Here is a 70,380-nt window from a genome sequence, read left to right as displayed (position 1 = left end):
CGGGGTCGAGGAGAGAGAAACAGCAAGGGTGACCAAGAAAGGAGAAGGGGAACACGAGGGGATACCGTATATAAGTAGTTGCGCCCCTTCAGCTCCATGGGCCCAACGGTCAGAAGTGATTGCAGCCCAACAGCCAACAGCAGTTCATCAAGAGTAACGGCTAAGTATTACCGTGCCTGGCCCTTGGGGGATCCAACAGGCCAGAAATTGACAACACCGGTACTGACACAGTCTGTACCATGCTATATCTAGGAACGTTACGGGTTTATATTTAGCCTAACCGTAACATAAATTTCACAATTTCCTACAAAATCAAGAATCAACGGTGCGCCCGTGCAACAAGCTCATGACTATTTTAACACAGGCACTGCTTGATAACACTCAAGGCACTTAAATGCACTACTCAGTTTATACCTAAACATTGAGTAAACTCGAATATACTCGGTGCTAACTACTCGACTGTGATGGTTAAGCTATTTAGCGCAACCTGCCCCATAGGCAAGACATAATTTTAAATTATACGTCTAGGAAAACACCGTAAAACAATCGTCGCCAAACAAATCACTCGGAGAGAGCAACCAGAGCTAGGTATCACTCGGGTCCAAAAGCACTTGAAATAGTGTTGCTCGAGTCGGGGATCTTGAAAATATAGTTATTGTGAATCGAAGAGAATAATATTTATAGAAGTATATTATTTCAAATAAAGGAGTTGTATATTTATATTGGTAGTTTGTTTAATAAGATCTTCTAATTTATTTTTACTACTAATATTTAAAGTGTGAGATATTTGTACTAGGGGTATCTATATATTACATGTATACGTACAATCATAGAGGTACTGAATAGTAAGGTAATAATATCTATACCAGATCGGCTAGGAGTTTGATAACTACCGAATTGCATGTCGATCATACCGAACCCAGCCGTGTCCGTAGGATAGATCTTAATCTTATCAGATTAAGAATCTACTATATCTGTAAGCCCTATCCTCCACTATATAATGGGGTACAGGTAGAGATGAAAACGGTCGGAAAACCATCTCTCCCATTTCTATTTTCATATTTTTTTTTGTTCAGAAATGAAAACGAAGCGATAGAGGCGGAGACAAAAACGATATCTGTATTATCATAATTCCGAAAACAGATCACCAGTATGAAAATATATCGATATCGATCGGTAGACAGAAATACATGTTGAAAATAACGATATATATACCATTACATATTGATATAAAGATAGGTATATAGCCATATCACTTTATACTTACATCGTATATATTAATAACATAGTAAGTACAAAGGACACGAAAGTAAGAGTTTTTTAGAGTTAGTGAGTTAGAAGGGTTGATGAGCTTGTGTGTATGTGCTTGTGAGACTTGGACATGCTAGGGGATTTTGTGGGCTTTCGGAAATTTCCGGTACAATACGGAATTACGACAAAACGGTGGAAAAAATGCATTACCGTTTCCATTTCCGTTTCCACGAATTTCCATTACCGGCTAAAACGGTCGAAAGAAAACAGAAATGGCAGCCGGTACAGTCAGGATTTTTCATTCCGTTTTTAACCCTAGGTACGGGGGATTTTTCGTACCGTTTTCCACCCTAGGTATGGGACACCCATCAGAGGACACTCAATCATACATCATTAAATACAATAGCAGCGGAACTAGGGCATTATCTCACCAGCCGTGAGCCTGAACCTAGGTAAACATTTGTCTTCATCCTAACCATCGACTTCATTGTCTTTAAGTCACCTATAGTATTATTGTCAACCCAGATCGTCGACACAAAGGTTAACAAAATTTATTTAATCGTAAGCCTTTTGCTCACCAGCCTCGGGGTGCTGCAGGAGTAACCTTAATATACAAAGTTTAAAACATAATTTATAAATAAAACTTTTATATACGTTTATTAGCGATATAAAATCAACGTTAGAAAATAAACTACGAAGAAAATACCTAAAATCATCTTTAAGATTGAAACTCGAAATTTTACAAAAGAAGCGAATAGATGAGTGTACAGTATATTTATCGGTTTTGAATATCGATGAGGTGACAATGTCTCGGAGTCCCCTTGCGCGCAACGTCTGCAGGTGTGGTGCTATTGTGCTAAGACCAGGACCCGCGGGGTGAGTCCAAGAAAGTTCAGAGCACCGTCTTGCCCCCACAACATTCGTTCTATTCGGTTTTGTTAAGCCCCTCCGTGTTTTAATACCGCTGCCTCTATCCTAAATATTTTACCTCTTTTATCATAACAGAAAAATACTTTTGGGTTCTTAGTCGGGCATTAAAGTTAAACGAAAAGATTGCAATACCATTTAAATAGATAAAAAATCTAGATGTGTGTAGGAGGACATGTGGAGTTAAGATAAGAGCAAGTTCAATAGCACAGCCAACTACCAACCAGCTCCAATTCATCTTATAGTCAATTTAATAGCCAATTCATACAATAGCTACCTACAAAACATCAATATATGGTCCCACATGTTATACACATATTTTGTCTTGGAGCCCGTGTACAGCACATACGAATTCGTAGCTCACCTCTCTTCCCTCTCATCTTATGTCTTTAAAATATGCTTATAGTTAACTTATAGCCTCCTATTGTACCTGCTCTAAGAAACTTTACATGAGAAATACTTATATTTTAAAAAATCCCGGTATACTTATATTTAACACGTGTTTAAAAAATCCCGGTATACTTATATTTTACTACGGAGGGGTCATCCACCACGTTCAATTTTTTAACACGTGTTTAATCATTTATTTCATTTAAAAAAATTATGTAAATATGAAAAAGTATAAGCTATAATTTAAATAATAAGGTCATGTTCTTTACCCAGTTTAACTACCTTAGATTCCCTTGTTTTTCATGCGCGTGCTTTCCAAATTTTTAAACAGTGTGTGTTTTGTGAACATTTTATATAGAAAAGTTGAGTTTAAAAATCATATCAATTCATCTCGAGGTCAGCAATAATATATAGGTTGGCTAGAGAGACGTAAAGAACGATGGTTAGTATGAAGGCGAATATTTACTCAAGTTTTGGCTCTTGACTAGTGAGATAATACTCTAATCTTGTTTGATGATTGTATTCGATGGTATGTAGATGTGTCCCATGAGGGGTTCCTTGTACTCCTTATATAGCGAGGCATAAGGCTTACAGATAGAGGCTCGGTCTAACAAGACTAAGATCTACTGGCCCAGATACGGTAAGGTCTAGTATCCTGATATGCAATCCAGATATTACCAAACTCCTTAACTAATCCGGTACAGATAATATTATCTTACTATTTGGTACCTCTAACCTATACATATATGTACATATTACTGATAGCCCTAGTACATGTATCCCTCAATCTATTTTTAAAGTTTTTATAGTTTACTAATTAATTAATCATATGCTAATTTATTGCTTCGTTTTACGCACCGGTTACTGGACCCCGTAAGAACACCAAATCAAGTTACATAACTTTCTAATAAGACGAGCGATCAATGTATGCCGAAAAAAAAGCTAGCAATCTCCGCTATTAAAAATCTTCGGAGGTGCTCATAGGGGTAGAGTTTGCGTGCGTGCGTTCTCAGAGGGGAGTGTGCGTGTGCTGTGAACGTCTGCGTTGTAGTGTATTCTAAAAAATGCAGAGAGACTATTTGAGAAAATCTGGTAATTTGCCAAAGACCGAATTACATTAAAAGAGAACATCAAAATCGAGCGATTCGGTTCGGTTAGCTTTCGAAAAGGATTAATTGTTTTTTTTTCATTTTTTTCTAACTCTACCCAGAGAGAAAGGCACCGCCATTTAGGGATGGCAATTCGGGTACGAGTATCGGGTACCCGCCGGGTATCCGACCCGACGGAGACGGGTATGGGTACAATTTTTTACCTGCGGGTAGTACCCGTACCTGACCCGAATTGATGCGGGTATGGGTACCGGTATTTTTCCCCACCCGCGGGTAACCCGTCGGGTACCCGAACATAGCCCACATATTGAATTTTGTCTAAAAACTTATTATGGTATTTATATAATAATATTGTGATGTACTGTCTTTTAACTAAAAACTTTGATATGACCTATGTATTATGAGCAATATTGTATTTGTTAAACTTTCTATGTGTGATACAATATTGTATTATAAGCAGTGTTGACGATTGGTGTCGGCAATAAACTTATAGGGTGGCTACCAAGCTCCAAATTCAATGGTTAAGATGAAGAGGGAGACGAGTTTACCCAGGTTCAGGCTCTCGACGTGGCGAGATAATACTTTAATCCTGTTTGGCGATTATATTGCGCAGATGGATCTCTCTTGCCCTCAAGGGGTCACCCCGTACCCCTTATATAGTGCAGGAAGGGTTACAGATATGATAGAGTCCTAATCTAGTAAGACTAAGATCTATCCTAATTCGGTTATGGCTCGGATCCGAAGTACTCGCCATGCAAGCCGGTACATACCAGACTCCTAGCCGACACCATACAAATATATTCTCTTTCCTATTCAGTACCCGTTTAACCGTACGTATTTGTATAGTCTCCGAATACCCCCGGTATAGGTATCCCACAACAGCCCCTGGAGTCGTCCATAGCAGCGCAAGTCATCCACGCAAATCGTTGATCATTAGGTGTATCCCCAACGCTATATGCTTGACACTGTCCGAGTGCTTTTCAGGCGCTCCCCGAGTGCTTCCCGAGTGATCCCAAGTATTCTGTGATGATTGTAGAGGCTGTGTATGGCTCCGAATAGAAGAAGACAGAAGATGCACTTAATAGGTGTAGCCTCCGACTCTAGCAGGTTTAAATGCGTAACAATTAAACATAAAGTCATCTATGGACTGTTACCTAGTAGGTTTTTTCCGACTCGAGTTGCACTGCTCCAAATGCTTCCGGACCCGAGTGGTTTGGAAATGATTTTGCACTGTGTTTCCCCAAACATACCGCCTTTCGCTATGTTCTGCCCAGGAGATAGGTCGAGCCAACTAGCTTAACCATTACAGCCGAGTAGTTAGTACCGAGTATATTCGGGTTTACTCAAAGTTTAGGCACAGGCTAAAGAGAGCAATTAAGTGCCATGGGCGATATCGACTGACGCCTGCCCGAGTGCGACCATAGGCCCATAACATAGGCGTGCCGCTGATTCCCGATTTGAAGGAAATTACGAATTTCATATTACCGTTAAAAAACTCGTAACGTTCTTTAAAACGCAGCATGGTATCCGTTACGCCAGCACCGAAAGTTTCGGCCCGCTCTGTCCGCAGGGGAACATAAAAATACTTAGCCCAGTAACGGAATTTTCTAGCCGTTAGGCCCAGCAGTAGCCCATTTAAGCCTCCCGTTACCTGTCCGTTCACCTTCTTCTCCGCCGCGCTAACCACTGTAGCCCCAATTTCCCGCGCTCCCTGAACCCTAGCCCCTGCACCCAGAGCTCCAGCCTCTCCTCTGCTCACCGCATCCACGCATCCCCTCTAGCCTACCGAAGAAAGCCATCGATGGCTTCCCCAGCGGATTCAAGGAAGACGCTGCCGCTGCACGCATGGCAGTGCTCTATCGTTTCGGATCAAAACCTCTCCGATCTCTCCGAAGCTAGCTTGATTTAGAGCAAGGAGGTGGCCGGGTACCGCGGCGCTTACGGTGAGGAATTTCCTAACCCCGACTCGCGGGAAGTAGTTGTCACGCTCGGAGTTTCATCCCAAGCCTAAATCGTAAAAGGAAATTCGTAAATAACAATTGGCTTAATTAACTCAGGAAAAATCCCTCTAAAGGAATTAATTTAATTAAATTGAGGCTCGCAAATCGACTAACTGGATTTAAATTCAAATTGCAGAAGTATAAAATTTGGCCAAACAAATTAATTTAAAACCCGGCAAAAGTGGGGTTTTCCTTTTTTCCCTCCTTTTTCCTTTCTTTTTCCCTTCCTTCTCAAATTGGGCCGAAGTCCAATTTTCCTCCCTTCCTTTCTTTTTGCTTTTTCTTTTTCCTCTCCTTCTTCCCGGGTCGGCCCAGCCGAGCCGGCCCATCTTCCCGCTCGGCCGGCCCAGCCGACCGGCTCCTTCCTCCCACGCGCGCACCTTCCCCCGCTTGGGCCGCCACCCGGCCCAGCTCGCGCGCCGCGCTCGCCCGCGAGTTCGCGCCGCCTCCCTCCTCCCTCGCGCCACTGACAGGTGGGGCCCACCTGTCAGCGACCGAGCCCCGCCAGCTCTCGCGCCCGCGCCGCGCCGCGCCGCGCCGCGCCGCGCCGAGTCCGAGTCCGCGCCGCCGCCACAACTGCCGCCGAGACCGCGTCGCGCCCGACATGGTCTCCAACCTCCGCCCCGCCCTAGCCGGCGCCGCCACCCTATAAATCCCGAGCCGCCGCGCACCGTCGCCCACTTTTCCTCTCCGCTGAGTTGCCGTCGCGCCGTCGCTGTTCGCATCCGCCGTTCAATCCCGCTGCCGGCCGCCCGTCGTCGCCGTCCAGCCGCGTCGCCGTCTCCGCCTCGGCGTCGCCAACCCTCCGCCGGCTCCCGTCGCCACCGGTGGACGCCCCGCGCCCTTCGCTGCTCCTCCATCCTCTCCACCGCCGCGCCTCGTCACCTCACCATCGTTCGCCGATCTCGTCGCCGCGCGTCGCCAGCCACCGCGCGTCTGCATCAGCACCTCCATCTCGTCCTCGCCGACTCGCCCGCACAGTCACCGCCGCCGGTGAGAGTCTCCGTCCTCCTCCCCTCTCTCCCTCCCTTCCCGGCCGACCGTCGCCGAGCCGCACGCCGTCGCCAGACGTGTGCGGAGCCCGTCGTCGCCGCCGCCCGCTGCTATCATCGTCGCCTTCGCGACGCCGTCGTCAAGCCGCCGACACCCGCGCCCGTGCGTGCCCGCGCTCGTCGCTCGCTCGTCGTCGCCGCGCCAACCGTCGCCTTGCCCGGTTGCGCCGCGTGCGCCGCTGCCTCGTCGCACGCCACACGCCGTCGTCGGATGCCGGTCGTCGCCGTCGCGCCGTTGCCGTCGCGCCGTCGTCGCCGTCGCCGTTGCGCCGCCGCCGTCGCTGCCGCCGTCCGCCCGAGCCACCGCTCCCCTCTCTGTTCCCCTCTCACCGACTGACGGGGCCCACCCGTCAGCCGTCACCCGCGCCCTCCTCCCTCTCTCCTCCTCGGGCCCCACTTGTCAGCCTCTCCTCTCCCCTCTCTCCCACCGACAGGTGGCCCCCACCCGTCAGCGCCTCCTCTCTCCTCACTGACGTCAGCAGCCCCATTAATTGTGCAATAAATCAATAAGGTTTTTCTGTTTAGTTTAAAAACACAGATAATCTTCTAAAATTCATAAGTAATTCATCTAGTCTCCGTTTAGGTCCATTCAAGTTTCATTAAATCTAGAAAAATGCCAAGAATCCATTAAAAATAGTTTCTTTCTCTGTTTCAGTAGTTTTATAGCCTTTTTTTCTTGTTTTGCCTTGTTTGTCGTAGGTTTTGACCCCGTCGCAGCGCCGTTCGTTCCCGAAGTCATCACCGAAGTTCCTCGTGGGTCTAAGCAAGGCAAGTGGCACCCTTCTTTGATCATATTGAACCTATGATTATAAAATCCCCCGCTTTTACATTCAAACATGTATTGTTTTATGCAAATCTATTTACTTTATTTATCTATTGGGCAATTACCTTTATATCCGTTGATTCCCACTCATTATTATTGTCATCCCAGGGTTAAGTTGACTAGACTTAGGGTTAGACAATGCTTAGCCATGCTTAGTTCAACTAGCTCACCAATTATTATTTGATTATTGATTAAACTTTGATAGACCTTTAATGGTTGTGATCATTATCAATATCCCGTTGTGGATTAATACAACTAAAATATTGCTTATGGTGGGCTGTGGGTGCATGGTTTTGAGAGTCGTGCCCATGGCAATTAAGGACCGGTTCTCAGGAAACCCTGAAAGTCTTACACGTACTAACCACAAGCCAGAATGGGCAACGGTGAGACTCGTAATCTAACTTGTCCCTATTCGGCTCACCCTTGCCTTGGTACATCGAATAGGGACAAGCTAGATTACGAGTCTCACCGTTGCCCATTCTGGCTTGTGGTTAGTACGTGTAAGACTTTCAGGGTTTCCTGAGAACCGATCCTTAATTGCCATGGGCACGACTCTCAAAACCATGCACCCACAGCCCACCATAAGCAATATTTTAGTTGTATTAATCCTCAACGGGATATTAATAATGATCACAACCATTGAAGGTCTATCAAAGTTTAATCAATAATCAAATAATAATTGGTGAGCTAGTTGAACTAAGCATGGCTAAGCATTTCCTAACCATATTTCTAGTCAAATTAACCCTGGGATGACAATAATAGTGAGTGGGAATCAACGGATTTATATAGGTAAATGCCCAATAGGTAAATAAAGTAAATACCTTTGAATACGATGCATGTTTGAATGTAAAAGCGGGGGATTTTACAATCATAAGTTCAATATGATTAAAGAAGGGTGCCACTTGCCTTGCTTAGACCCACGAGGAACTTTGGCGACGACTTCGGGAACGAACGGCGCTGCGACGGGGTCAAAACCTACGACAAACAAGCCAAAACAAGCAAAACAGGCTATAAAACTACTGAAACAGAGAAAGAAACTATTTTTAATGGATTCTTGGAATTTTTCTGGATTTAATGAAATTTGAGTGGACCTAAACGGAGACTAGATGAATTATTTATGAATTTTAGAAGCTTTCTGGGTTTTTTAACTAAATAGAAAAGTCCTAAATCAATTATTGCGCAATTAAATGGGGCGCTGACATCAGCGAGGAGAGAGGGAGGTGCTGACGGCTAGGGACCGCTTGTCAGTGGGACAGAGAGAGAGGGGGTGGGATCGGCTGGCAGGAGAGCCCCGCGGGAAGGAGAGAGGTGCGGCCGACGGCTGGCGAGTGGGACCCACTGGTCAGTGGCCTAGAGCAGAGGAGGGAGGGGAGAGCTCAGCCGAGAGGGGAAGACGGCGCCGGCGGTGAGCGAACGGCGACAGCGACGACCGACGTCACGAGGGCGACGACGGCGACGGCGTCGGCCGGCGACTGGAGGGCAATGACGGCGACGACGGCGATCGGCGCAAGGCAACGGGCGGCGGCACACAGTGTCGGGGCGATGACGACGGCGCACGGGAGGTGGAGGCAGGCACTGGTAGCGACGGCACGGCGACCGTGCGGCGACGGTGAGGCGAAGGCGATGGCGCTGGGGCGGTGCGTCGGCGGCAGCGAACGGCGCGCGCGTGCGACGGCGACACACGCGTCGGCGGCGGCAACCGAAGAGGGGAAAGGGGAAGGAGAGAGGAAGGGAGATGCTCACCGGCGAAGGCGGAGACAAGGGAAAGCACGGAGAGGACGAGGCGATGGTGATGACGCGATCCCGCGGCAACGACCAACAGCGAGGCGCGTGATCGGCAGGCGGCGGAGACGGCGGCGACCGAAGTGGCGGCCGGGGAGCGGGAGGAAGCGAGGGCGTTAGGGATGCCTGCCAGCGGCGACGGGGCGGCAGCAAGTCGGCGAGGCGAAGGAACACTCGGTGACGGCCGATGGCGAGGACGGCGAGGCACGGACGGCGAGATCGATCGACGAGGAAGGCGGCGGCGCTCGGGTGCGGGTGGGAGAAAACCGGCGGCGGCACGCGGAGGAGCGAGATTTATAGGGGGACGGCCGTAGGGGGAGATCGGTTCGGTCACGGGCGAAGGACGCAGCGGCGGTTGCGGCGGCCGGCGGTCTCGGCGGCGGCGCGGACTAGGCCAGTGCGGGGAGGCGGCACGGACGCGGACGATGGGTCGAGGCGGAGGCGGAGAGTTGGGCCGACGGCTGGCGGCCTAGCCGGAGGGGAGGGCGTGCGCGCGGAGGGCAACGGCCGGCTCAGCTGGGCCGGCCGAACGGGGAGATGGGCCGGCTTGGCTGGGCCGGCCCGGGAAGGAAGAGGGGAAAAAGAAAAAGGAAAAAGAAAAAGAGAGAGGAGGAAAATTGGACTTCGGCCCAATTTGAGGAGGGAGGAAAAAAGAAAGGAAAAGGAAGGGAAAAAGGAAAGCACCACTTTTGCCGAATTTTAAATTAATTTGTTTGGCCAAATTTTATAGTCTGCAATTGAAGTTTAAATCCCGTTAATCGATTTGCGAACCTCGATTTAATTAAATTAATTCCTTTAGAGGGATTTTTTTCCTGAGTTAATTAAGCCAATTATTATTTACGGATTTTTTTTACGAATTTAGGCTTGGGATAAAACTCCGGGCATGACACCCCGCCACCTTTCCCTCGCCGTTCCATGCTGGGAATGCTCCCCCTCCAGTGAGTCCCTCGCCTCTTCTAAGTATTTTGCCTTCCAACTTGTCGGATGTTTTTCCTGATTCATCATGTTTTGACTTTGTTTCCTTCTGCAGGACCGCCATCAATTCTTGGCCTACCCCCCAAGCCGGGCCTAGCCCCTGCTCATGAGGGGGACGGAGGATTCGGCTGATGAGCCAGCCGCCAAGCGGCTGGCTTTTGATCCCGACGTAGAGCCTACCGGGCCACCAGAAGAAAAGGACGTCGCGGCCTCAACACGCTCTCCGAGCCCGCCTCCCTTGAGGCGCCTGAGGAGACCCGCCTTCAAGATGGGACCGAGGTAACGTAACTCAGCTTTCATGCTACGATCTAACTAGGATTTCTATGCTTGCTGAAATCACATCACTCGGCTTTTCAGGAAGTCGAGCAATATTGATCCGACTGCGCCGGCCATCTCCGGGGACGTTCAGCCCCAAGGTCTGTCGGCTGTGCTTGTTGCGGCCGCCGCGAGCCCGGGCCGTACTTCACACGCCGACCCCATTGCCGGGCAGTCCATCGAAGCAACCCTGGCGATCGTCTCGGCTGCGTCCCTGGCGCCGACTGCTGAGCCAGACGCCGCTGCTGTGCCCCCGGCCGCAGATGTCGCGGAACCGAGTGCTGGGACATCCGCCCCACTGGTTGTGGCAACGAACTCGGTAGTGCTCCCTCCGAGGTCCCGAGAGGGCCGCACCGAGTAGGTCAAGATTGACCTGTCGGACAACTCGGAGGATATTGCCAAGATCGAGCGGTATATCGAGAGGTCGGTCAAGCTGATGAATGTATGTTCTTCAACCATTGCCCTGAGTATGCGATCCTGTTAGCTCATGTCATGCTGTTTAGGGAATCGAGGCACGCTCCAATGCAAAGTCGGAGGCCCTCCGCTCGATTGATCCGTAGCTGGGGAATATAGATGCTCTGTGTCAAGATCGTGACGAGATCCTGGAATGAGCGAAGGCCTTGGAGAACCGTCTGCAAGGTGAGATAGCCGATCTCCGCGTGGAGCAAGTATCGAGTCACGCCCGGATTAAAGGTGCGACGATCTGACTCTCATTGTTGTTTTTTCTTCGTAACTGAAGGTGATCTTCTTTTTTTCCAGATCAACATGCCACCTTGAGGGAGCTACAGAAGGCGAACACGGGGCTGCAAGCAGAGTGCGCCAAGCTACTAGCGGCAAAAGCCGAGCTTGAGGCCGAGCGCTCCCAGCTATTGGCCTCGAAGGCCGTGCTAGAAGCCGAATGCACTCGGCTCAAGAAGGCTAAGGACACCACCGTCGCCGAGCTCATGGGTAAGTTTTTCTTTACCTCGTCCTTCGTTCCTCCCTTCCGAGCGATCCCTGACTTATATGCTACTACCAGAGGCACAGTCCTAGGCGAAGTCTGTGGTGGAGGCTGCCGAGGGTAGGATCCAGGAAGCTGAGTTGGCTCGGGACCGACTCGTCATAGTCGCCCTCGACGTGCTCGAGGCGACAGCGCTGTTGGCGCAGGGCTCCTCGTCGGTCAGCATAGACAGGGTAGTCCAGCAGCTAGAGAAGATGCATGCGGCCCACAACGTCGAATTGCGGGAGACAGCGAAGCTGGCATCTAGCCATGCTCTCGCTATCGTGAAGTCGTTGTATCCCCGGGTTGAAGTTGATGCCGTTTGCGACGGGTTCATTGCTGACTGCGACGAGACAACGGCGATGAAATACGTCAACGAGGCGCGGAAGGTTGTCGAGTCGGTCGCAGACGACCTTGGCCTGTAAAGAAGTAGGAGAACTTGTAGTAGTTAACCAAATTCTAGGTGAACTGTTGTGATGTGATTTTATTTAATCTATTTGCTTTAGAGTCTTTTGCTGTGGTGTATTTCGTCGTCATGTGAAGAGTTACCCTCTCGGCGTGTGCTTGTCCCAGCAGCCCCTGGGCGGACTTAGCCAGCGCGGAGCTTAGCGTGGTGTTACTCGGTTTGGTGGAAAGCAAGGTGTGGCCGAGCGGATGTGGCACCGCATCCAAACTTCGATTAACCGACAGTTAAAGGGCTCATTGGTAGTAGATTTTCTTAAAAAGGAACCCGAAGGTAGAGTACATTGTAGTCTCTGACTAGTCTTCCGAGTGGGAAGCACTCGGTGAGGGCAGTCAAGGGTAAAAAAGAAAAAATTACAAAAAATCGACTATGTGTGAAAGGGACGTAGCTGTTCGATCTTCCATGAATTTTCTAGCAGCCTTCCGTCTTCCATCCTTAGTCGTTATGAGCCGGGCCGAGTGACCTCGGCTAAGACGTAAGGCTCTTCCCAGATTGGAGAGAGCTTATGTCGATCCATTGTGGTTTGCACCTTGCGTAAGACTAGGTCGCCGACTAGGAATGCCCGCCCGCGAACATTCCTGTTGTGGTATCGGCGAAGTCCTTGTAGGTAGCGTGCCGACTGGATAGTCGCAATATCCCTGGCTTCTTCTAGTATGTTGAGGTCGTCTTCCATGGTCGTATCTGCCGTAGACTCGTTGTAGTTGCGTATGCGGAAGGATTCATGGTCGATTTCGGTGGGTAGGACTGCTTCTGCTCCGTATACACGAGGAAGAAGGGCGATTGTCCCGTAGCCCCACTGACGGAGGTGCGGAGCGCCCAAAGTACTGGTGACAGCTCTTGCACCCATCATCCGGCGTAGGGATGTAGTTGGTCAAAGACTCTGTTCTTGATTCCTTGAAGGATCATGCTGTTATCTCTCTCGACCTGCCCATTGCTCTTCGGGTGTGCTACGGAGGCGTAGCAGATCTTGATCCGACGTTCCTCGCAAAAATCCTAGAAGACTCCAGAGATAAACTGCCTACCATTGTCCGTAATGATACGGTTCAGAATGCCGAAGCGGTAGATAATGTTTTGTATGAAGTCCCTCGCGTGCGCCGAGTCCATTGTGGCGACCGGTTTCGCTTCTATCCACTTGGTGAATTTGTCGATGGCGACGAACAGGTGGGTGAACCCTCCTGGTGCCCGCTTGAAGGGCCCAACAATATCGAGTCCCCAGACAGCGAACGGCCAGGAGATTGGGATAGTTTGCAGTTCCTGTGCTGGCACATGTGTCTGTCTTGCAAAAAATTGACATCCCTCACATTTTCTAACCAACTCTTGCGCATCTGTGACGACGATTGGCCAGAAGAACCCTTGCCTATAATTTCCGACTAGCGTTTTGGCCGAGGCGTGGTTGCCGCGGAGGCCCGAGTGAATTGACTGGAGTATTTGTTTGCTCTCGTCTGGGAGCATGCAGCGTATGAGAATGCCCGATGCACTCCGCCGAAGGAGTTCTCCGTCTGACACGTTCTCCAATCGTTAGTGATGACGACGATCGTGCGATCGTCGGAGTTTGGCGGCTGGCCGTTATCTCCTGTATCTTCTACTTCACCCAGGGTTGGTTTGGGTTTGCTCTTCTTCTCGATCGTAGGCTTTGTGAGGTGTTCCACGAATATGTCGGTTGGCACCTGCAGCCATTTCGAGCCGAGGTTAGCTAATTCATCGGCGGCTTCGTTGTTGTGCCGCAAGACGTGAACTAGCTCGAGTCCTTCGAACTTGTTTTCGAGTTTGCACACCTCCTGTCGGTAGGCTTGCATGTTTTCGTCAGCACAGGTCCACTCATTCATGACCTGGTTGACGACTAGCTGGGAATCCCCATGAACGAGTAGTTGCCTAATCCCGAGGGATGTAGCCAACCGTAGCCCGTGAAGGAGCGCTTCGTACTCGGCTACGTTTTGTGAGGCCGGGAAGTTGATCTGGAGTACATACTTGAATTTCTCGCCGTTGGGCGATATAAGCACTACTCCAGCCCTAGCCCCTGACATGCGTAGGGAGCCATCGAAGTTCATTGTCCAGTGGGGGAGTTCTTCCGGTGCGGTTTCCAGTTGCACGTCAGTCCACTGGGCAACGAAGTCAGCTAAGGCCTGTGACTTGATCGCGGTGCGAGGCTTGAAGGCGATGTTGTATGGCATCATCTCAAGTGCCCACTTTGCTGTTCGGCCTTGCACCTCCTTGTTGTGTATGATGTCACCGAGAGGGTAAGACGTGACGACTGAAACCTGATGGGCTTGAAAGTAGTGAACAAGCTTTCTTACCGTGATCAGGACGCCATAGAGCAGTTTCTGGACCTGACGAAGTAGACCGGTCGCTACACCATTTGAGCATGTTCATCCTCTTCCCGCTCGACCACGAGGATCATGCTGACGACTTGTTCTGTGGCCGAGACGTAGAGCAGGAGCGGCTTATTTAGGCTGAGTGAAGCCAGCATGGGGGGAGAGGTCAAATATTTCTTGAAGTCCTCAAAGGCTTCTTGTGCTTCCGGGGTCCACGTGAAGTGGTCGCTCTTCTTCAATAGCTTGAAGAAGGGCATCCCTCGAAGGTCGAGTCGTGATATGAATCAGCTAAGGGCCGCCATGCATCCGGCCAACTTCTGGACATGTCGGAGCTCGCTAGGAGGCTTCATGTTGAGTATGGATTGGACTTTTTCCGGGTTTGGTTCGATGCCTCGTTGTGATACGACAAAACCAAGGAGCATGCCAGAGGGAACGCCAAACACACACTTCTCAGGATTTAATTTCATCCTGTAGCGTCGGAGGTTGTTGAAGGTTTCCTCTACGTCATCTAGTAGGTCATCCTTCTTCCTCGACTTCACAACTACGTCGTCGACATATGCTTCTATGTTTCGCCCGATCTGGTCGTGGAGGCAGCCTAGGATAGTCCGTTGGTAGGTTGCCCCTGCGTTTTTCAGACCAAACGGCATCATCGTGATGTAGCAATACGCGCCGAATGGTGTAATGAAGGCAGTTTTCATCTGATCTGCTAGTTTCAGACTAATCTGATGGTAGCCCAAGTAGCAATCGAGGAAGCTGAGTAATGCACAGACAGCCGTCGAGTCTACGACTTGGTCGATGTGCGGTAGACCAAACGGATCCATAGGGCATGCCTTGTTAAGGTCCGTGTAATCCACACACATTCGCCATTTGTTGTTCTTCTTTTTGACCAAGACGGGGTTGGCCAACCAGTCGGGGTACTTGACTTCTTTGATGAAGCCAGCCGAGAGTAGTTTGGTCAACTCCTCCTTAATCGCGTCTTTCCTGTCTTGTGCGAAGCGGCGGAGGCGCTGCTTAACTGGCCTAGCATCGTCTTTTACATTCAAGGAGTGCTCGATCACTTCCCTATGGACTTCCGGCATATCAGACAGTTTCCAAGCAAAAATATCTTTATTATTTTGGAGGAAAGTGATGAGCGTGAATTCCTATTTAGAGTCTAGCTGAGTTCCTATGAATGTAAATTTAGACGGGTCAGCGGGGTCGAGGGCGATTTGCTTCTTCTCGTTGGAGGTGATCTTTGCCGCCTTTTTAGATGGTAGATCGTCGTCCTCCGTCTTGCGAGTCGAGGCTTCGCGTATCTGCTCCTGGCCGGCTTGTTCTTCAGCCTGTTGTGCAATCTCGCAGCTTTCCACCTCACAGTTGAAGGCCCGCTTGATGTCGTTGCGCAGGGTGATGACGCCATGTGGTCCGGGCATCTTGACCATGAGCTAGGTGTAGTGCGGGACCGCCATGAACTTCACCAACGCAGGCCTGCCAATGATGGCATGGTACGTCGTCTCGAAATCAGCGACTTCAAAATAGATGTTCTCCGTCCGGTAGTTATCCTTCGTTCTGAAGGTAACCGGAAGAGTAATCTGCCCGAGTGGTGTTGCTGATAGCCTAGGAATAACCCTGTGAAAGGGCGCATTGCTTGGGCGTAGCTCCGACCTCGGGATCTTCATGTCGTCGAGCGTCTTGGCGAAGAGGATGTTGAGGGTGCTTCCTCCGTCGGTGAGGACGCGCTTTAGCTTGACGCTTTTGACGACTGGGGCTAGCACCAGTGGGTACCGCCCCAGGTGAGCCACTCAGTCAGGATGATCCGAGCAGTCGAAAGTGATCGGAACCTCCGACTACCGTAGGTACTGGGGGACATCCACCGCTGTGATGTTTATCTCCCTTGATGCGAGCTTCTGCTTTCGCTTGGACTCGTATGCGAGCAGGCCACCAAAAATATGGTTTAGCTCGGCTTACGGGTCCAAGAAATCGGCGTCGTCTTTCTTGTCGGCGGCTTCGTCTTGCTCTACCCGGCGGCCCCCGACTGGCTTTTGGCTAACTGTTCTGCGTAGTGACGCATAACAAAGCAATCTTTGGCCAGGTGAGAGGACTTCAGATGGTAGGGGCACTTGCTGTTCATGACCTTGTCATAATCAGACATCTTTGGACGTTGGATCGGTTGTCGATCTGCAACGGTGACCAGCTTCTCGGGCTTACGTTTCCGTGAGTCCAAGTCCTTCTTGTGCTCCTTCTCCTTTACTTTGCCCGACGGCGGTCCTTTCTCCTCGTGCTTATCTCCCCGTGAGGCGGACACCGCATCGGTGGCCGCTGCGTAGGAATTAGCCATGTCGAAAAGATCCTTGACAGTAGTCGGTTCTTTCCCGGTGAATTTCGCGATGAATGGCTCATCGCACACCCCTTTCAGAATACGGCGATGACCACGTCATCTTTTATATCTGGAATGAAATTACGGACCTCTGAGAACCGCTTGATTTAGACTCGTAAAGATTCGCTTTTTCTCTATTGGACTTGGTACAGATCATACTTCGTCCTTGGCCTTTCATACGTACCCTGGAAATTGGCGATGAACCGGTCGCGAAGTTCTGCCCATGAGTCAATGGACCGTTTGGGGAGCCCCGACAACCAATGTTCAGCCGAGTCGTCCAAGGCTACCGGTAGGTAGTTGGCCATGGCTTTTGTGTCACCTCCTGCTGCCCAAATGGCTATGGAGTATACCGTGAGCCATGCTTTTGGTCGGTGGAGCCGTTGTACTTCTTAATGCCGGTGGGCTTGAAACCAGTTGGCCAAGTCAACTGACTTTAAGTTCTTGGTGAAGGTCGGGACACCATCTGTCATGTCAGTGTCTGAGCTCTTGGGTGACCAATGCCTGGACGCTTGGCAATGACTTCGGTGGTCTCGGTCGTGGTGACGGTCCTCCCGGCGTCGGTGTTCGAGCTTGTGGCGGAGGTCGGCGGAGTTTTCCTGATTGAGTCACTGCTTTTCAGCCCTGAGCTCCTGGCGTTGCCAATCCAGTCGACGAATCTCGTCGTCTATGCGGCGTTGCCTCTCGACGGAGTCTCTCCTCCGCGCCGAGTCAGGAGAGTGTCGTCGTGCTCTGCTTTCGCTATGCGGCCGGGAACCAGTCGGCTGCCGGGAGACGTTCGCCCGAGTCCTAGGAGATCTGGACGACTAAGCCTCCGAACGAGCGGCTGGGGTGCCAGTCGTGCGCCGGAGGGAGTGCTGGATTGCTGCAGTAGTCACCATGGCCCTGATCTTGTTTATGGTTGCCACCACGGGTAGATCTGGCTGTGGGAGCTGCTGGATAATGTCGCCGAGTAGATCGGCGGCCGCACGGACGTTCTGTTGGGGCGTCTTAAAGACGTCATGTTCGTCGACTTGAGTCTGAAGCAGATCGCGCTGCATCTTGCGAGATTGGATTTGTAGCGCGGCGTGAGAGTGTGTCGCTTGCCGTTCCCTTTCCTCCTACTCCTATCGTTCCTTCTCTTCCTAAAATCGGCGCTCTTCTGCTAGTCGGGCCGCCTCCTCCTCTTGCCGTCCAGCTGCAGAAGAAGGCGATGCCGGCTTGCTGGCGGCAAAGAGCTATCGGGGCGGCACGAAGCTTCCGGTGCTGCTTTGAGACTCGGAAGCGTTGACCAGAGGTGTCGGCGCCGCCTCGGGACTGGTTTCCACCTCCATCGGAATTGCGCCCTGGTTTGCCTGTCGGTTCGAGCTAGGAGAAAGCATCTCGGTGTCGTGCGACGCAGATTGGATCTGAGTCTGACCCGATGCCTCTTTGTTGGGCTCGAACCAGTAAACTTGTTCGTCCGAGTTAGAGGAGCTTGAGTCGGTGTACGACAATGCTCCGAACTAGTCGGTCTGAAGCCTGATGCCACCGAACTTGAAGGTCGTGCCCGGCGGGAACTTCCTCTTCACGACGTTTGAGTTGAAGTCCATCGAACTTCGCTGAAAAGAGCTTTAGATCGAAAGAAAGAAAGAAAGATAGCGCACCCCCTACCTGGCGCGCCAACTGTCGACGATTGGTGTCGACAATAAACTTATAGGGTGGCTACCCAGGTTCAGGCTCTCGACGTGGCGAGATAATACCTTAATCCTGCTTGGCGATTGTATTGCGTAGATGGATCTCTCTTGTCCTCAAGGGATCACCCCGTACCCCTTATACAGTGGGGGAAGGGTTACAGATATGATAGAGTCATAATCTAGTAAGATTAAGATCTATCCCAATTCGATTATGGCTCGGGTCCGAAGTACTCGGCATGCAAGCCGGTACGTACCAGACTCCTAGCCGTCACCATACGGATATATTCTTCTTTCTATTCAGTACCCCATTGACCGTACGTATTTGTATAGTCTCCGAATACCCCCGGTATAGATATCCCACAAGCAGTATATTTCGTTTGTTGTATATGTTAGAATGGCTATTTTGATGTGCTTTTGACATATGAAATGGTAGACCCGACGAGTACCCGATACCCGCCCGGTACCCAATGGGTATGGGTATCAAATTTTACCCACGGGTACAGGTACGGGTAGAGAATTCTATCCATAGCCTTTAAATTATTCTACCCGCACTAAAGCCAACCCGTTGCCATCCCTACCGCCGTTCCTCCAATGCACTGGAGAGGCGGCTTGCCTGCGCACGGAAAATAAGTCAAACGGGCGGATAATTCCACCCGTCCATCATGCAACGGACGACGGAGGGATCGCGAGTCCTCGCTTTAGCTAAGTTATTCAACGGGTAAAATTAACATTTTTACACATATTTAACGGTCATCTAACGATCAATTAACACCTGGGGTAGAGAAAGAATCAAAATAAATATTTAGAGGTATCTACAGAGTGACCAAAACTCATATAAAATCGGCTAGCCCTGTTTAGTTCCTAAAATTTTCAAAAAAATATTTCATCGAATATTTGAACACCTAAATAAAGCATTAAACATAGATAAAATAAAAAAAAACTAATTGCATACGTACAGAAGAAATCGCGAGACGAATTATTTGAGCATAATTAATGCATGAGTAGCCATAAGTGCTACAGTAACACATATGCTAATTACGAGTTAATTAGGCTTAAAAGATTCATCTCGCGTTTTCCAAGCAAACTATGAAATTTGTTTTATATTGATATCCGAAACCCCTTCCACGGCCTAAAATTTTGAGGGACATGAGAGGAACTTTCTTTGTATTCAGGCCATGTTTAGTTCCAAAAAACTTTTCTTGAAAACATCACATCGAATCTTTAGATACTTAAATTGAGCATTAAACAGAGATGAAAATAAAAACTAATTGTACAGTTATAGGGGAAATCGTGAGACGAATCTTTTGAGCCTGATTAGTATATGGTTAGCCATAAGTGCTACAGTAAATAACATGTGCTAATGATGGATTAATTAGACTTAAAAGATTTGTCTCGTGGTTTCCAGGCGAGCTGTGAAATTTTTTTTTTATTCGTGTTCGAAAATCCCTTTCAATATCCGTTTAAACGTTCGACATAACTTTTTGCTAAAAAATTTTGATAACTAAACAAGTGGTTTTGAAAATGACAGACTGTTAGATTACTGTTGAACTAAAAATTTTGGTAACTAAACAAGTGGTTTTGAAAATGACAGCGCTACAGGCTACAGCCGTATCCGTTTATAAATTAGATTACTGTTGAACTTGCTCGTACTATAAAAACTGCTGCTGCCGCCACTGTACTGACAGACTTGTCTCTGCACTGCACGACCAGGACCCGCGGGGGTGGGGCCCACAACCGCTCAGGGAAGGCTACTTGGAGGCCAAGAAACTTCCGAGCACCGTCGTCACAAACGCACAACATTCGGTCTATTCGGTTTTGTTAAGCCCCTACGTTTTTAAGGCCCCGTTTAGTTCTAAAAACTTTTTCTAAAACATCACATCGAATTTTTAGATATCTAAATGAATCATTAAATATACATAAATATTAAAACTAACGCACGTAGAAAGGAAATCGCGAAACGAATCTTTTGAGCCTAATTAGGACGTGATTAGTCACAAGTGCTACGGTAACCAACATGTGATAATGACAGATTAATTAGACTTAAAAGATTCGTCTCGCAGTTTTCAGGTGGAATCTGAAATTTGTTTTGTAATTAGATTACGTTTAATATTTTAAATGTGTGTCCAAAACTTCGATGTGATGTTGTTGCAAAAAGATTTGCAAACTAAACCAGCCCTAATACTGCTGCCTCTATCCTAAATATTTTACCTCTGTATTTATCCTAAAATAAAATATTTTTGGGTTGTTCACCTGGCATTAAAGTTAAATGAAAAGACTTTTGTACCCTTAATACGTAAAAAACATATTTGATATGAAAACAGTTATGTGGCATTAAAGTTCGGAGCAGGTGTGTACAGGATATGATGGAGATAAATATAAAAGAAGAATTTTATAAATAAGAAATAACTGATATGAAAACAGTTATGTGAATAGTGTAAAAAATAATTATATTTTAGTGTGGCGTGAGTTGACGACGACGTTGAATTTTTAACACACGTTTAATCATTTGTTTTTATTTAAAATTTGTATAAATATGAAAAATAAAATTTATAGTTTAAATAACATATCTAATCATAAAATTTCGTAATAAAACGAATGATCAAATGTATAGAAAAGTTAACGTTGTGCTTTGTTAAATACGGATAGAGTATTTTAGAAAATTCGGTTATCTGCGTAAGAGCAAGTTCAATAGTATAGCCAACTACTGGCTCCAATTTATCTATAGCCAACTAATAGCCAATTCATACAATAGCTAGCTACAAAACATATACCACCATGTCCCACATGTCATACACTTGTTGTGTCTTGGAGTCCATGTACAACTGGCTACAAATTAGTACATTACTTTCCTTCTCTCCTCTCTTGACTCCTTAAAATATGTTTATAGCCATCTTATAATCTGCTATTGTAACTGCTGTAAGACCGAATTACATCCAAAGAGAAAATCAAAATCGAGTTAAATTCGGTTTTGTTAGTTTGGTTCGATCAGGATTATTTTTTTTTTCTACCCCTACCCATGAGAGAAAGGCACCGCCACGTGGCCTCCTCCAACGCACGGGAGATGTTGCTTGCCCCGCACGGAAAATAAGTCAAACGGGTGGGTAATCCCCCCGTCCATCCAGCAACGGACGGCGGAGAGATCGCCATGAGTCCTAGCTTTAGCTTAGGTATCGGGGAGTGTGAGGTGACGTGGTGTGTCCTACGAGGGACGGGGGCCCACAGGCGAACCGCCTCTGGTGCTCCTGCTGCAAGGGGGTATTTGCTACGCGCACCCCGTAGCTGTACCATACTAATGCTACATAAAAGTTATTCCACAAAAGTTTGATTTCTACCGACCTTCGTGTTATTCTTCCGTATATATGTATTTCGCCGACAATATGACAAATCGAGAGCTAACAGAAATATATATGGGCCGCGTTCGTCACACGCTTGTTTTCCACGTCCACGCTTCCCGAACTAATAAACGACGTATTTTTGCAAAAACAATTCTATAGGAAAGTTGTTTTAAAAAATCATATAATCTATTTTATATTTTTTAATAATAAATAATTAATTAATCATGTACTAATCTATTATTACTACGTTTTTCGTGCGGGGTAAGTTAACTTATCCTCTTCTCAACGAACGCGACCATGAAAGATTAGCATGATCTGTATTTTCTTTCTATAATGATATCAAATTTGACACAACGGTTGATTGTGGGAAAAACAAAACGATATATTTACAAATAAAAAAATAATTTGTAAATTAAACTTTCATATATACAGAGAGAGATAAAAGTTAATGTTGTAAAATAAACTTCGATAAAAATATATCAGAATCAATTCTAAACTTAAGGTTAAAAACTTTAAATTTTAGCTTATAAGTATAATCAGAGACCAAAAAAATAAGGATGTAATTTGGTTGTGGAACTACTACACAACCTATGCTTGTTTCCTAAAATTAATATGACGTCATAACCAATACTCAATAAAATCTCTTAACTCTCCACGTCCAAAAATATAAGGACATATCCGAGGGAGTAAACTTGAGTGAACTCCCATCCATTAAGCTCTGACATGAGCTAGCTTTGGACAATCTGAGTGAGTCATACATTGACCAAATCATCCTAATAAAAAGGCACGTTTGGCACAGCTTCACCATTCTGAGAGCTATAGCCCAACTAAATAGTGTTAGCTCCACAAAAATTGGGAGCAGATTATGCTGAAGTGATCTATAAAAGTGATTTAGAAAGATGGAGCTTGGTTGGAGCAGTTCCAAACCTCCACTTTGGACAGCATAGATGTTTTGTTGGTTTTGGGCTTTTTGAATTTGTCAAGTACTTCCTCTGTCTTTTTATTAAATATCAATGATATTTTTATCTATGTTTGATCGTTCGCTTATTTTCTTTTATGTAAATATGCAAAACTACAAGTTATGCTTAAAGTATTTTTAATGATAAAACAAATCACAATAAAATAATTAATAACTATTTGATTTTTTTTGAAAAAGATTAATACATTATGCTATACTATGATCCTATTTGTTTGGGCTTAGAGTTATTGGCTTAAATTTTTAAGCCAACTTTTCGACTTATATGGTTTATAAGTCGATGACTTAAAAACTTCAAAATTACTAGTATGATGATACCTCTATTCCAAATAAGCCACAAAAGCTACTCTTATCCAACTTTTGACTTAAAAGTGTAGGGGTGGCTTATGACTTTAAAAACGTCTATTGAAAAAGTTCACCCTCATATTTTCGCTTCATCTTATGCTTATAAACCGAAATTAATTTATAACCTTAAATTTGAAGTTGATTTTAGGGGGTTTCACCGAAGTTTATTTTCCACCTTTACCTTTTAGATTGCTAACCCCCGCAGCCTCGTCGGCGCAGCTGGCTGTTGTGGCCTTGTGGTTGCCTCGCATTGCGTACTTGTGTGCCTGTCGTCGCAAGTTGCAGTTGTGATTGGGAAGACCGATCGAAGACTATGCAATGCACAAAAATGAAGCGACACGATTATGTACTAACCACTTCGGTCCAGGTCGTCGAGACGCACATGCCCATGTTAAAAAAGTGGTGGGCGGGGGCTCTAAAATTGGGTGAGTAGACCATGTAGTCGTCAAGTTGGCACATGGCCTTCAATGGCTCCGTGAACCTACCGAATCCCATACTTAATAGGTTCGAACGAAGAGTTGGATGCAGATTCGACATATCCTCACTTTGGATAGGGATCCATGTACATTCTTCATGGGTCTTTGACCTAGTCAAGAATAATGTATATATGGGGCGAGGGGCTAAGAGAGAACAACCAAATCTTGGCTACGCAGGAGCTAGCATGACCACGAACAATGTTCCACCTCTAGATATATGGATACCATTGGAGATGCTGCGATGTTGATACTGTAGACATTTTATTTATTGCTATCATAGCCTACCTATTACCGTGTACTACCGTCTTGTTTCATGTAGATAGACCAATGCGTACTTCCACACACACAACAATGACTTCATGGGGTGTTTGGGATAAGGGGCTAAACTTTAGCCCCTTGTCCCATCGAATGTTTGGACACTTATTATAATAGTAAATATAGATTATTAATAAAACATATCCATAATCTTGGATTAATTCGTAAGACGAATCTATCTAGTCTAATTAATACATAACTAGTCTATGTGATGCTACAGTAAACATGCTCTAATTATGGATTAATTAGGCTTAAAAAATTCGTTCCGCGGATTAGCTCTTATTTATAAAATCAGTTCTTTTATTAGTCTACATTTAATACTTTAAATTAGTGTCCAAACATCCGATATGACATACAACTAAAAAATTTAGCCCTATCCAAACCATCCCGGGGTAGAATTAACGTTGTGCCCATATCAATGTGACCGCTCATCAGCACAAACCGGTGTGAGTCCCCTGCCCATAATTACCTCTCCCTCCCGCGTCGTACGACAAATCCATCACACGTTTCGCCTCCCTCCTCCGCTCGTCCCTCTCCCCTCCGCTTCACCAACCCGCAAAATTCCCGAGGAGGAGCACCAAAACCATTAATAAACCCTCTCCCTCTCCCTCTCCTCCTCCGCCCCTCCGATCCGCCATCACAAAAGCCCCCTTCCTCCCTCGCTCCTCATCATCATTCGCGCCAACAACGATCTTCGACCCTCCTCAGCTGCTGCGACTGCGGGTGAGTGGTGAGTGTCCTTGCTTCGTGTTCTTACCCCCTCAAACCTCCTCTTGAAAGATCGGATCGATTGGGTTTGGATCGGTGTTCGCGCGGCGTTTCTTTCTCTTCTCGTTAATCGCTAAAGATTTGATTTTTTGTTTGGTGGTGGGGGATTTTTATTAGATGTATCTATCGGATTTCGAGGTGGTTCGGTCTGTTTCTATTTTTATTTCTTTTATTATCTCTTTCCTTTCTTGTGGCGGACTTCCTTTTCTTCTGGGAATCGATTGATTGATTGTTCGATATCTTGCCAAATCTAATCTGCTCTTCTCCGTGGGCGTTCTTGGAAAGCTCTCTTCTTGGAGGTGTTGGATTTTGCCCCGTTTCCTTTCTTGATCTCCCCTGCTCCCTTTTTTCTTTCTTGGTTGGTCTGATCGATTCGGCTTTGATGTCGCCGTGGCTTTTCTTACTCGGATCGTGTGTGATGCTGGGGCCAGAGAGTAGGAGGAGGAGGAGGAGGAGAGCTCGTCGTCTCCGCGGCCGCGGCTGGTGCTCCTGGTTGATATATGTCGCCTGCTCTGCTGCTGCTCCATGGTTCTGAGCTCCTCTCGCCGCCACCGGTTTCTTCTCGCTCTCTTCTCCTCCGAGCCGCGCAGAGGGGCGCGACGACACACGACAACAACCCCTTCAGGAGATCCAGGTAATTCTCTCGCCATCTTGTTTATGCACTGCATTTCCCTGTTTTAGATAACAACCCTGTTCATGTTTGATTCAGGTTCGTGTAAGCCTCAAAATTTTTTAAGTTTAACTATATATAGGTATATATAATTACTTATGTTTACACGTGTTTAGTTTTTTACGCTCTCTAATAGTATTCTAATGTATATTCTTTTGTTATCGTATTCCTTACCTGACATCCGGTTAATCTGTTCTGTTCACGCACCTGATTCTGATTTAAAATACTGATTCTGTTTTATTATTTTAAAATTTGTTGTTCTTTAAATTTAATGTTTTTTTATCATTAATCCCACTCCTGCACAAGTTTGTATTGATTGCCAAACCGCGTAGGAGAAATATTGACCTGCTGATCTTGTCAGGGTTATATGTTGCCTCATCTTTGGAGGCAAAGATGAGGCGTGTAAGTTGGGATATTTTATTGGAAAAGGCCAACAACGCTCTATCTGCTGCTTTATCATCACAGCATTTTGATGTTATTTTGTGGTGTTTTCAAGCGCAAATTCTCTAATGATGACCAATGCTGAGTTGTGCCATCTTTCTTGTGGTTACAGATTTGGATTTGGGGTGAAATACTGTGGGTTTCTCCATTTAGACTGGTGCTCTGTTCGGACCAGCAGGTGATATAGTAATAGTAATTGAAGAAAGCCCCAACTTAAACTTGGTAAGTGTTATCTGTTTTTAAGGCAACGTGTTATCAGCACATATCTGCTATCGCAAATTATAACTTTCCTAGTTTTTATTTACTTAAAGAGAACCTTTTAAGAATACCTCAAAACGGGCATCATCACAAGACCTCAACATTCTTTTGATGTTTGCAGGTTGGTTTGGGTGCATTAAATACAAAAGAATCCCTCCTCCATTCTTTAAGATCACAAAAAATCGGCCTGGTTTGTGATTCCTCTCGGACATCTTTGTGCAAACAAGAGTGCTCTTTCGCTCCAGTTTAAAGACTTGGTTTCTGATTTTTTTTCGAGATTCTGCTATTAAGTTGATATAGCAGACAACAAATCTTTGTCCTGATTCGTCTAACTTTTCAGCTGGTATGGGAACATCTCTTATGTTATGCTTGTTTGCAATTGCATCCTTATATGAGCACATTTGACACACCTTGGCCTTTTGCAGACTGCAATCCAGTTACATCTGGATCTTACTTTTAATCTGGTGCTTGTTACGCGTTGAGATGATGGTGCCCTCTTCGCAGAAGATCCGTATTTTCTGCTCTGATCCTGATGCCACTGACTCCTCTGATGATGATGACCAGAGTGCCAATAAGGATAGAAAGGACAAGATAATGATAAGGGAAATACTATTTTCCATGGACAACTCTAAGGAATCCAAAACTGTTGTGAAGACCCTTGTTCAACGTGACACAGAGACTTTCAAGGGTACCGAAAAGGAGCCAACGAGCAAATACAGGGGTGTGCGCCGGAGGGCCTGGGGCAAATGGGCAGCAGAAATACGTGATCCTGTGAGGAAGTCCAGGAAATGGATTGGGACATTTAACAGCGAGGAAGAAGCCGCTGCGGCATATCTCGCACAATCAAACCAGTTCCATGCAGAAATGATGGCCTTGAAAGGCCAATCATCTGTATCAGAACGTGAAGATCTATCCAGCTCTGTTACTATATCCTGTGTGTCCTCATCTCAGTCATGTGAGCAGAAGATTCAGGCACAGCCACAGGCACACAAGAGACAAGCACACAAGAAGTTGTCTCACTCATGTGAGCAGAAGATTCAGGCACAGCCACAAGCAAACAAAAGAGTGTTGGCGGGAATTAACCTTGAAACCGTTGAGCAGAAGGTTCAAGCACAGCCACAAGCAAACAAAAGAGCGTCAGCGGGAATTAACCTTGAAACCGTTGAGCAGAAGATTCAGGCACAGCCACAAACACACAAGAGATTGTTGGTGGAGATTAACCATGAGACTGTGGATGAAAACTTACCGAACGTATCGTCCACGCATAAATGCAAAGAGATCTCAGTGGATGCTTCTCTAGGCCAGATAGATGAGGTTCCCACAAGCAATTTTGTTAGCCATGCCAATGAATTTCGACAGATAGATGTGTTCCCAGTTAGTGATTTTGTCGGCATGACAGATGAGCCACCGGGTGATGACTACATTGGCCTTGCAGACATCAGCCATCTGCCGCTGCCTACTCAAGATCCTAAATTTGACCTTGATGCAGAACTCAACTGGGATGGATTTGACTTTGCTTCATTGGAACAACTACTCAACGTTCTTTGACGCCTTGAATCATGGGATCTGTGGAAAAATCCTCTTTGACGCCTTGAATCATGTAATCTGTGGAAAAATCCTTGTTGATTGCAGGAAGTTGATTCAGGTTTCCATGCTTCACATTGCTGGCAGGGTGAGTGTATGATCTGGAGATTTTCATCTCCAATTTTGTCGGAATATTGTACAGTCCCCCTACAGTAATTTATTTGCTGAAGGCAGATAAGTGCCTAGTATATGTATATGTTCACCCATCTCAAATACGATAATGAGACGGTGGTGAAGAAACCAAGGATTTGTGTATTTGTTTCCATTATAATATTTATTAGTTTCGATATTTTCAATCTTGTGGTTACTGTTAAAATTCAGTTATTGTAAGTAACTTTGCTAATTATAGGCAATGAACATTTGCTAACTATAGGCAATGAACATTGGATAAGAGATACTAAGAATAGACCAATTCGCTGTTGAACTAAAACTATCATTTTTATTATTTTTCCTTTGTTAAATATGTAACATTTTTCCCCCTGAAGGACCGAGTCAGATACTTTCCATGGTTACAGACACCATACTTGATTCATTGATTCTATCAATTACCTACATGATTTTGACTTTGCTGAAACCCAACATTGCTTCTCAGTGTATGGCATTAGTTCCAAATTACACTTGTATATCACGCCCACATTACTGCTAATACAAATACTAGCAGATAGATATACTATAATAAACATGCAGTCTAATGGTGATGATGCAATTTCTGAAAGTTCAGAATGGACAGGCAGGCATAAAATATGTTTTCTCTAGATTAGATAGATGGTACTACTTTTTTCTGAAGTTAAGGCAGGCAGTGCCTCAGCTGGGGATGCAAAACGCTGGAAGAAAACGAGACGGCCGCCGGCTCCGGCGACGGCGGCGGCGATCAGTAGGCAGCGGCGCACTCGAAGGCGACGTCGCAGCCGGGCACTGGGGTGAGCTTGATGGCGTGCTTGACCCTGCTCATGAAGACCGGGAGGTAGGACATGGCCTGGCAGATGCAGGCGTTGTCGATGCCCATCAGCCGCCGGCAGCACGCCGTGTCGTAGGGGTCGGCGCGGTGGCTGCGCACGCGCCCGCCGCCATGCCCGTGCTCGTGCTCGTGCTCGTAGTCGGTCTCGTGCCCCCCGTCGCCGCCGCGGGGCCGGTGCTCTGCCTGCACCTCGTAGCCACCGCCGGCCGCCCCCGCCGCCATCGCCGACTCGTTGAGCTGCCGCAGTGGCACCGCCGGGTTGACGCCCGCGAACGTCCGGAGGCTGCAGGCCTCGTTGGCCAGGTTGAACTGGGACCTGCAGAACACCTGGGCGTTGGCCTCTGTTGCCATGAAAGTGAACAGTGACAGCAGGAGTAGTACTACTAGTGGCAGCAATGGTGATCTCTTCTTGCTCTCCATTGCTGTTTCTTTTTCTCTCTTTCTTTTTTTTCTCTCTTTTTCTCGTGTGTGGTTTTCTGAGGTTGTTGTGTGGATTTGGAGGATGGGTTTTTTTGGCAGGTTTAGCGAAAATGTGGGAGGGCTTAAGTAGCGAAAACGACGATCCGTTTAGGAGATGTTCTGGTTATTTTTCGGTGGTTGGGGTTAAGAGTTAGGAGGGTGGTCAAGGAGGCTGTTAGGATCATGCAATCTGATGCAGGAGATTCAGTTTGCTCATGCTTGAGTTGTGAGTTTGTGACCAGTTTGACAATTGACTTTACATGTTATCTTTTTTGTGTGTGTGTTTTTTCCCTGTTATATGGTTTTGTGGCCTGGACTGCACCTTTGGTCTCTATGATATGTTTTGCAATTTGCATTGCCTTTTCCTTTTCCTTTATTGGTTAGACCTTAGGGCTAGCAGAAGAAGCATGACATGGAGTGAACTTTTCATCTCTAGAAGTAGAATATCATTTGCAGTTTGCATTGCCTTTATTATTATTATTATTATTATTATTATTATTATTATCATTTTCAGGGTGATCTTTTATTCTTTCTTTCTTTCCTTCTGAAAGGCAAGTTAGGTTAAACAGACGAGAAAAGTTGAGCAATTTACTTGGGTACTTTTAACTCCTCAAGAGCATAACTTGAACTTCCATTGCATATGAACAGAATCAATCAGGCAATACAACATTTGACAGCTTTTAGTTGGCACGTTTTGAAGGATATATATCTGGAGTCTTTGGTGCCCAATATTCTCTTTCTCTGGGTGGCAAAGTATTTCGATCTTCAGGTCGAAAGAACTTTTTGACGACCTGACCCTGTTACTCGCTCTGTCCCAAGTTATGAGGCACGGTTTAACTTAGTTTTTAGTTTCTCTCGAAGTATATCATTGTTCATTATGAAATCAAATACGAATCGAAGAATATTATATTCATATCACTAATTCAATATATTATTGGGCACCTTATAATTTGGATCAGAGGGAGTATGCTGCTACTTTTAAACTGCATGTTCAGTCAACTACAAAACTAATTACTCACAAACAATATGCTGTATATAACTATTTATTTATTTCAGAAAGAAATAATCTGGACCTATGAATATCAACTTCAAAAGAATTCGTCAATTATAGGAATATGCAAAAGCTCTTTCACCATTTCCTTTTCTTTTAAAGCGAATTATTCCCTTGCACATATTCAGACGCAACAGGAGGTAAACTTGGCAGGCTTAAAGGCGGAGCATATCTCTGTCATCTCCTCCCTAAATGCCTCCAAAACGAAAGGAATTTCATCATGTAAACATTTTTTTTGCAGAGTACTATTATTTTATAACAAAAATTATAAATATATACTTTATCATTCTTCATTTACTTAGCCTTTTGTGTTCAAGAGAGGTGCAGAAGTAAAATTGTACTACATCCGTTTCATAATATAAAATGTTTGACTTTTTAATTGTAACGTTTTGACCATTCATCTTATTCAAAAATTTAGTACAAATATAGAAAATAACAAGTCATGCTTACAATTATTTTGATAATAAACTAAGTCACAAGCAACATAAATAATATTTTCATAATTTTTTAAATAAGACAAATAATCAAACATTATGAGTAAAAAAGTCAAACATTTTACATTATGAAACGAAGGGAGTGTTTCATGAGGCCACGTTTGATTTATAGACTATTAAGCGGATTATTATTGTGGATTATCTACTTCAGCTTTCAAGTCGAAGCTGTTACCAGATATGCTCATAATTTTTTTAAAATAAAGAACTTTAAAACTTTCAGTATTATATTTGCAGGATATATGATGATCCTTGTGTTTGGGATGTGCTTATTAAAAGCGCTACAGTGTGACACTACTGGCAAACAGCACATGAACCTTAACCAATCGCATAATTGCGACTGAATTTAGGCATCTTTGTGGAGAGGGAGGAGAGGTTGCTGTCAAAGGGTGATGTGCTGGTTAACCAGCTTCTGCTGCTGCAGAATGGGCTTGGGACCCACCATTTGCACTTTCTGTTTCTCCCTTAAACATTCTGGTACGGGCTGCAAAAATAGTCTCACAGCTGGCCCCTGTTGGTTCTTCAAGTTTTAATAATAATGGATCTTTTTTTCCATTTATTAGTAGTTTCGACAGACTTTTTCATTGTTCACATAATTAGTTGAGACCTCTAAAATATGAAATTTTGTGAGAATATTGAAGGAAAAGGAATGGAAATCACGTAGAATTCCCGCGCTCCAAATAAGTCATACATGAACTTGACAAGAGTGTCTAGCGAACCTGCCTAAGAACTCCTTTGGAATGTATGAATTTTACAGGACATTCACATGTTCAATTATTTCAATATTTTCATGAAATTCTGTCAAACCGAATAGACCCTAAATCTCCTTATGGAGCTAACCATAGGCTTCTACATGCTCTCTCCTTGTGCACCACATACATTACTATCTATCGGCGTTCCTGAACGTAGCAATGTTTGGTTGCTTGCATGAGCCGTTTTCTTGACGTGTCGCAACCCTAGTCGGACTATTGCACAAGGGACAAACATCTCGAACTCGAAAGAAAGATGATTACAAGATGATCACGATGACACGAGTTCACCCGAAAATTTGTTTCAAGATGTGACTGCCTCCCAAATTAAAAGTGATGTGTCCACTTGGAAAAATTGAAATCCTCTGAGAACGACACTCTTTGCATTATCGGATCGCTGCAGAGCTGGAAATGACCCAGAAAACCATAGGAGACATTGACGCCTGAAATGGCCAAATTGTTCGGCACATAAAGGCATATTTGGTGTGATAGGGTTTGGACAGCGATGACTGGTCATAATTAAAATTAAATGGCCTAGTTAATTAATTGAAACCTTGACAAATTGTATGAATGATTTTTAATCTGTAGAAATAGAATCAGCGGGTGGGTTAATTAACTTTTATTGGTCAAAAATCAGCTGCTGCTAACACGCGTAATTTACTTAGTATCCATTATCTAATTCATGTACCCATCGTCTAGGTCAAAACTATGCAAATCACGTGGAAACAGACGTGTTCATGCAAGCTTGGACCATATGTGTTAAAACAAAAACAAAAGCTAGATTACGACAGGTTTTATTCTACTTTTTTTTTTCATGAGCACGAGATAATTACCATTAGATGTGTGTAACAAGCCAGACTAATCACTTCAATCACACACTACCTATCAACCCCTCGTCTCATGGGACCCATATGTCAATGACTCAGAGCTCGATCGGTATCCCAAGGTTAAATCAGACAATACGAAGGAGGCATATGACAAATGAAGTGGAAAGAGTGATGTTTTTTTATGGTTGATCACCACGACATGAATCAAAGAATTAATGGTGGTGCAAAAGCTAATCAATTGTACATACAAGCTTTAGGATGAAATCATCATCATCCCCAATTTGTGAATTGTGATCACCATCAAACCAATTGTGAAATCCAACATCTCCTCTGAATTCTGCTGCAGATCAACAGCTAAGCATATGCCCCCCTTCCTACCTCCTCCAATCTTTTCTTTTAATCATTTGATTAATTTGTTTTCTAATTGTGCAGATTAACAAATAATCCCAACCCCCACTAGAAGTAATCAACCAACCAAATCCCCATCACCACCAAACCCTAAAATGGCATTCACCTTATTTGGTCCTCCTCCCCCTGACAGGCGGGGCCCACCTGGCAGGCTAGGGAATCGTCGTGTTCACACCTGCACCCACCGCCGCGTGCGGACGCGGCGCCGTCTCAGGTTGGAACGCCGGCGAGGCGGCGGCGGCGGTGGTGGTGCCGGACGGCGTGGTCGTGGCGCCAGCCGATGACCACCGGCTGCGCCTCCGCGGCCGGGGAGCGGCCGCCTTCATCGGCGTCCCACCACGCCTCGCCGCCGTCGGACGCGTCGCCCCCGCCGCTCGCGGTGATGGAGCCCCAGAGGCGGATGGCCGCGGAGGAGGAGGAGGGGGAGGAGGAGCTTCCCGGCGCGAGCAGCCTCGCGCCGCCGGAGAGGCGGCGGGGCAGGCCCTGCCAGGTGCGCACCACGGCGCCGCCCCACGGGAAGCAGCCGTCCTCGTCCTCGTCGTCCGCGGCGACCTCGTAGTACCCGATCCTCCTGCTTCTGCTGCCGCTCCAGTCCTCCTCGCCGGAGGAGCTCGCCTCCTCATCCTTCTCCTCCTCCTCCTCCTCGTCATCGCTGCCGTCCGAGTCGGAGTCATCCCCAGACGAGTAGTACGTGGAGATGTGGGAGGAGATGACCTCCTTGCCGCGAGAGCGGAGGCGGAGGATGAGCACCTGCAGCCGCCGGAGCAAGCTGGGCAGCGTGGCCAGCGCTGCGAGCGCGACGGCCAGCGGCGCCCACATCTCCGCCAGCAGCGCCGCCACGCTCGGCCCCCGGAAGAACCTCCCCACCCCGGCCTCCAGCATCGCCGCCGCCGCCGTCTCCATCGCCCCCACCTCCATCCTCACCGCTGCCGCCGACGAGGCGCCCAAAAATCAAACCCTTTTCTTTTCCCTTCCAAAAAAACCAAATTTTTTACAAAAAAAAGAGAGAAATTTTCTCCTCACACGTTATCGCGTCGGGTCGAGAGAAGAGAAGAGAGGAGAGGAAATGGAGGCGGCGATGGCCTTCGCTTTAAAGCCACAAGGGGGAGGCGGGCCCCACTGCGCGGGCCCACCTTGTCAGTGACCCGCGGCGTGGGGGCGCGTGGGTGGGGAAAAGGTTTTGCTGCGGTCGACCCGCGTACGGCGTTTCCCCACCCGACCCGTTCCGACCGACGCCGTGGGATAGTAGCCGACACGTGGGGCCCAGATACTCCTGGGACCCACGTGTCATTGAGGTCGCGTACGGGGGTCCAGGTGTAACCGCAGCCGCGCGGGGCGCGCAACCCGAGCGACATCGCGATGCCGTCTCGGGGGAGGCGCGCGACCGAGCGGGGGACAGGCACTGACGGGTGGGGCCCGCCGACGCGCCGTCAGCTGACGCGTGGGTCCCACCGGGGTGGTTAGGCGCCACGTGGCCGGGGAGGTCGGTGGGCCCCAGCCAGAGGCGCTGGTGAGCGAGTGATGAGTCAGCGTCGCGTGCGCGCGGTGGGCGTGGGGAAGGGAAGGAGGCGTGATCGTGTGGCTGGGATTGGTCCGGATCCGGACCGAGGTCCTCGGCCACTAGCCTGGCGCCACGTGTTCCTCTCATGTGACGCCGCGTCCACGTATGCATGGGGTAGGATGGATCGTATAGATAAGACGTGTGGTCGTTTGTCCGGCCAGCCCGGAAGTTTTATCTGCACCGTTATCGTGTTCTTATCGCTTTTTCCTCGATAGGGTATTTCTATCGTTTTTATAAAACTAAACACTACTCTACCAATGCAAACACTACTATTCCACACTTAAATTTAATGCTACTTATCTCACATGATATCTTAGATGTTGTGTAGAAACCATGTCTCATGCTAGACATGATTTCATTCTCTTTCCTTATTTATTCACTTGCCACACCATTTTTCATTCTATGTGGCAACTTATTTAATGCTATGGACACCATCTTAATCATTGGATTGGAAATGCTCTGACTGGCTCAATCTTACTCGCTTCATTCTAAAATATACTACAATACGTAAATGTTAAATATAAAATAAAATTAGGTGTATGATTATCTCTTCCTTCTATCTCTCCCTAATTTTCATGTAGGTACAAGATTCAGCGTGTAGCAAGCCCTTTACCTCATACAATGGATCTATCCTATGTTTTCTTGCTAATTAAATAGGCTTTTAAATTGGTTTTTATAGGGAAAAACATCTAAAATTGCTTTTTAAGTGAATATATAATTATTCTTTTAAATTTGTTTTTATAGGTCATTATATGTAAGCTTCAACATTACAATCCCTTCAAATATATAACAAATTTTTAGATTTCACATTCTCCTTAAATTTAAGGTATTCTCTGGTACTAGTTGTCATATGTATCATTTTTTATTTAAATTTATTTCTATCATACCCCCTCAGCTATCCTCCCATCCCACCAACCACTCATTTAAGACATACTAAGTTATTTTATCATATCCTTAATCTATGTAGATAAGAAAAATATTTGGATAGAGGGGCCATGTAAGCTAAGACCGCGAAATTAACTTATCTATCTAATATGGTACCAGAGGATTTTCCACAGTTGATCTCCAAAACACTTAATGCTGCCATTGATTTAGGAAAGGTCTTAGAAGTCGAGGCCTTTTGTAAGCCACAAGTTGAAATTTGTTTAGTTGTTGTAAAATATTTGCTCGAATCATGTTGTTTAATTAGCTGTCGTGTGTGCATTGCATTTGACTCGTCGAGATGCCTTGATTGGTCATGCTTGCACGGACCCATGGATTGATTATGTGGTGGCCAAGACGACCAGTCCATGCATCCAGCCTAGCTTGCCCGGACTACATTTTTATATTTTTTCAAGAAACTTAAATTTTTTATGTATGGATTTTTCAATAGATGGTTTTGCGTATGAAGAAATGCATATAAATTAATGATTTCAATTTGGTTGCCATTCATAGCTAGAGTAGCTACTCATGAAGAATGTCTTGCGTGCACAGATGTAATATTCAAATGCACGGCCTTGTTAACTTGCAAGCAATATATACGAACCATGCATGCATGCGTTGTAATTAGTATAGATTTTGGAAATTTTATTCTAGATTTTATGGAGAGATGCTGGAGGGAGTGGCTATCAATTAAGAACATTAAATATATATGTGACCTCGTTGTATTTATGTTTACAACTATATTTTTGTGATTACTACACTAACAGGTCCGTGTATTATAATAGATATTTATATATAATTCCACGATGGGTAGTATGCCTATGCGACTAGAAGTCAGAGGTTTAAAAATCAATATTTACTACTCCCTCCATCTCTAAATGTTTGATGCTGTTGACTTTTTTATATATATTTGATTTTTTTATATATGTTTGACCGTTTGTCTTATTCAAAAAATTTACTTAATTATTAATTATTTTTATATCATTTCGTGTAGTGTTAAATATATTTTTATGCATATATATAGCTTTACATATTTGACAATTTTTTTGAATAAGATGAATAGTCAAACGTGTATAAAAAGTTAACGGTGTCCTATTTTAGGGACGGAGGTAGTAGCTTCGATCATCATCTGTTTATCAGAATCTCGAGCTCTCCTAAAACACGGCCTTGAAGTCAGGCACACCACAAAATTCACAGGAAGAACAAAATTCAGGAGGTGGTATGCATGGGAGCAGATCTTCCATGTGAGAGCTGTCCATCTTTGATGGCGCCAAACTATTGCAGATACATACATGCGCCGAAAAGTCGGGTAGGCAGTTATGCAGAAGGCAAGGCAAACCAGATGCACGCCTTTCTTTGCAATGAATAACCAAACTCTAGCTGAGCTCGTAACTAAAATTTCATGCTTGTACTAGCTGATCACACAATTGAATAATGAATAATGTACACACTCCTGTCCAAGATTAGGTACAGTACATATAAAGAAATGAATATTATATTACCTCCGTTCCTAAATATTTGACGCCGTTGATTTTTTTATATAAGTTTGACCATTCGTCTTATTCAAATTCTTTTGTAAAATAAGTAAAGCTATATATATATATGTATAAAAGTATATTTAATAATAAATAAAATGATATAAAAATAATTAATAATTATATAATTTTTTTAATAAGACGAATGGTAAAACGTGTATAAAAAAGTTAACGGCGTCAAACATTTAGGAGCATGTACAAATATTCAATTAAACTAACTACTGCTCCTGCAGGGACACACAGAGGAATGCATGAACCGGCCGCAATCCACGGCATGCATGGCATTGATTTCTTGTCTCCAACATGCGAATTATGTATAGTTGCAATGATATATAGTGTACCAATTGTATAATATGTATTAGGGTCAGCAACCGAATCTCTGCACTGTTTAACAAATTTTATATATATCTTGATCTGTATGCTTGCTGCAAGCATGTGTTTATATATATTTATTTACCGTGAGGTACTAATATCTTTACACGTGCTATCCACCTTACAACCAAGCATGATATCTGAAGGTATCATGTAATCGTGACGGTTCGATCTATCGTCACCAACAGTCGAGATTTTAGTATCAACTTGATCATGAGGTGGATAGCACAAGTAATAATTTTAGTACCTCACAGTATAAGTATCTCGCAGTACAAAAGTAATGATAAGAGTAAAGCTCTAATTCCAAACATATACATATGCTACTCGCATAATGCAGCATTGAATTAAGAAATTAGGTACTATACTGGTGATTATGAACTTATTAATGTAATTAATGTTTGATTAGTCTTTGATGCCCTGTGTCTGTGTATGTCGATGTGCTGTCTCTGGACAAGGACACTTAACCACATCGAGTTAAGTGTGCATGAAGTGGGGCACAGTCGTTTGACCAAGAGGGGAGAGAGAGAGAGAAAGAGAGAGAGAGGGGTTACAGTTGCTACATTGATTTTTCCTCGTCTAGATGAGGTTTGGATGATGATTAGCAACGAACAATTGGGAAAAAATATATGACATTTATTTTTTTAATGGTCTTCACTCTGTTACTATGATCACAATTTGTATCAGATAAGTATTAAAACCTAGCAGTAAGTCTAAGAAAAGAAAATAAAAAGGTCTCATCATATCAAATGTTAATTACTACCAAAATTAACCAGTTGCCAACTGCCAACACGTCGGTAAAAACCAAATCTGGTCACAACGTTTCCCTCGAGCCTTCCATGATTTAATCACGGGGAGATTTTTTTTTTCCTAAACGAACAGCGGCAGTATTGACGAGTAATATGTCCGTGTAATAACACAAAAAAGTCTATACGATTATGAGGTGCGAAAGTGACTACAAACCGTCTTTTTAATGTGGCCTAATATGAGAAATGGACTATTTTTAAACACTTGATTTTTCTCGAGGGAATTGGTTTTCTCATTTAGGAGTGTGTGAGACGTACTAGTACACGTGATACGAGGGAGGGGTGAGCGGACAAACGACTATGCTTTTTAAATAGTAGAGACATTTGTACTACAATGACAACACATCCATAAAAACACAAATTTGATCACAACATTTTGCTTGAGCCATCCATGTCACGATCACGTAGACTTTTAAATGAAAATGATATAATGATGTTTCATACTAATATAAGAGAAAAATATTACAAGACTACAGCCATGAGAGGTTATAATCAAGCAATTTTTTAAAAGGAAACATCACCACACACCAATAACACCTAAATACTCAATGAACTAGCATCGTACCAATCATCGCCTAGATCTGTAATGATGCCAACATAGAACAACCCACAAACATACCCAAACAGTTAATGTTTCAACCTCGAGTACCATGAGGAGGGTTGCAAAACAATAATGAAGAAAATCCACACATCACTTATACAGACCCGCCGCCACCCAAAAGCGCCTCTCCAACTCACTAAGGCAAAAGGAGGATATTCTATATGACCCTCCTGGATCCAGATGCGGTGACATAAGTGTCGTCTCTACTCGTTAGAGATTTCACTTGTGGTTTTCACCCATATAATTCTACCAGTGGGAGAGTGAAACACATCATGGATTCATGGTGCTTGAAATGTCATCGTTGCATGTGGGAAGCGACACCCGGAAGAAAAGGGACTAGTGCCAGAAGACTTTTATTTTTCAAAAAAAAAATATATTACTCCCTGATGTTTTAGGTACTTTTCCGGGCATTTTCTGCCGACCAGAATTCATGGAAGGGCACACCATATGAATCACGAATTCACGATGTCGACTTGATTACGTTTGCATGCAGCAGCACCTGAGAGACATAATTAATCAGAATGTTCGCTACTAACCTATCTAAAATATATTCCATACTGCATCCTATCTTATATTGTTTTATATATATGCTTACCTCTACTGATCCATGTTACAACATGAAAACGACGGGTCATCGTGCGACCCAATTAGGGTTTTGATCACGTATGTTATGTGCTGCCGGTGACACTGACCCTTAACCACCACACAACACGCTAGATGATTATTGGTGTACTGTTGCATTAAGAAATGACTAACTGTTGCTAGCTCCTATCATTGCTTGCTTTTTGATATGTAGTCGGAAATCGATCAGAGTTAGCTCACAGTTTGACCAAGGAAAAATTAATGCACGATACTAAGATAGGTTTACCAATACATAATTTCATATTTTCTCTCTTTTTTTTGTTCGCGATATATAGAATGGGTGTTTGTTAATTAGGAGCAACAATAATTAAGCTTCTAACTTTAATTTGTTTGTAGATAGGACTTCTTTTTTTTTTAATTTCTTACTGGTATCCACATCTCTCTTTGGATATGGCCGTGGTTGACATATACATTGTTGTAGTTCGTTGCATTCTTCTGGAGTGCCATTTTTCAGACTTTGGAGTAAGGTGATTAAGTATAAACCTCCCCCCAAAAAAGAATTCTTCATTTGTAAATGTCACCATGAACAAAAATGTTTATTGATAGTTTCACTTAAAACAACTGCACGAATGCAAAACATTCAGAATTCCAGCTTTCAGGTTCCCCCAGGGACCTGGTTGCAATAATCATAAAGAAACGTGGGAGAAAACTGAATTTTCAAAAGAGCCAACGATGCCACGGTGGCGGATACGTTTCAGTAATTTAGGGTCCAAAATGTAAAGTTTAAAACAACTGCGCGAATGCAAAACATTCTGAATTCCAGGCTTTCAGGGACCTACCTGGTGGCAACAAGCGCGAAATGTAGAGGGTTCGAATAGAAAACTTCAGGGGCATATCTGAGAGAAAAAAAAGTCGGAAGCAGACTGGCCAGGGACCCGGACAGAATTCTCAAAAAAAATTTGGACCATTTCTCGATTTGTGCGTGTCATCCTTGCGCAGGGGCTATGCTAATCTTCTCTGTATCGTTCCAATTTTATCGGATGTCTCCGAAGAGACGATTGAGAGACGCACAGAGACGTATATAACCAGGGATTGGTTGGGTTGGTTAAGCGGTATGGTACTAATTGTCTACCCTGCGGGCTGCTCCCCGCACGAGCCACCCGCCGCAGTCGTGGGCCGCGGGTGCACATGGGCCGGATCTCCCGCAGCTGGCCCAACTATAAACAGAGCGAAGCGGCCCGCAACCGATTGTTGGTGAAAAAAACGATGAATGGCTTTTAAAAAAAGCTATGAATGGCTTTTTTAAAAAAAGCAAATTTATGAATGCTTTGTTGTCACTGATGCATGCAAACATTTATTTTTCTTTCATGTATATTGTTGGTGAAAAAAAAGGGAATATTAATTGCAAATCAAATGCAATGATTTCAACTGTTTGCATATTAACATCACCATATTCTCTGGCTGTACAAATTACTATCTACACCCAGGATTCTTTCATGCATGGACAGTAGTGGTACTGTAATATCATGCTGTCTACTGCACAGAAAAAAAGAAAAGAAAAGAAAAGAAAATAACAGGATGCTACAAAAAGTGGTGCTGCAATTAGGATGGTTGTTAATTTGTACAGATATGGGCCCTTCATAATCAGGCAAAGCGCAGAAAAAATTGGAGATTTAATTAATTAAGCAGAGTGTGCTAGATCAGTTCTGGTCCCACACTGAACTGTTGCTGTTCCATCCAGATGCAAGGGCTCCACATTGCAGCATCTTCAGTTACAGCAGCCAAAGGATCTTGAGAGTCCAGCTGGTCTCTGCACTTGCAATGAGGCCCTGTGATCGTGCTCATCTCTTCTGCCTGTAGTGATAGACTGTGTAAATCTGGAGTGTTTAGTGATGCTTCATGTGCCTGATCAAGATTTCCTGCAAGATTTGAGTGAAGGGCTAGATTATGCATCATGATTAATTGCTGAATTTCCTGGATTAACCATGAAGTTAGTATATTACTTGAAGCCACCAGGCCATTCTCTGCATCTGAGGCTGCCCTGCTTGTCACAGCTTCCTCCAGCTGATCCCAATTCTGGTATGACTGGACAGAGCATTGCTCCACTTGAATCTGAAGCAGATAATGAGATCAGATGACTTGCAAGAAAGAAGCAAATTGCATTTGTTTGTCACGATTAGCTATCGATCAGTAGCATCAATAATTTGTAAAGAAGGAAGCAAAAATGATACGATCGATTACCGTTTCTACAGCTCCGAAATCGCATGTTTTCGCGTGGTGCAGGGTTGCCTTCCACAGCCGATCGGACATGACAACGAGCTGAAAAATCCCGGATTCGAATCAAGCAATGATCCATCAGACACAACAACAAACTCTTCCATGGTTGGAGACAACAGAGATGACTCACAATTAGAGGATAGACTAATTACCTTCTTGAGCTTTGCAGGGTTGGTGTCATGCAGGTTCAGAAAACCCTGCACGTCGCAGACATGTTCAGACTCCAGCCTCTTGTGGATCGGCCCATCTTTGCGTATGTTCTTCAGCCTCCACACCTCATCATTTGGCTTTGGAGGGAAATGCTTCTTGTACACTGCCAAAATCAAGCATTGGAAAATCAAACATCTGACGAAACTGACACGAACAAACAACAAAAACCAGCAGCAACAGTTGCTGAACACAAGACAAAAAATTCAGAGTGAAGTAGCTAGATGGGGTGCTCACGTTCTCCTCGGTGATCTTTCACCACGAAGCTCTCGCTCACCGCCTCCCGGATCCTCGGCCCCGGCCCCGGCCCCGATCCCGCCATGGCGCGCACGCCGATCCTGAACCTCCTGCTCCTGGTCCAGCTCGAGTTGTCGGTGAACACCACGTCGTCGATGACGGCGACGCCACGGCGACCGTCCATCGCCACGCCGCTCAGCGTGCCAACCAGCAGCGGCCTCCTGCCCTGCCTCTCCTTCACCACCGCACCGCTGAACTCGTCGCTGCTCCACCCTTCCCGGTCGCTGTCGTCGTGGCTGAAGTCGCCGTCTAGCACGACCACCTCCAGCCTGATCGCCATGGGTGAGCCGGTAGCAAGGCCAAGATGATGAGAGGTGTTCGTGCTCATGTTCATGTCGAGGAGGTGGATTTGGAGAGGGTCGCGGTCGACGTCGACGAGCTTGTTGTTGGTGAAGATTGGGAGCAGCAGCGGCTTGGCGAAGGCGAGCTTCAGCGACGGCGATGGATCGACGGAGTTGACAAGAAGTGGAGGTGATCTGAAGATCAAGATGTAGCAAAGAAGTTTATGTGGAGGAAAAAAAATGGTGGCACACACTGCACAGAATGCTGATAATTACATTTTTCAATAATAGTAAAAAATCAATCCAGCCTCTACATTAAGATGTATCTGGCCATGACATAAATTTGTAAAGTACTGCCTCCGTTTTTTTTTAATTGACACCGTTGAGTTTTGTATCCACTTTTGATCATCCGTCTCATTCAAAAAATTATTTAATTATTAATTATTTTGTTATGATTTAATTTATTACTAAATTAATTGTAAGCATGATTTATAATTTTGCATATTTACACAAGAAATTTTGAATAATATGAAGGATGATCCAAAAGTCAACGGTTTCAATTAAAAAACATAATGAGTAGAAAATAAACTAGGGAGTTGAAGTATAAGACCATATAAGACCATAGAGTGGTAGAAGTTTGTTTACCTGTGTGGGGAATTTAGCAGGTGACCATGCTTAGAAAGACTTCTTTCCAGTTCCTCCTGAACCTGTAAATATGGTATGATAATTTTCAAGTCAGTATTAGCAATGTATCGAGTCGAACGAAGTGCAGAAAAAGGCTAATAGTTAAAATTATGGATTAACACAAATGATGTGTTTTAATAGCTTTAATTGAACATAATAAAGTGCTTTTTTAGGTTTATTTGTTTTCAAATAACAAAATAAGGTGATGGATGATTAGCTAGCCTGCCTGAATTGATGACATTTATCAAGACATTTGAGCTGCACTATCTTGTTCTTTCACACAAAAGGAAAACTTCATGGATTCGAATCTGAATTTTCTTATCGTACCGCCTTGCGAAAAAATGGTTCAAGGCCCAAACTGAGTTTCCGAATCTTCTCAGCAGCAATGGCCCCTCTAGTAATTCTGCAATAAAATGAGCAGTGGTCAGAAACAAGACCAGTAATTATGAAGAGTGCACATGTATACTGTATATAATAAATCATATGTATGCTATAAATATAAGAACACAGACTACAAAACTGGAGCACCAAAGAAATAATGCAAGTGATCTTCAGACATCAGAAAAAGGGGAACTGTAGATGTGATGATTCAGAGATCAGAACTGACGGTACAAATGACGGCATCGTCTGTCGCATCCTCTTCGCTTCCGGCCTCCTATCCTCCTCCTCCTGTTCATCAGCTCGAATCCGCCCAAACGCCATGAATCCTTGATGATCACCACTCATTTCAGATGGATGAAACAAATTCAGAAGAAGAAAGAGAGAGTGAGTGGGAAATGTGTGTGGAGGTACAATTTAATGCAGTTAAGGATCTTGGTGAATTGAAGCTGATATATATATATATATAAGCTACAAAGGGAAGATCCTTTGTAGGAGTAACTGATAACTGCAATTGCCAGAAGAATGTTCCAGGTAGGTTCCTGGAAGGTCACTGGAAGCTTGCTGCTGATTTTGTAGGTTACCTTATAATTGCCAACAATACATCATCTCATACTTAGGAGGTAGCTTCTGTGCATGGATTACATGGCATCATGTTCCTGCTAACTGCCTATTAGCCATAAGACTCAAGCTTTGCGTTTGCTATAGTCAATGAGAAGCTAAGCTACTGTAGCTGTCATTATGTCTCTCTGACTGGTGGGCCCCTCTTTGTCTTCGTGCCGCTTACTTTGCCTTGTTAGTCTCGAAGAGAGAAGCTAGCTAGGTCAAGTTGTATTGAGATTAAAGTATTGGTGATACTAGGGCCGCGTTCGTAGGTGACACGATAAGATAACTTATTCGACGCGAAAAACGTAACAATAGATTAGTACATGATTAACTAATTATTAATTATTAAAAAATATGAAATAGATTAATATGATTTTTTAAAACAACTTTTCTATAAAAATTTTTTACAAAAAATACATCGTTTAGCAGTTCGGGAAGTGTCCGCGCGGAAAACGAGAGGGATAAGAAAACTTAGTGCAACTCTCAAAAGCGGCCTGTATTAATGTGCTTGTTTGGAAGACTTCCTGACAGGACATGAGACTTAGATTAATAATAGTGCACATCGACTACAATCCGTTATTACACGAAATATTTAGATGTTCAATCCGTTACAACTTTAGGCTGCCGTTCTTTCTCTGGCTTTTTAAAAGATCTTTTTCTTAGTTTTTATGCATACACTTCCGAACTGCTAAACGATACATAAAAATTTATATATAAGTTTATCATCTCATATTTTCAGAGTAGATCTTCAACTTTGTAGTGATTAATATCACGTGCACGCTATTAAATAGCTATCAAAAAAAATTATACAATAGTTCATCTTCTATTATCCTCCAGCAACAAATGAATGCAGCCTTAGAAGTTACTGCAAGAGTTCCTCTTTTGTCTGACTTCACAATAATAAGGAATGCACAGCCGGAAGAACGACCAGTCGATCCTGTAAAAATCGAATTGACTTTAATGATATTCATATGTGCAAGTGCAATTAAGCTACGCCATAAAATTGTCAGCAGAAACCATCTCTAGGAAATTTAATTCGATTCCACGTTCTTCCAAGAACATTCACTGCCTGAATTCCGTAAGCTCTGTTCCTCCAAACTTCAACTGGAGGGAGCAGGAAGCTACCGATGAGAGCTTCCTGCAATTTGCTATGCACTTTCTGAACTGCTCAAGGAATCTCACAGCAGATACCTTACAGGGTTTCATCAGAGATGTGATTAATTAACAAATTAAAAAGCTAACGTGTAGAGGAATACTAGCAGCTAACAGCACTTTTTCCTGAGAACATCGCCCTCTCTTTTGGCTTTTGCTTCTGTTTATAAGCCATAATTTAAATTTTTAACTATAAATTTGAAGTTGATTTTGAGGTTCTTTTATTGTAGTTTACGTTTCAGCTTTGGCTTTTAGACGTTTTATGAATACGTATATAAAATTTTTATTTATAAATTATTTTTTATGTACAGATATGTCATCCGGCCTTTTCTTTTGAAGAGGAAATGTTAGATCGATGGATTGATGGAGAGGCTGAGGCCTTGGCGAATGTGAAGAGGAAATTGCATGCATGTTGCAGAAACTTGAGGTGAGATGAGTTAAGACAGGAGTTTCTTCTAGCAGAAGCTACCAGTAACAAGCATTAGCCGCAAAATAATCACTATCTAGGAAACTGCCTTAAAAATGCTAAAGAAATACATGAATGAGTTACGAATATTCTAATACAATTTTGAAGCACCTCTACGAATCTCATAGTTTTTCCATATTCCCCCTTCCAAAAGGTAAATGAAAGGTTGATAAACTTCCATTCGATTATAAAAGGTGTTTATCAACCACTACTTTTAGGAACAAACAATTATAACGACTAAAACAGGTCTTGGCAAGACCCTTAACGGAACGGGCTTCTTTTTAAGCTATTTGCGTTAGGGCCCCCCAAACCCCCCGCGGGGGCTTTTTCTCCCTCCGGGGGTAGAAGAACTCGTTAGTTATAGTTGTTCCGAAGGGACAAGTCGCCCCCCTCTGCTGACCGGAGGAAGCATTTTGGAAAAAGAAAAACTCGATCTATACCTCCGGGCAGCAGAGCAGAGAGAACGGAGCCCTCGTGAGGGAGGGGGTCTAGTTCTCTTTATATATTCAAAAGCCATAGTTCTCTTTATAGATGCAAAAGCCAGGGTAAGTAATAGTCTCAACTAAAGAGGAGTTGAAAGAGTAAGTAGTTAGAATACTATACTAGTTGGAATGGAATAGAAAGGGATACTTTACTGTATAAGCAAGGATACTAGACTAGACTTACTGCTTTAATCAAAGATACTATACTATGTTTCTTCCCCTAAAATTGGTATTCCCTCTGGGATACTAACATTTACTTTGAAAAGTGTGACCCGTTGGTCCTAAGCAATGTCTTTCGCGAAGCGACCCACCTAGAAACAGCTCTCCTTTTAGGGGGCAAAAAAATGGAACTTCGATCTGATGCGGGTATCCAATCCCGCCGCTGGGATGTCCAGCGGATTCCGGGGCCTTGACAAATGGCCGGTCACCATTGTTGTTAGAAGAGCAAAAGGCCCGGGGCATAGCAGGATGAACCAATGTGAATGAGTGTAAGCTTCGTTGCCCGAACATGATTGGTGCTGACCACACTAGGTGCTACCGTGGTAGCAAGAGAGGCCAGGCGGTGACAATTGAGAGGTTGTCACTGAGCATTCCGTCTCACACGGGAAGAGAGGTCAAATGGCAAAGCAAAAGGCCATACGCCCGTGTGGCTCCTCGCGGAGTATAGCTCACATCCAAACATCTGATTGGGGAACGGGGCAACGCCCATGAAGCTCCGGCAAAGGGAAGGCCTGCCAGGCCGTATGCTCATGGGTGCAGGATTCTTCGAAAAAGCGCGGGCTGACTCGGGGACCTGAGACCTTGGCTTAGCTACGAATGAAGGGGAGAAAGCTCTTCGAGCTTTCTCCGCCAGCGGCTTATGTAGTGGTCGGCCAATTAAAGCTCGCTAAGCTTCGCTTCCCCCCTTATGAAAAAAGTAGTCGGCATTCTATAAGCGACTTGTCGAGTTTACAAAGCTTTGCTTCTTGTAGTTGGCCCTCCATGCCTCCTTCCTTACTTTTCTTATAAGCCCTTGACTATGCAAATCTAAAGGACAGGGGGCTGTTCACCTTTGCTTTTGAAACTTAGCTATAATGAAAAAAGAAAGAAAAACTCAAGACTCTAGTAAAGGCAAACGGGGCTCCCGGGGCGTCTGGCAGAATGCTTGGCCTCCTGCGCCAGAAGCGACACCCGAAGGGTGAGCTTCTGGCGGTTAGCTTAACGTCAGTAGGCATTCTGGGCTGGAAGGAGGCAAGCAAATGAAGGGAGGCATGGAGATGGGAAGGCCGACCACTACACTACACGGAGAGATTTCTATACCAAGTCATGAGCGGTAGCGAAGCCGCCTATAGGCGAAGGGGCGAAAGCCCGTTAGACCTGATGGGGAAAAGTATGAAAAAAGTACGTTAAGGTTATGAAGTCACTTAGCCTCGGCTCGGCTAAGGTTATGAAATGACAGAGTAGGTTCTTTGTAAGTAATACTAAGGAACTGGAAAAACTGTTCGGAAAAGGAGAAAAGGTAAGGTTACAGACTCACTTATCCGTCTACAAAGGGAAAGGCGTCGGTACGGAGTCACGTCAGCTGTGGATATAGACTAGGCTAAGGAACGGAGTCTTAAAGTATTTACCGAGACTACACTAAGGAAGAAGTCAGCGAAAGTGAGCTCGTAACTAAGAAAGCCGGTATCAGAAACGAAGCCCTTCCAAAATAAAAAGCAAAGAAGTCAAGGAACGAAGCAGCTTCTCTAATAACCCCGTTGAATAGGAGGGCGAAGGCTTTTTCGAACTTATTTATAGAGGGGGGCTTCGACCTTCTTAGGAAGAGCCGTACGAGGCTGCTCACGTACGGTTCGGGAGCCGAGCCACTGCACAGGGGCTTAGGTCAACACTTATATATTAGCCAGTCATCAATTGGAAGCGGGTAATATGGTGATAAATTTCGATTGCTCCAAACCTTCTAAAAGCGGCTTCTTGCGACCTGCCCAGAATGCTCATACATACCTTCGGTTCCAAGAGCTTGTTCGCACAGTGAATAAAGGTCGGGTTGAAGGGGGCAGTCAGCTGGCAGCTTCTTGGCCACGCCCCCCCGCTTATAGACACGAGATATTGGATCTAAATTCAAAAGTAGGAAATAGCATACCATTAGCTGATATACGTATGGGAACATGGGTACATGATATTGAATGTCATCCAGGTCAAGGCGCAAAGCTGGCTCGGGCCGCAGGGACTTATGCTAAAATAATTAAGGAGCCAGCCCCACAATGTCTTGTGCGGCTACCATCGGGTGTTGAAAAACTCATAGATTCCCGATGCCGAGCTACTATTGGTATAGTTTCCAATCCCAACCATGGTGCACGTAAGCTTAGAAAAGCAGGACAAAGCCGGTGGTTAGGCAGACGCCCCATTGTTCGTGGTGTTGCAATGAATCCAGTGGATCATCCTCATGGAGGAGGTGAGGGGCGCACGAAAGGAGGTAGACCTTCGGTGTCACCTTGGGGGAAGCCCACCAAAGCAGGATTTCGGGCAGTAGTGGGGGTGGGGAAACGCAGAATTTAGTTCATGCCACGACGATCTATATGGAAGGGAAGATTTACTAAGTCCAATTTTAGAATACTTTTTTCTTTTTTAGTCCCTTTAATTGACATAGATACAAGTACTCTACTAGGATGATGCACAATAAATGGTCAGGATAGCTCAGTTGGTAGAGCAGAGGACTGAAAATCCTCGTGTCACCAGTTCAAATCTGGTTCCTGGCACAGAAAAAAGGATCTACCGAATAGGTATTGATACAAATTACTCGAGATGGATTGGGATACATATTCGTTAATAATATAGATAGAGTATGATTTATTCATCTAAGTAGAGAAATCTCTAAATAGAGACACTTCTTTTTCTTTAGGGTCTAAATCTCTGGTTCTTTTCTTTATGGTACAGAAGGAGGTGAGATTAGGTTCCCTTTTCTTCATTTTTGCATTTCTTATTCCGCTATTCCGAATATTTTTTTTCTTTCTTATCTTATCTTACTTTCCTAGTTGTTCTAAGTAATGCGCGCGGTACAAAGTTCGTGGTAGGGAACTTCTTTGAGTCATCGTATTTTTCTGTTTATATGAAGGAAATGAATATGTGATTTTCCAAATTGGAGAATCGAAATGAAGCCCTTACCCTGAGGGGTACAAGCAGGAAGCAAATAATAGCTGCAGTCTTGTGAGGAACATCTTTTCATATCCCTAGTGGGAAGAGAGGGAATCTCAAAGCTTAATATATCATCATTACAATGGTTGATGAAGCGTGTCTTCTCGGGGAAGACAGGGTTTATCAAAAACATAGTGATTTATAGCAAGTGGGCTGCTGAAAGAGGCCCTGGAAAGGATGGGAGCATTATGATTTACCTATTTATTTTGTTTGTCTGAGAAAGGGTTTCTCCCTGGAAGGGGCAGGTCTTTATTAAGAAGACTCGCTTGCTAGACCCCTAGCCAAGAAGGGATGGGGATGGTAGTAGTACACGGGTAACTTGTTTGCAACTCATACCATACTACTCAATGGGTTATCATAATACCTGTGAGTGGCCTGAAATGAAAGTAAGCAAGGAGAAGAATGAATTAGCTAGGATTTCGGGTTGTAGAAGTAGTACGTGCTTTATCCAGGGAAGCAGGTAGCGAACCGTTACGCTAAAATGATACATCCTTCAGCTTGTTAAAAGCCCCTTCTTCATAAGATCAAGAAAGTACGAGCGTCTTTCGAAGATTGGAAAATCTCCCATACTTGGAGAGAAGCAAACCAACCGGCCGATTTGCAATTGACTATGCTTAGTAGTTGACATCTTTGGTCAACACATTTTCCCTTCCATTTTGTAAAGTTAGTAGAAGAGGATAGATCCGGTAAATTGTACATACGAATGTCAATCTTAATTTTATTAGATTAATACACTGGTAGGGGTCGATCAGGCAAATCCCAAAGCTGACCCCCGAACAGCTGCCGGACTGCTCTACTGATCTTCTCTCTCTTCAGACTCGCTGAACCTTCTCAAAGACTCCTTTTGTACTGAGAACACAATTCAGAACCCTCCTTCTCACAAGAAGGCAAACCCTGTACGTTGATCGAATCTTCTTTCGCATCCAGAAGAGAGGCTGTGGGCTATCCGAGAGAGTGGTTCAGGTGACTACCGGAGTCATTGATTAAGCAGGTCAGATGGGCTTAGTAGGGCTCGAACCTACAATATCACCGTTATGAGCGGTACGTTTCAACCAATTAAACTATAAGCCCAATCGGATCTCTACATGCCGGGAAGAGCGGACAGAAAGAGGAGACCTTTGCTCTATCTCCTTCTTCCTCTTCCCGGGGCCCCGGAGGGGTTCTTTGGCAAGCCCTATTAAAGAAGCTAAGTGACGAAAGTCACTCAAGTAGTGAGTTTGAGAGTGACCGTTAGGGCGACCACTTGTACTTATAGGCCTTGGCGACCTATAGTCTTGTTACGCAACACAGCTTCACTCGATTCAGTAAATCAACAGTTCAAACCAGCCCACTAATAGCTTAGATAGTGGCCCTTCCACTTTGGTATAGTTGACCCTACCTATTGACTCAAGGTAAGACCTCTGACTCAAGGTTCATAGGAAGGGGGAACCCAGACGTAGTGGGATGTAGGCTTCAGTTGTTTTGGTACTTTTTCACTACGTCTTATTATTTTTTTTGTAACCGGCTTTTCACCGGCAGGTCAGTAGGCCTTTTAGAAGGCGAACAAACGAAAGTTCTCAGCGGGCGCTAGCGCTATCTTGTTCGCTTTTGTCAACTGAAGTCGCGCGTAGCGCCAACTAACTGATAGCTGATAGAGCGCGGAGCCCCGAGTCTAAGTGAGCAGAGCCATTTCTTTCTACTGTCGTCAAAAGAAAATAAAAGTACTAAAGGCGAAGGGCATTCTGTTGTACAGCTACTTTGGTATAGTTACAAAGGTAACCGGTAGGTGACTGTTGAATCGACAGTAGTTACGAAAGGGGGAAATAGCTCAGTTGGTTAGAGTGCTGGTCTGTCACGCCAGAAGTCGCGGGTTCGAACCCCGTTTTCCCCGCCCGATCTTCCTCTTCCTGCCCGACTCATTTTGCCTTCACTGGAAGCTGCTGATCCCAGCGTAGCATTCAAGACAATTGTTCCTTCTTCGGTCTCCCTCCACCCCCTTCGTTTGTTGTGGGTCGCGTCTCACCGCAGGCACTTAATGAATGAGCGAAGATCTTCCTTCCCCCCTTGTGTCTTACCAAGGACTGAGTTCCCACTTGTGGCGAAAAAAAAGTCTACCATCCCACCCGGCCTCCCCCGGGGGGGTGAAGGTTCCTCTCGGAGACTGCCAGTCTACAAGAAGCTGGCAGAGCTTTAGCCATTGGACCACATCCATCCATCCTCCTACCTAAACAGTGACGCCTTTTCTTGTTCGTTCTTCGAATTACGCTAGTGGAGACTAATTCCATCCGGCTAATGAAGATACTACCCCAGTCTTCCCATTCATTCCCAGTGGATCCTTCTTATCCCTTTTCATTGAACGAACCAAACAAGCAACGGGTTGAGCGCACTAGCGCGAAAGCGTTAGCACGCGCATCCGTTTTCTTGCTCCTATACGAGAGTGAGGAATAGAAATCCTACAATCAACTTCCCACTTTTGATGTCCCGTTTGACGATTCTGCTGCGTCTTTAGAAAAAAAAGGAGAAGGACAGGGGTCGCTAGCCAGAAAAGCTATAACTATCAATTCGAATTCTGAATGAATCAAATCTCCCCAAGTAGGATTCGAACCTACGACCAGTCAGTTAACAGCCGACCGCTCTACCACTGAGCTACTGAGGAAGAACGGACTTAAGGAAGCTGACTCTCGTTCTTTGGACCAACCGCAGACCGAAAAGAAAAAAAGTTCGTCACTTTTTCTCTTTCACATACACCGGGAGAAAGGGTGCTGAAAAAAAGAAACCATTTTAAGAAGTATAAATTCCTTGTATACCCAAAAAAACTAACTCAATCACTTTTATACCCCTGAAATTTTAGCTTCATCCCTTCCATAACCCCACCGTTATATTTTCCTTCATTTCACTGTTTTAAGTTTGTGAAAATATATTTAATACCCTTGATGATTTATATTTGAATATAAACTTGAAAAAACGATTGAAAATTTTATTTAATTGCATTGTATGTGCATTTTATGTAACTAATGAGACTAAATAGTAGTGCGGAAAATTTTGACATAAATTTAAAAAATAAAAAAATGTAATAAATTAAAATTTGTATTTGAAATTTAACAGGATAATAGATTTTTTTTTATGGGGAGCATTCTTAAGAAAATATGAATGCTCCTCATTTTTATAACTTTAAAAAAAATAAATAAATACATACCTTTTATTTTATTATCTAAAAATTAATGTTGTCATAAATAATGTATCGCACAACAAACTCATAACTGTTAATAGTCTCATGTGATAAACTTTTATATTTTTAATAATATAATTCATAAATTTCTATATTTATTCAAAGAGCAAAATAGTCATTTTTATAGAAATTAGATGGTCAACCGACTGGGGGCATAGAAAGGATGAAAAATCAAATTGTAGGGGTATATAAGTAGGGATTAGCTAAAATTTTAGAGTTATAAGGGGATTACGAAGGACAGAAATGTTTTGTGATGGAACGTTCTTTAAGAGAGACTTTATAATGGGCCTTAGTAATGTTCATTCACTTTAAGGCCCATAGTAGCAAGAGAGCCCATGAAAAGCCCAAATCCCCAAATTTCAAGAGTTGCAGCCCAATTCCCCACCAAACCCCCCAAACCCCTCCCCTCCTCACTCACTCTCTCTCTCTCTCCATTTTCTCTCTCTAGGGTTTCGGCCGCACCAAACCCCACCACCAGCTCCGGCGACCGGCGGCGGCAACACCCCCACCCCCTCCCTACCCGCGCGTGCGCAGCATCTGGCGTGGAGGTCGCTGGGGGAAGGGGATGGGGACGGGGACGGAGGCGGAGGTGGTGGAGTCGGTGAGCGACCTCCCCGTGCAGGACCCGCCGGCGGAGGAGTTCTCGGCTGCCGACCTGCGGTGGGCCAAGTACGCGAGCTCCGAGCACCAGCGGGACGACGTGGCGCTCATCCCGTACGAGCGGATGGAGGCCTTCATCGCCGGGGAGTGCAACAGCCCGGAGTGCCCCACGCGGTTCCACATCGAGCGCGGCCGCAAGCGCGACCGGGGCACCCTCCGGGAGGTCAGGAGCGACGACTACCTCCTCTACAGGATGTACGTGCCCCATGTAATATGCTTCCGATTCTGCATTCAACTCACTGGCTGTGAATTTGCTGATCCTTACTAACCACCATTTTGTTGTTGTTGTTGTTGTTGTGTGTGTGTGATGTTATATGGATTGATCCAGGTATTGGTGCTCGTTTGGCCCGGAGAATTACGGCGAGGGAGGGACGATCTTGCCGAGCAGAAAGTACAGGCTCAACACTAGGAACCGCGCTGCTCGGCCGCAGTCAATGCGGGGCTGCACATGCCACTTTGCCATCAAGCGGCTGTATGCCCGCCCTTCGCTGGTGCTCATTATCTACCATGAGAGGCGGCATATCAACAAGTCCGGTTTCATATGCCACGGCCCCCTGGACCGGGACGCCATCGGGCCTGGTGCCAGGAGGGTGCCGTATGTGGGGAGCGAGATCCAGCAACAGACCATGTCGCTGATTTATCTTGGTGTGCCGGAGGAGAACATCCTGCAGACGCATATGGAAGGGATACATCGTTACTGCGGTTCGGATGCGAAGGTTGATAGTCTCGCTTCGCAGTATGTCCATAAGCTTGGGATGATCATCAAGAGGTCTACGCATGAGCTGGATCTTGATGACCAAGCCAGCATCAGAATGTGGGTTGATAGGAATAAGAAGTCTGTGTTCTACTACCAGGATTCGACTGATACAGATGCATTTGTTTTGGGGATCCAGACAGAGTGGCAACTGCAGCAGATGATTCGCTTTGGTCATCAGGATCTTTTGGCTTCTCATTCTTCATTTGGTGTTAGCAAGCTGAAGGTACTGACTGCAGCAAAAACTGACTGTTCTGTACTTAAACTTCGAAGCAACATTTTTTTTTGCCTGTGATGTGTAGTTATGCCTGCAGGGACAGGTTTCATGATCTGTTTGACGTTCTACTCTTCTCTGCAGTATCCATTGCACACACTCCTTGTATTTGACTCAAGGCAACATGCTCTACCTGTTGCATGGATTATAACCCGATCAGTTACCAAGCAAGACACTTTGAGATGGATGAAAGCACTTACTGAGAGAATATATTCTGTTGAATCCACCTGGAGAATTGGTGGATTTGTAATTGATGACCCAGCTTCTGAGCTGGACCCAATCAGGTATGACATGGTTTCCGACTTGCTGTTCTAATTATCCAAAATTTTGAACTGTAGCTATTTTATATTATTGACTTTTTATTTATGTATGTTATGCTGTTTCAGGGATGTATTCTCCTGCCCAATTTTATTTTCTTTATGGCACATTAGGAGAACCTGGCTTAAAAATATAATCAAGAAATGCAGCAACTCTGAGGTACAAAGGGAAATATTTATGCAACTAGGAAAAGTTATGTACAGTATTTGGAGTGAGAAAAATCCCATGGATGCTCTTGAGCAATTGTTTCAAGACTTCGTTGACCAAACCGCCTTCATACAATATTTCAAGTCATTTTGGGTTCCCAAATTGGGTAAGAATTGTCGGCAGATGTTTCAACAGTTTATGCATCGGATCGCAGATTTTTTTTCCAATCCTAATGATATCCCTGATATGCCTTTTAGAGATGTGGATTGATACCATCAGAAGTCTTCCAGTAGCAAGCCAGGAATCATCAGGTGCTATTGAAGGTTACCATCTAAAGCTCAAGGTTAAAGCGTATGACGATTCACAGCTTGATGCTCTCCAACGTGTGGACTGGTTGGTGCATAAGCTCACAACAGAGCTCCATTCGAGTTACTGGCTCAATCTATATGCGGATGAAAGTGGTTCATTTCCTGAGGTGAAAGCAGAGTATGTTGCATCCACTTCATGGCAAAGAGCACTGAAGATACCTGACGATGCTGTTATAATTGATGATAAGGAACCATTTTTAGCAAAGGTGGCAAGCCAGAAGGATACTAATCAGATGTGGAATGTATGGAATCCTGGGTCTGAGTTCTCTTTCTGTGGTTGTTCATGGTCAATGCAGGGTAACCTATGTAAGCACATCATAAAGGTTAATATGATGTGTGGACCTCGCAAGGATTTCCAGCCCTCGCTCTCATTCCAATCGTTTCAGCGTGTCCTACTTGATTTGTGGCAAAAACCAATGGATGATTCATTCTCACTCGATCTGTCAGTAGCATGGGTTATGCAAATGCAGGAGAGGATCCAGAAGGTGACTGAGCTTGCTACCTCTGATGGCATTGCCCAAGTGTCTGGCCGATTGCCGGTTCAATGGACAAACAAGAAAGGGAGAAGAATAGCTACTAAGCGCACAAGCCCTTTACGTGTTCTTCCTCATTCCAATGGTACTGTGCAAAAAGATTTCACACCTAAGAAGAACAGAAAGAGAAAGAGGCTGTCAACAGTTTCAGGTTAACAGTAGACAGTTCTTGTCCAGAGAGTTATTTTTCTCTCTCTGTAATTAGATGACTAACCGTATTTTGTTTGCTTTCTTGTAGTAACCTTTGGCTGAGAAGTCAGCTTAGCATGTAATCAGTTTGGTATAGGCATTGGATACTAGGATGATCACCTCACATCTTCTGAAACGGTCCATCTGTTGTTTAGTTGGATATAATTGTTTAGGCAGCATGAGAAATACACCGAAATCAGTTTGTCTGGTCGTCCATGGCATTATTAGTTGTTTCTACTGGCCACTTGGGCATTTATTTATACAAGCCATGATCCACATATCTTTCTGGGAGACTGGGACTTGGCTGGAAAGCGCTAAAGTTCGGTTCAAGCGTTGGTCTACTTGAAAGTTTCTTCAAAATGGTCCTGAACTGCATTCAGTTTATGGCTTTTTGCCCAGCACCTGTTTGAAGCTATTGTAAGCTTTGCAATTGTGCTTTTGATGTACCGGTGCCCATGATGTAACTGTGAACCAATTGAATGCAGATTCTCAAGCTTACAATCATGATGTAACCCTAGATGCTGAATTGCTGATATCACATGATGATCGGTTTGTTGCAAGCATATGAATTCTTTTCACGTAGAGATGGTACTTACATCTCAGTGAGCAAAATATACAAACTGTCTACCCTTTACCTTCTGGATTTTCATTCAACAAGTATTGAAAGAAATTGAAACTGTTTATCGATTTTTTTTCACAAACACACCATTTCTTTTGCGGAGATATACTTGATTCACAGTAAAGGGGTACTGCTGGCGAATTGAGTATATTTCCAGAAGGAAATTAAAAATGATAAGTTCATGAGCAAATTTCAATTTTGTCACATACTCCCATCATTTTTTTTATCAGTAAGCATCTAAAGTTTTTTTCCCTGAAAATTTTGGTGTTGAAGTACGATAGGGAATCATGGATTAATAATCAGTTTACCACAGACCGACGAAATCAAAGCAATGGGCCGTGTACAAGCAAGTGTACACACGGCAGATTGCAGTGGATCTTAGGCTTCCAAATTAATCTCAATCCAGGTTGCCAATAAACCAAACGCGTCGTGAAACTTTTAACTATTGTGCGTGATTACGAATTAATGGCTTCGTGGAGACAGCAAACAGATGGATCAGGTTGACAGGCTGTAAATCGAATTATGCTGCCGGCCTTTGTCCTCTAGTTGCCTGCCAAGTAGTGCCAACGCATTGCAAATCGTCGTGCAGAATGCTCAATTATCTGTCGCTTAATTATTACCAGTCATCGTGCACTTACAATGCACGTTGAGGCCATTGCGAATTAAATCGAACATATAATGTATGCTTACCACTAATATAAAGTTAATTTGTAATATTATAAGAGGGCAAATTTTTTAATATTTTATATACCTTATTAATAATGGTAGTAGAAAAATATAGCCCTAAGCTCTAGGATATTTCCAAAAATCAAAGTTTCATTTAAATTTGCATAAATTCAGGAAGTGTACCGGTGGAATTCACGAAGTTATTAAACCAGTCATCATGATAATATTCGATAAATATATTATCGAATTTTGTCATGGGATGAGTTTCGCTAGAGACAAAAAAAAAATAGTCGCATACATGCTTGCAACAAAAAAGGGTATAACTAAATATTACAATAAATAAATAAATAAATAACATTACAGGAAGGAATAGAGGAAGAAGACCGTATATTTATATATTAATCATTACAGCAATCAAAATTTCTCAAATGAAATTGTAATAAACCTAAAAAATGCATGCAAAAGAGTTTTCATTGGCCAATAAGGGTTATAGTCTTCATAATTGTCTAGAGATAACTTAGAGCTGTATTCTCTTCAGAAGGAACATAAATTAGCGTCCGCAATGATTTACGGAGCAAACAAAATAGAGCAATTTCGAGATAGCGTTGATCTATTCATATTACATAGGCATAGGAGAATTAGGCCGCATTCGGCTATGTGACTAAGTTATCTAACCACCATCGTTTTTCGCGCGCATGCTTCCTGAACAGTTAAAATGGTGTATTTTTTGCAAAAAAAATTCTGTAGGAAAGTTGTTTAAAAAATCATATTAATCTATTTTATATTTTTTAATAATTAATAATTAATTAATTATGTACTAATCTATTAGTATGTTTTCCACGCCAGAGACTACCGAACGCGGCCTTAAAGCGTAGTGACAATACATGTACCATTGATTCTGCCAATAGTTGTTTGACAATGAAAATGACAAATACACTGCAACCATGATAATTCATCTTGCCAAATGCCAAACACAGAGGTTGTTTGCATATATTCACCGAGGAGAAGCATGCAGCAAAAGGTTCAATGGATGATATGTGCATGTGTAGCAGTAAATGAAACACTGGCCGTATAAATCGATCGAACTGAAATAAAAACAAAAGGAAACACACTCAGTGCCTCAATATATCTCCAACATTCATATGAACTCATCAAGAATCAACATCAACTTGTTGCACGCCAGAGGTTAGAAGTATTGAAGCAGCAGCGGTGCTAGGAGCCCGTGAACGACCAATGCATGGCTGGTGCTTCCACTGAGTCGTCCCCCCAGTGATCCTCACTTTCGCTGATGTCGCTATGGAAGAATGGATGAAGCGCGACGCTGACATGAGTGTGTACAGAGACAACAGACGAACAAATTAAGGGCCAGGGAGTGCAATGGACTGTCGCGCCCGACAAAGAGGAGATGGCTTTTGCGCTGTGAGCTGGATTGGTTCTGGAGGCTCTGCTCTCGAGGTGCGATGGAACATATATGTCGAAGGCTTGATTAAGGGGGAGGGGTGAAATTAATACTAAAAGATTATAGACATGGTTTAGGGAAGGGCGAATGCACAATTAAACTGTGGACAAAGACGTGATCAAGGGGAGCATGGAGATGGCTAAGACGGAGTTGCTGTTTGTAGTGGCTTAAAGGTAGTTTGTCTTGCCTACGATTGCAAGACACAAATGTTGGTGTGTTTTGAGCTGTTAGATGAGACTATCTAACGGCCATGGGTTAAAATGCAAAATATGGTGTACATTTTATTGGGTGGAGATAAAAAAATTATAACCCTTCCTTTTTATACTAGTATAGATTATAGTTTGTGTAGAACATGGTCCAAGTGGATTTGTTCTCCAGCTTTCTTGAATCTAAGACTGAGATTTCGTCTAAGCTGGAAGCAATTATTGGCTTCATAAAAAAAAAGAGAGACTATTGTTCTCTTAATATGTCTTAATACGAAAACTCTTGTAAGCCTAAGTATACGCGAAAAAATTGAGTTTTTAAACTCAATCATAGGGTTGATTTTAGGGGGTTTTTTAAAGTAGTTTATGTTACTATATTTATTTTTAAGATGATCAAGAGCATGTATATAAAATTTTACATATAAGTTATTTTTTAATTGCTCATAAACCGTTTCTCTTATGTCAAGTATAAGCGAAATGACGAGCGATGTAGGACTTCATATAGCAAAAAGATAAAATTATTTAATTCTCTAATGTGCATGTTATTATTTACAGCAAAATAGTTTTTTTTTTCAAATGTTAAACATCACTAGGGTAGTCTCTTCTTTTAACACATTTGCTTGTGCAAGAGCAGCAAAAGGGTTGTGGGCTGTTCAATAACAAATTGTTCTGCCCATGTGATTAGAAGGTTCTTCTAGCCATATAAACTCAGTTTTAGCTACCTTAAAAGACTCAAGTTACAAATGCACTTTAGCTGGGAACAAAGGTGCACACATGATTTTCTTTTTGTGTTTTATTTATATAAAAAGGGTGAATCTACCCTTTTCTTTTCATGGAATGCACGTTGTACGTTTGAACCATCTAATGATGACAGTCATATGTATACTGTTGTCTCTCGATCAAGTTGACAGTTTTTATCTGTCTTTGAGGTAAGGTTTTGACCATATATTTTTTTATTAAAATAAGTTTATAAAACTTATTAACAGTTAAACTTTTAAAATTTTATAACAAAATCAAACATCATATATTTTAATCGAAAGGAGTACACTGCTCGATCTCTTTTAATTTCAGCCACTAGAGTTGAGGATATCTAAACTTGGTCAAAGTTGTTAAGTCACCTAATACACCATTAGCCTCGAGGGAGCAGAAGATGTCTCCTTGAGACAACTTGTCTTGCTAATAACATGGATGCCATTAGCAGAAAGCGTATTTCACGAAGATTAGGGAACACGAGCATGGATCCCTTCAGAATATTAGCCTTTTTTCATGCCCCGCACCCACCTCATTCTTCACTTTTGATAGTAGTACAAGGAAACCGGCCCACCTGCACTAAAAACACACAGTAATAGATTAGATTAGTATATGATTAATTAATTATTAGTTATAAAAAAATAAAATGTGAATTAATATGATTTTTAAATAACTTTTCTATAGAAAATTTTTAAAAAGTATACCGTTTAACTGTTCGGAAATCGTGCGCGTATGAGTTAGATATACGGGTGAAAGAACAGGGCCTTAGGCGTTTAGAGGAATTTTAATTCATTGGAATAGAGAAAACGGACTAGGAATTTATGCCCATATGTATCCATATAATTTTTTCATGTAATTTGAGTGGATGAAAATTTTTTTATGTTTTTTTCTACAACATATAGAAAATAAAAAATTCCTTAGTTTTCTATACTTTATTTCTACGAACCGAATGACTTCCCAAGAAATTAGTCGTTATAATCCAATATTTTGTTTTTCCTATAAACTGAATGCATGTGCCCTTAAAAATAAATTTCTTCGAGGGGTCCAGTAATATTTCTTTTATAAAAGTCAGTAAAGCTAAAGTAAATTTAGACATTTAGTGCAAAGTTTTTAACCACGGAGGACTATCCGCTTGCAGTTTGCAAACTAAAAGAAAAAAAAATAAAGAGCGTGGAGAGACAACACTTCTATGTGCTTCCTGTGGAAGAAATATTGTAGGATTATAGTTTAAGATCTTGAATAGAATGCTCACAGATTATAGTTTGAAGTTGTATTTGTGTATTTGTTTGTGGTTGGCAACTCGTCAGCTTATAAGCCACGACCAAAGTTGATTTTTAAACTTGGTTTTAAATTACTATAGAAGTTCATCCATTGCTTCTATTATTTTAGCATTGACTTTTAAAACTGCCATAAGTATAACTATGAAAGACATCTAAAATTATTTTCCATTGGTTCGATAACTGGCCACAACTTACATGTACTAAGGTTGAGTTCGTTTGTACGGGAAAGGGTGGACATGATTCCATTACTTCCTATGAACATGATTCCTGAACCTATAAACAATGCATTTTTAACACAAATACTCTATATAAATTTATTTTTAAAATCACATTAAGTATTTATAAATTGGTAATAGTTAATACTTTATTTTACATGCAATAGTGGCATACCTATTTATGAGTGATCTTCTTTACTCACAACCGGCTTTCAGTTATGCTTATAACCTAAAATTTAAATTTTTAATCTTAAATTTTAGATTTTGAAGTTATTTTTTACCAAGGTTTATTTTGTAGTTTTTATTTTTAGATTGCTATAAATACATATATAAAAACTCTATTCATAAATTATTTTTCATTTGCAAATATGCTGATTGATTTTTTTTCTTTTTATGCCCTTAGTTCTCCAACTCAACCAAGGCCCAAGTGTGGAAGATGTTTCCAAAATTTTTGGGATATATCGCAGTCTAAACAAATGTTCTTAGTACCATCATATTAATCTACTTATAACACGCTAATACTCTCTCCATCCTATAATATATGAGATTGTGACTATTTATTTATAATTTTTGACCATTCGTTTTATTCAAAAATTTAGTGCAAATATAAAAATTTATAAGTAATACTTAAACTACTTCTAATAATAAAGAAAATAATAAACAAAATAAATAATACTTTAATTTTTTTAATAAGACAAATAGTCAAACATTACAAATAAAATGTCAAAATCCCTTATAATATGGGACGTGAGCAGTACTAATTTTTTAAAAGTATACCAACCAAACGGTTGAAATTCAAATTTGAAAACCACCCATGACCCTCTTGTCTTTATTTTACTCCCCTCCAATATTATCTCTTAATGCCGTTATCTCTTAATGCCGTTTTGAGATGCATTGGGAAGTGTGAGACCATTAAGATCAAATTAGCAACAACTCCATCCACAAATAATAAATCCATCCCTTTCATCCTTCTAATCCCCTCCTCCCCTCCCAAATCCCCAATCCATTCTAAATCTCCAATCCCTCTCATCCTCTACTCCGCCTCCACTACCGACGCCGACGCCGACGAGGCACCACCGGCGGGGTCCCCGCGATCGCGACGCCGAGCATTGCGGGTAGAGTGGTAGTAGTACTATAGAGAGAGAGATATTTGTTGGTCACCCACTAGGGCTAGGTTCCTTCGATTTGCTGCTTGCTTTTTTTGCCGACCTGACACTCACACGCACGCTCTCTCTGGGGTGGTGGGGGTTTCAGAGGAGGCGCCGATCTGCGGCGGCGGGCGGGGGCTCCTCGAGGAGCCGCTGGTTTGGGGACGGAGGAGGAAGAGGGTGATGGCTCGCCCCGTGAGTTCTCTCCCCCTTTTCTTCTTCGGTTTCTCCGCTTGTAATGGGTGGGGTTTTGTTTTGTTTTTCTCCTTTTCTTCTATATGATATGACTTTTCGGATCAATGGAATGGAATTTTGTTGCTCATCGCCTCGCTTGTGTATGTATTTGTGCAGTTTATTTCTTTTTTTTTTTTGATGATTGGGTTGGATTGGATGATGTGCTGAGTGGTTCCTGACCCCGCTAGCTTTTAGGGCGTGCTGTTGTTGGGATCACCGGGGGGAGTGTGAGTAGTTCTTCGATTGTGCGGCAACCGGTTTAATTTTACGTTAAGCGGAGGCGGAGGGAGAGGGAATTTTAGGTTTTGTTGACCGTAATCTCAGTGTTTAGCGATGTGGAACCAATTTTTCCACCTCCGGAATATCAAATTATTATTGATATGCTGGCCTAGCTCTTCCAGGATTCCAGTAGTAAAGGTAAGTATTGTGATGCCAATTCTCACATGATCACATCCACTAAAACTAGTAGACACGGTTCAAGGGAAGGCATCTGATGTCACCTTTCCCTTAGGCAGGTCACAATTTTTTCTTTATATAATTCTAGTGGCAATAGATGATGGTTTAAACTGACAGCAACTAGTAGCAATCTTGAAGATGCCAAACCGTCGCGCTAACTGATTCGCTTTAGTTACAATATTTGGCAAATCATTTGAATACAGATTGCTTGGTGGGGTCCTATAACAAGAGTTGGTATAGCATGTGTGCAGTTTTTCCATGGATTAGTAACCGAACATACTCGCTATGAGCTTTTGTTCCTCGTGGCCAAGTTACTTCGGGTTTGGATCTGGCTTGGTCAGGCTGACTATTGTTCAGCAACTTGGTGTGTTGGTTACATTGTTTCATAGCTCTGCACAGCAAGTTGCTGTATGATTTTTAATTCCACGGTATGTGCAAGTGTTGATTGTCTATCCAAGACCTTAGTGTATAGACAAAAGCTTTTATTTAATCTTTTGCTTTTTTTTCATACTTGATTCCACATGTATTTTCTGTTTTGCCAGCTTCCTGTAGTTGGAGTTTTCAGTTTTCACCCTAAGATTCTCTGAGTTGGTTCACCTCTCCGGCTTCAAGAGACCAACAAAAATCCCCTAGCTGCTTTGGCTTGGTTGCCTCTTTTGGTCTACCGTATGCCAACATTTGTACTCTTTGTTGTACATTTCCTGTCAGATTAGTTAAACTTCTCTTTGCAGGCATCTGTTTTAAAAAAAACACATTATTTGCAGCTGAGAAATAAAGTTACTCAGCTTACTTTATGACTGACTGTTTCAGAGTCAACTAGTCGATAGTCATTTTGCTATTTGGTTTCATTTACGGAAGTGATGAAAGAAAACAAAGCGAACAATTTTGGTAGAACAATGCTGTAGGCTGTAATAGTACTACTAGTGGTCTGTTCAAAGTGTTGTTAAGACTCACATCAAATAATCGACTCAGGTTTTCCATTATTTCATATGTGAAGTTTTTCAAATTGGAAATGACATAGCATTACTTCGAAAGAAATATGTGCTGACATTAGAACATTTATACTACTAGTAATGAAGCCTTACTGTTTTTAGCTGCTCATGTGTGCAGCCAATTCATCCTGAATATTGTCAGAGGAGCAGGTCCATACTGTGTGTTCATTATAGTTTAATTATCTTCTTTACTTCTTTTTTCAACTAAAGTCAATCTTTGACTATTAGACAAGGGGATAGCAAGTTCGACCGAGATTTCTAATCAATAGAGCGAAGAGTTCTTTGCATGATCTGGTCCTACCTTTTGTCTATGCTATCTTTTTGTCTCTTCTTAGCTGCCGTCCTTACTCTGGATAAATTGGAACCCATTGATTCCGCTTCCCCTTTAGTTGTCAGCTCATTCTTGGCAAATGCTCACGAAACCACATCTTTATGGCCTCACGAGTTCCCTATTGTTTAGAAGTAGAACATATGAAATATATGCATTGAACTTCTGTATCCTATGATTATTTTTGTATGTTCTGATGAATCATCACTAATCAAACTTGAGGCACCTTTTCTATGTCATGAATTTCTGCAAGATCTGAAAACTAATCTCTGTTGTCTTCATTTGTGTTCTCGTTAGCTCCCCATATTCATGGACCAGAATGAATTGTTGTGTTAGTTGTTTTTCAATGGTGGTTCAATGGATGTCCCAAGCTTTTATCTACATTTAATCTGTGCTCACTTTCTCAATGATCACAATGAGACTATGAGAGGATTGTACTTATACTGTAATGTCTTATGTTATACGCTGCTTGAATTTAATCTCCATTTGCTGATTCCTATTTTTTTTAAAAAAAATAGATGAACTGGCTGATTCTTGCAAATTATTTTTCCAGGTTTCTAGGTCTGTAGGAATCTGTTAACATCCCCTAAGTTTGCAATAATGATCATCAACTTTCACCATTGTTACTGCTTACTAGAATTGCAAAGACTCCACTGTTCTTAATTGTTTTTTTTTCTTGAAACATATCACCTTTTTAGGGAAAAAAATCACTTCGCTGTGACAAACGGGCAACCTACTTATCTCAGTGAAGTGTGATTTTTAAAGTTGTAAGTAGCAGTGTTTGGCTGGTTGATGACATTGGTGGACTGTTTTAGATTAATCCATGTTGATAGATATTTTGTCTGTAGAGAATTTTAGAAAAAACATACTGTTGTATTCACCAGTAAACTTTTCAAGGTTGAGTTGGCTAAATGGCTCAATCACTTGGTCATGACCATGATCTTTGTCAGAAATCTTTGAAATATTATCAAATTCGTCGCACTAATTTTCAATGCGTTACCTATGGATAATATAATAATGTGAAATATTTTTGTTAAAAGTAACCAGTGTCCAATGATTTATGATTGAAGTGGTCTAGATTTTACTATCGGTATCTACTGGACAATATAACCATTTCTGCACCATGTACCGAAGACAATAAATAAAGAATTTATCCTGTGGGACAGTTGCAAAGTGTGGCATTCCTGGTTTTATTTATATCATTATTGCATTATATCCACATCATATGGAGTTGTTATTGTAACTCTACTTACTTTGCTTTCTTGTTATGTTTGTTATTTGAAGGATACGATGGCAGGTGTCCAGTTAGGATGCTACACTATAAAGTCCCATGGAACCAAAGTGGCAAGACTTCACATGTACGATTGGATGATACTTCTACTCCTAGCTGTTATAGATGGACTGTTGAACATAATCGAACCTTTTCACCGTTTCGTCGGGAGGGACATGATGACTGACTTGAGATATCCATTGAAAGGCAATACTGTTCCATTCTGGGGTGTTCCGGTGCGTGCTTATGATGTCCCTTACTTTAGATGTTTTGATCTGTTACCTTATATTTGTGGATTTCAAAAAGTTATGTCAGTTTCTAACTACTACTCTGATTTCCAGATCATTGGAATTGTATTGCCTTGTGCCATTTTTGGTGGAATTTACTTCAAAAAGAAGAATTTCTACGATTTGCATCATGGCATACTGGGTATTTACATATTCTTGATCCTACCAATTACGTTGATAATATAAATAAAAGGGATAATGCTTGACAATGTCTTTTTTTTTTTGGGTAGGAATCCTATACTCTGTGCTTATAACTGCAGTAATCACAGATGCAATTAAGGATGGTGTGGGTCGTCCACGCCCAGATTTCTTCTGGCGCTGTTTCCCAGATGGAAAGGATGTAAGGTTCTTAGGCTAAAAAAAAAAAACTGCACTTTTCTTCTAGCAAGTTTGTGTTGACACTTCTCGTCATTCAATTTTTTTTTTATCATTTCTGCAATCTTAATGGACTAGAACTCATTGAAGGACCCTCTTTACAGGTTTATGATAATGTCACTACTGGTGTCATATGCCATGGAGAGAAGAGTGTCATCAAAGAAGGCCACAAGAGCTTTCCAAGCGGGCACTCTTCATGTAAGTGACAACATAAATACTTACTATATGTCTATACCTTTTCATGCTTTTCCTTTGGTAAATATTGGCTTGTATATTATTGCATAGAGGAAAATCATTATGCCTGAGGTATGGTAGCCACAAATTCTTCCCCATACAAAGACAATGCGGGGGACTGGGAGCAAGTGTTTCACGTTTGCTAGCTCTAGTGGTGCAATTGGTTTGGTAGTTTGTAGTGGCTGGCTTAGTGGCAATAATGTGACTTGGAATCAGGAGCTTACGATGGCTTTGGTGACTCAATTGGGCATGGGTAGTGGGGACATCTTAATGCAGCACCTAGTTTGGTGCAATGGTGGTTGGGAGCCAGCCAGCCAGGAAAGTGGCAAGTATGCACTATGCAGTAATGCTGGTGTGATGTTGGATGGGCATGTCAAGAAAGATACTTGGCTGCCAATTGGAGTAGGGACTGTTGATCAGTAGGTAGTGTTTGGAACTACTATGTAGTATCAAACATTTGTGCATATCATATAGCCAGACGTAAGTCACATACTCCTAACTAGCCTAGCCTTAGGCTTCATAATATTGAGGGTATTTAGACATTCGTTGTTGCTTGTCTTCCGTACATGCATGTATCATTCACAATGTATGGTTTTCTAGCGACTATACCAAGTTGCGATGCTTAAGTAGTGTATGAACATGTATGGTAGTGTTGCTACAATTATGTCATATGGTGCTGTGGCTAGACTATCTAACATTCTTGTTTTTGTTTTTTTGAACAACCTCAGGGTCCTTTGCTGGTTTAGGCTTCCTTGCATGGTACTTAGCTGGGAAAATCACAGTTTTTGATCGGAGAGGCCATGTTGCAAAGCTGTGCATAGTATTTCTGCCTCTTCTTACTGCTGCACTTGTGGCTGTTTCTCGAGTGGATGACTACTGGCATCACTGGCAGGATGTATTTGCAGGCTCTCTGATAGGTTTGCAATTTTAATAATATAACAATTATATGCAAGAGGACCTTACATGATCTAAAAACACAAAACCATCCCTTGATTTATTTTTCTCATGTTACAGGTCTTACAGTTGCATCATTCTGTTACCTGCAATTTTTTCCATATCCTTATGACGCAGACGGTACCTACCCCCCTTTCCTCATTTACGCATACAGTTTTCGGTTTTGGCTGATATATCACACACGATGGTAAACATTCGCTTGCAGCTTTCTGGCCTCATGCATACACCCTCCAGCTAGCTGAGGCCTCTCGCAATAATAACACCACAAACTCCTACAGCGTGAGACCGACCGGGTTCGAGACTGTCAATATCCCAGAAGGGCATGGCCATGGTGGGATTGCTCTAAGAGACAACCTAGACATGGAGGCTGGCAGGAGATAGTGAATTCTGAGACTGGGCTGGAGATTTCTACAAAATACCATGACTATATCCTGACTTTTACGAGCTCGAATTTTGTCAACTCGACAGGCGAGATATGGTAGGCTGTGTTCATGTATCTATACAGTTGTATCTAGATCTGCTGTTTCATTACTTCTGAATTTGTCTATTGGCTTTCATGTTTTCTGTTTCATGCTAACGGGATGGCTAGCCCCCGGAAGCATTCGCTGTAAACAATCTAGTAGATGCTCTTACATTTGTACATTTGTTTCTGCTTATTTTGGATTTGGTCAAGATAGGGTTGTGTTGAAAATTGCTATGCTCATGCTCTCTGTACCTTTAAATCCTTTACTCATGCGTACGTATTTTGTGAACTGATGTAATGAAATTTGGACTTCTGCCGATGTGATGAGCCTGAGAATAACCCCATAATATCTGTTGATTTTGTTCTCGCATATAAAAGTGTCAGAAACGATGTCTGCCTTGGGCAAACAAATAAAAAACTGTTCAAAGTCTTTCATTTTCTCATTTTTTTGTGATTATTGGCCGTGTTCACATGGGTGGTAGTTATCCAATAGAAATTTTTTGTAAAAAAACATACTATTTAGCAGTTTAGAAAGCGTGCGTATGAAAAACGAGAGAATTCAGAAAGCGTGCGTAGGAAAAACAAGAGAATCTACGTGGCCTACATAGTGGTGAGCCTGGATAGAGTAGTGACTACTGATTTTGTGTAGTGGTTTCAGAGTCGAGAGGGAGCAGTGGCTTTAGAGTACAGACAGAGTAGGGATAAAATGAAAACCACTCGGAAACGGATAAAATGAAAACCACTTGGAAACAGACGAAAACCATTTTTACCGTCTCTTTTTTTATATATTTTTCAGAATCAGATATAAAACGAAATCGAGTACTATTGAATACGAAAACGGGACGAATACGAATATCGTACTATAAAACCCTTAAACCGAGCTTTTATTTTTATTTTCTAAAATAGTAGATCAAAAATTTTAAACATTAGCAACTAACCACATACCACCTTTTATCATTACAACCAAGTTCATAGATTATTTTGTTAATAATTGTCCCAATACCAAATAAATGCTATAGTTTATAAATTATTATAAATTAAAGTACACATACCACAAATTATTAAAAAGTTTATATATCATATTGCAAAGTAAAGTGCACATCATACAAGTTAATACAAAGTAAAGTGTTTGTTTATATGTTTTGACTAATTAAGGATTTAAGGTTAATTTCTTGAAGTGATCTAGGCTATTTGGGTTGATATTCTAGATTTATGATATAAAGGTCTGCAAAAATCCTAATAAAATTCCGGAGAGTTTCCGATTGGTTCCGATTTACAACGAACAGTGCTCTTATCGTATCCATTTATGTTTTCAAGAAAAAAAATTCCGAATCCGTTTTCATTTCCAATAAATTCTGACTAACGGTTTCCGTTTCCAAAAACTGGTCTAGAATCCGAAAATATTCCAAACTGTTTTCGTCCCTAAGTGTGTCAACCTTTGTGTTGAAAGCTGACAATATCATATATGTATAGCACGAAACCAGGCAAGTAACATACTAACATGGGTCACCTTTTGTTAAAAAGGTTTTGGATAAAATTTCCTCATCTCTTGTATGATAGATTCCCAAACTAGCTGGATATATATATACAAGACATCATGTTACTGTTACCGAAAACTTCCTAGACTGCAGATAAATTACATCAAACCTACGCATGCATTATTTCTTTTGATAATGGAATTTAGTGTGCGTGTATATATATATATATTCGACCAGAATATGTATTACTTAGACTTGTCGAAATCAATCCCTTGCGCTATCTACAAGTATGACACAAAGGAATGGCTGATGCGATCAAGATGCTAATTAAGAGTTTAAGACAAGATAAAACAGGCTGGCTTGCCTTTAGTTTTTGTTGATGCCTTTTGTTAAGCTTAAGCTTCAGGTAGCAATCAGAGTCCAGAGAAAGAACAGATTCCATTCATTGCCGGCCGAGACTCGAGTCTCCTGTGCTGATTAATTGTGCTTACACCTCGCTTTGATTAAATCTTGGTAAAATACATATGCATCCTTACATTTATGAAAGTCGTACTACTTCATTAAATTACACAGATTGTAAATATGTGCTAACAACAGCAAATGATTAAAGCTTCAATAATGCATGTTCACATCTAAAGCTTGTGAGGAAGATTATACCGAACTTTTTCGGTTGTTCCATCGGTGAATTTCCAATTCGATATCTAGGCATCCTATGCATTATATATAAAAAGCATAGAAATGTAGAATGGAATATGGTATAACGATTTGAGAAGCGCCTTTAATACTTAGAAAGCAAAACTTCTTGTCATAGGAGGATCTCTGGCCCTGATTAATTTAGTGCTTAGCCGTCTTTTGATTTATACGAATGTTTCTCATTTTATTACATTGACAAATACTAAAAAAACTGGACTATTTTCAATCCAGGTTCTATTGCCAGATCAGTAGGTGAAAAGAAGAAGTATCACCTTGCTAAATGGGATATACTGTTCCATCCCAAGGACCAAGCAGGTTAGGAATTCATGATCTATACATACAAAAATATTGCACTTGTTAATTCAAGTCACTTACTACCGAGGGAGTTTGGCAAAACACAAACCCTTTCACAGGTTCAGTGGAAGGCTCGAGACTCACATTTTTGGGCTTATCGATCTGATGAAGATGAAAAGTGATTTTTCTATGTCTTGGCTCCTTTTTAATCAAAGATGGCTCACATGTTAGGTTCTAGAAAGACAAATAGTTAGGTAACACAAACATGCAATAAACAATATCTTTTCCTTTATAACATTGTAAGACATAAACATGTCTTTCAGTCTAATCCTCCAAACTTTTCTGGGAGAAGGGATCTAATAGGTTTGAAATTAGTGGCTTGGAATAGTTTATAATTACCACACATCACTGATATTGATCTAACACAAGAGCAAGATGATTTCGAATGGAGCTTGACTCCTACTGGGGAGTTCATAGTGAAATATCATTACCCACCACGTATTCGCTGTGACGTACCTAATTTAAATGGACGCCTCTAGAAGTTAAAAGTACCACTTAAGGTTAAGATTTTTCTTTGGTATTTACAACATGGAGTTGTTTTAACAAGGATAACCTAGCTAAGAGTAACTGACAAGACAGTTAGAAATGTTGTTTTTGT

General features: G+C 43.1%; 6 protein-coding genes and 5 non-coding genes across 12 annotated transcripts; 5 read left to right on the top strand and 6 right to left on the bottom strand.

The window, feature by feature from the left end:
- Positions 1–24,341: 24,341 nt before the first annotated feature.
- LOC102708462 lies at positions 24,342–28,012 on the top strand. Of its 2 annotated transcripts, none has more exons than XM_015841394.2 (5): positions 24,342–24,556; positions 25,033–25,235; positions 25,825–25,934; positions 26,092–26,313; positions 26,396–28,012. In XM_015841394.2, exon 5 carries the CDS (start codon positions 26,454–26,456, stop codon positions 27,516–27,518), a length of 1,065 nt encoding a protein of 354 aa, XP_015696880.1. In that variant the 5' UTR covers positions 24,342–24,556; positions 25,033–25,235; positions 25,825–25,934; positions 26,092–26,313; positions 26,396–26,453; the 3' UTR covers positions 27,519–28,012. The 2 variants fall into 2 exon arrangements, with proteins under 2 accessions (XP_015696880.1, XP_006660528.1); XM_006660465.3 differs by having other exon boundaries at positions 24,342–24,563.
- On the bottom strand, positions 27,973–29,045 carry LOC102708178. Its single transcript, XM_040527790.1, has one exon. The coding sequence runs from the start codon at positions 28,930–28,932 to the stop codon at positions 28,426–28,428; it is 507 nt and encodes a 168-aa protein (XP_040383724.1). The 5' UTR covers positions 28,933–29,045; the 3' UTR covers positions 27,973–28,425.
- A 3,356-nt stretch (positions 29,046–32,401) lies between these two features.
- Positions 32,402–33,566, bottom strand: LOC121055305. Its single transcript, XM_040527374.1, has one exon. It carries the CDS (start codon positions 33,413–33,415, stop codon positions 32,708–32,710), a length of 708 nt encoding a protein of 235 aa, XP_040383308.1. The 5' UTR covers positions 33,416–33,566; the 3' UTR covers positions 32,402–32,707.
- Positions 33,567–39,825: 6,259 nt separating this feature from the next.
- On the bottom strand, positions 39,826–39,928 carry LOC121055403. The gene has a single exon (XR_005812530.1). It is a non-coding gene; the product is annotated as a U6 spliceosomal RNA (small nuclear RNA).
- A 338-nt stretch (positions 39,929–40,266) lies between these two features.
- LOC102707895 (protein SAR DEFICIENT 1-like) lies at positions 40,267–43,414 on the bottom strand. Its single transcript, XM_040527704.1, has 8 exons — positions 43,226–43,414; positions 42,946–43,021; positions 42,580–42,641; positions 41,594–42,129; positions 41,302–41,462; positions 41,114–41,191; positions 40,876–40,984; positions 40,267–40,791 (listed from the first exon to the last, which is right to left on the bottom strand). The coding sequence occupies exons 1-8, from the start codon at positions 43,342–43,344 to the stop codon at positions 40,568–40,570; spliced, it is 1,365 nt and encodes a 454-aa protein (XP_040383638.1). The 5' UTR covers positions 43,345–43,414; the 3' UTR covers positions 40,267–40,567.
- A 4,950-nt stretch (positions 43,415–48,364) lies between these two features.
- TRNAF-GAA lies at positions 48,365–48,437 on the top strand. Its single transcript has one exon. It is a non-coding gene; the product is annotated as a tRNA-Phe (tRNA).
- A 1,433-nt stretch (positions 48,438–49,870) lies between these two features.
- Positions 49,871–49,944, bottom strand: TRNAM-CAU. The gene has a single exon. It is a non-coding gene; the product is annotated as a tRNA-Met (tRNA).
- A 725-nt stretch (positions 49,945–50,669) lies between these two features.
- Positions 50,670–50,743, top strand: TRNAD-GUC. Its single transcript has one exon. It is a non-coding gene; the product is annotated as a tRNA-Asp (tRNA).
- Positions 50,744–51,436: 693 nt separating this feature from the next.
- TRNAN-GUU lies at positions 51,437–51,508 on the bottom strand. Its single transcript has one exon. It is a non-coding gene; the product is annotated as a tRNA-Asn (tRNA).
- Positions 51,509–52,505: 997 nt separating this feature from the next.
- On the top strand, positions 52,506–55,948 carry LOC102707611. Its single transcript, XM_040527737.1, has 6 exons — positions 52,506–52,936; positions 53,070–53,721; positions 53,854–54,053; positions 54,156–54,400; positions 54,492–55,286; positions 55,374–55,948. Exons 1-6 carry the CDS (start codon positions 52,647–52,649, stop codon positions 55,385–55,387), a joined length of 2,196 nt encoding a protein of 731 aa, XP_040383671.1. The 5' UTR covers positions 52,506–52,646; the 3' UTR covers positions 55,388–55,948.
- Positions 55,949–61,477: 5,529 nt separating this feature from the next.
- LOC102707149 (lipid phosphate phosphatase 2-like) lies at positions 61,478–67,485 on the top strand. Its single transcript, XM_015841315.2, has 9 exons — positions 61,478–61,631; positions 61,771–61,859; positions 64,959–65,180; positions 65,286–65,373; positions 65,462–65,571; positions 65,711–65,804; positions 66,569–66,757; positions 66,855–66,914; positions 67,000–67,485. The coding sequence occupies exons 2-9, from the start codon at positions 61,848–61,850 to the stop codon at positions 67,173–67,175; spliced, it is 951 nt and encodes a 316-aa protein (XP_015696801.1). The 5' UTR covers positions 61,478–61,631; positions 61,771–61,847; the 3' UTR covers positions 67,176–67,485.
- Positions 67,486–70,380: the final 2,895 nt, after the last annotated feature.

This window comes from Oryza brachyantha, chromosome 9, assembly GCF_000231095.2.
Source record: "Oryza brachyantha chromosome 9, ObraRS2, whole genome shotgun sequence".
Lineage (NCBI taxonomy): Eukaryota > Viridiplantae > Streptophyta > Magnoliopsida > Poales > Poaceae > Oryza > Oryza brachyantha.
This window is presented reverse-complemented; position numbering and strand designations above follow the sequence as displayed.

Coding starts and splice junctions, on each gene's coding strand:
- LOC102708462 (XM_015841394.2), top strand. CDS start 26,454: ATGATGGTGCCCTCTTCGCAGAAGATCCGTATTTTCTGCTCTGATCCT.
- LOC102708178 (XM_040527790.1), bottom strand. CDS start 28,932: ATGGAGAGCAAGAAGAGATCACCATTGCTGCCACTAGTAGTACTACTC.
- LOC121055305 (XM_040527374.1), bottom strand. CDS start 33,415: ATGGAGGTGGGGGCGATGGAGACGGCGGCGGCGGCGATGCTGGAGGCC.
- LOC102707895 (XM_040527704.1), bottom strand. CDS start 43,344: ATGAGTGGTGATCATCAAGGATTCATGGCGTTTGGGCGGATTCGAGCT. Junction 41,463..41,593: donor GAAAGATCACCGAGGAGAAC/GTGAGCACCCCA, acceptor TGATTTTGGCAG/TGTACAAGAAGCATTTCCCT. Junction 40,792..40,875: donor GAATGGCCTGGTGGCTTCAA/GTAATATACTAA, acceptor CAAATCTTGCAG/GAAATCTTGATCAGGCACAT.
- LOC102707611 (XM_040527737.1), top strand. CDS start 52,647: ATGGGGACGGGGACGGAGGCGGAGGTGGTGGAGTCGGTGAGCGACCTC. Junction 52,937..53,069: donor GACTACCTCCTCTACAGGAT/GTACGTGCCCCA, acceptor GGATTGATCCAG/GTATTGGTGCTCGTTTGGCC. Junction 54,401..54,491: donor ATTTTGGGTTCCCAAATTGG/GTAAGAATTGTC, acceptor TATGCCTTTTAG/AGATGTGGATTGATACCATC.
- LOC102707149 (XM_015841315.2), top strand. Junction 66,758..66,854: donor ATTTGCAGGCTCTCTGATAG/GTTTGCAATTTT, acceptor CTCATGTTACAG/GTCTTACAGTTGCATCATTC. Junction 66,915..66,999: donor ATATCCTTATGACGCAGACG/GTACCTACCCCC, acceptor ATTCGCTTGCAG/CTTTCTGGCCTCATGCATAC.